Raw genomic sequence first — 72,089 nt, 5'->3', positions numbered from 1 at the left:
TGATGGAGATGTTGGTGAACATGATGGAGGTGTTGGTGTAGATCGCGGTGATGATGATGGCCCCCGGCAGCGCTCCGGCGCCACCAGAAGCAAGGGGGAGAGAGCCCTCCTTCTTCTTATTATTCCTTGACCTTCTCCCTAGATGGGAGAAGGGTTTCCTCTCTGGTCCATGGCTCCCATGGCATGGAAGGGGAGAGAGCCCCTCCGAGATTGGATTTGTCTCTCTGTCTCTCTCTGTTTCTGCGTCTTCTGGATTCTGACCTTTCACCGTTTCTTATATATCCGGAGATCCGTAACTCCGATTGGATTGAAACCTTTGCCTAGATTTTTCTCCGAAAATTAGCTTTCTTGCGGCAAAAGAAGAGCATCAACCACCTTATGGGGTGCCCACAAGGGTAAGGGCGCGCCTGCCCCCCTGCGGAGCGCCCCCTGCCTCGTGGCCCCCTCGGGTACCGTCTCGCGTTGATTTTTCTTCCCAAAAAACATAAATATTCCAAAAATAATTTCCATTCGTTTTTATCCCATTTGGACTCCGTTAGATATGGGGTTTCTGTCGTGGAATTAACACGTCAGATGTCCTCATGAAAGGACTTAGTCGTGGAGCCATCGCGTCGGGTTAGCTTGAAGGGGTTCAACCGGACAAGGGACACGAAAGTTTTATACTAGTTCAGCCCCTTCGATGAAGGTAAAAGCCTACGTCTAGTTGTGATGGAATTGATTGGGTTTCGATGACCAGGGAGCAAATATGCTTTGCCTGGGTCTCGAGTTGTTGTTTCTTGCCCTTGAACCGCCGCCGGGTCGTCCCTTTATATACATGGGTTGACGCCCGACCGGTCTACAGAGTCCCGAGGCCGGATCATACAAGTGTCCGGCTCGGTCTCCCCTTCCCTAACTTACAATACAAGTTACATAACCATGGCGGTTTACCACTATGGGCCCTAATCCGCCTTTGGGCTCCGGGCCTCTAAGCTTCATTAGTAAAGCGCCATATTCTGGGTCTTCGTGGGCTTCAATATAGTTGAAGGTGAACCGACCCCTCGTGGGCGGTTTACACTCAGTAGTTATATCCCCAACATTAGGCCCCAGATTGATTTGAACCTGTTCATGTCAATCTTCAATACTTAAAGAAATTATGTGAACATCTCCTTATATTCTCGTAAACCGCCATGATGTCTTCTCCTGTAGACTTTGTTAAACCGACGTGATGTCATCCTCTGGACACATCAATGGATCATCATGACGTCATCTCCGTATAAAAAGATTAAAAAGATTCCCTTCACTAATGGTATCCCGAAGATCGAGGCGACAGCCGCGCCCACTTTTGCCGCTTCAGGCTCCTCGATTCTCACGCCTGCCACTTATCCCTTTCTCCTTATAAATAAAGCCGAGGGTATTTCCATTCTCTCCCCTTTCCTCTTCGCCTTGTCTTCCTCCTCGTGACCCGACGAACTCAAGCGCCGCCGCCGCCGTCGACCTGCAACTCTGCATCGACCAGGCCGCTGCATCAACCTGAAACGCTCCAGAGATCCGCACTCTCCTCCATTGCTCCTGAGAACCTGGTGAGTTTTCTTCCCTTAACCCTAGATCTCCATTAGGGCGTCCTGTTCATCTGCGTTCAACTGTGTTCATCTATGTTTGTCAGTACTTCTCTGCCTTTCTCTTGGCCTTTTTACTGAACTTAGCTAAGTTTGATAGCTTCCTTTTGCGGCTAGATCCATAGTTTTACTCTGCCATACTGTAGCATCTTGTTCTTTCTGAAAAAATCCACTCTAGACTTTCTCTGTTCTGCTTAACGCCATTGTAGGTCGCAGAAATTTTTCTTTACTGAAGCACGGTAGATCCAAGACTACACTGTTATTTTGTGAACCTGTTTCTGCAACACTTAGCAAATTTTCAGCTCTGCCTCTTCTAGTTAAGGGCGGTTTAACCTTAAATAGTTGATAATCCGCCATATACCATTAGCCCTCACTTAAACCACCATCTTGACTTGAATAGTAATTTCCGGTTTAACTCACATATATGCCTTGGCCAAATTCCCCGGTTTAATACCGATTAGTGCACATGAACCGCCAATCATAAACCAGCCTTCGTTTTACCTTTACAGTTTGCTTTCCAAGATGACCAAACAATTCTCCGCTTTCAACTGGGTTCCATCCCGGATCACGGAAACGCAAATCAATGGATATGTTACCACTGGCGCTTTAGCCCAAAAAGGGTCCTTCATTGGCGAGTCCCTGGCCCTGAGTGCCCTCCTGAGCCTCAAGATGGAGAGGTGATTATATTTATGCAACACTTAGACCGGGGATTCAACCCTCCCGGATCAAAAAAATTCCAGGATGTCCTTGCAAGCTTTCAACTCCATCCACAGGATATTGGGCCGAACTCTCTGTCCAACATATGCAATTTTCAAGTGTTCTGTGAAGTTTACCTTCAAGAAGAACCATCTGTGGAGCTTTTTCGGGATTTTTTTCATTTAAACCACTGCACTGAGTTCTCTGACGGTCCCAACACGGAACTTGGTGGGGTATCAATCCAGAAGAGAAAAGAAGTTGATTTCCCTCATGCAAAACACCATAGCCATCCCAAAGATTGGAACCAAACATGGTTTTATTGTCAAAATACTGCCCCTGCTGGAGAAAATCCTTTGTCGGGTTACCGCCCTCACCGGCTTAGCAATGGCCACCCGTTACCTCAACGATTAACTGCCAAAGTATGGCAAACTTATGCACCTCAACTCGCCAAGCTCCGGGCTCTCCTAGCCAATGGTTTGACCGGTATTGATCTCGTCCGATGCTGGGTTTCTTGGGGTATTCTGCCTTTAAGTCGCCGCCCCAGATTAATGCATGAATATACTGGCAACGTCAAGGATCCTCAACGATATCATGAAATGGTAATGACGGACGATGAAGTTACTGAATTTGTGAAGAAGATGCTTGACGAATCGATCGCCGCATGCAGCCAAACCGGGTTGCCAACTTTTTACGCCTCCAACAAACTGCCAGCGGTAAAGTTTAACTTGATGCTTACTGATCCGCCTCCGCTTTAACAATGTGCTAATACTCCTTTGTTTTAATTTCATAGGCTAATAGTTCCTTCTGGAAGCGGAAAACTTAAGATAAACTGGTTAGGGCTCTCGTGTGAAAAGCAAGGTCACAAAGAGAGCAGCCAAGAAGAAAACTGCCGAGTCTTCTGATCCGCCAGAAGATATTGACGAATTGGATCAAGAGGTAGAACTTGACTCCCTTGGTTCCTTTTTCACACACCTTATTGACAATGATTATTCCTAGGATGATGCGGAGGCCAGCCGTGCGGACCATGTAGAGGTAACCTCTCTTTCCTCCGATTCAGATCTTGTGTCGGTTCAAAGATTTTGCCGTGCAGTTCGGAAAGTAAAATACTCTCACCCTCTTGCTTATTTGGATCCAAAATTTTATTTGAAGACACAGCAACCTGAAGGACGTCGCACAACCCGGCACAATGGCCAGCAAGTCACCTCTTCCGATTTACCGGATACACCAACCCGGAAGCGTCGTCCAGAGGTTACTTGTTCTCCTGAAAAACTTTATCCTTTGAAGGGTTTCTTCCGATACCCACTCAATCCGTCTGATCCGAATTACCAGGTGTCTTCCAATTCGTCTGGCAGTTCATCAACCACTCAGCTGGTCCCCTTAAAACCATCCCTGGGTAAGTATACTTCCCTTCATCTTTTTCCTTCATAGTTCGGTTTACCATGCTAATTTTTGTTTTGATATCGCAGTGTCAAAGCCCGTCTGAGCAAGAAGGCTAAAACCAGTGCCCCTATTGGTGAAGTTGAACCGGAGAGGGCCCCTGAAGGTACCGGTAGAAATACTGATGTTATGGATGATTCCACCCCACAAGGTGAGAACACTGAAGCTAATCCACTGGAAGCTGACCCGGCCACTCATATTGATCCATCAAGCCCTCATGCTACTCCTTCGAGCCCGGCTGCTGATCCGCCGAGCCCAGCTGCTAATCCGCCAAGTCCAGCCAGGGATACTGTCAATCTGCCAAGTCCACCAAAGGGTGATGATGATGATGTCATTATTACTGGTACGGGTCACACTAGCACTGGTAATCCGGTTGTCTTGTCAAAACATACTGCCAAGGAGGAATTCACTGCTATGGGCAAGGGGAAAGGGAAGACTGATTTATCCAACTTCATCAACCTTAGTGCCGAGGAACTTCATTCCGAATTAACCGCCTTTACACCAGCCATGACTTTGAAGTCGGTTTGGTGAACCTGATGAAGGAACGTTATGAGGTAATCTTCAAGAACGCTTTGAAATTTACTTTACTCTGCATATCTCTTCCATTGTAGCCCCCAAGGGCCGGGTTATCTCTTGAAGATAACCCGGGACTTCAATATAAAGAACACTTCAACTAAGTAGCCCCCATGGGCCGGTTTGTCTCTTGAAGACAAACCAGGACTGTCTGTCCTTGTTAATTGCCTTTACTTATAACTGATCAATTGTGCATTATCCCCCAAGTGCCAAGCTTAATACCTGGATTGAGCCTTGGGACTTGAAAATACTCACTTTAAAAAGCAATCCACATTAGCCCCCAAGTGCCGAGTGCATAACTTGTTATGTGCTTGGGACTTTAACAACTTCATCTTCTGACTTTTGTAGACCGATAAAAATATCAAAGAATCTCAAATCGCCGATCTTCAAGAAAACATCAAGTCCCAGCAAGAAGATACCTCTAAAGCCAAAGAGGAGCTAAAGGGTGTTTTGACAACCATGGAGCAATTGAAGGATGGTTTCAAAAATGAACACACCAACTGGGAAACTAAGAAGGCGGCTTTGTTGAAGCGGGCTGAAGATGCTGAAGCAACTCTTAAGCCGGTGGTGGAAGAGCTGATAGGGCTAAAACATCAAGTGGATGCTATGACTTCTGCAATATTTGGTAAGTACTTTGTCATAGCCCTTTCGACAATATCTTGAACTCTGCCGGTTTAACATTGAATTCTTAAACCATTGCAGGTAATCGCATTGCTCAGCTGGGCACAGATATGCGGATGAAGTTGAAGGCAGCGTACACTTTGATTGAGCAATTATACACCGGTGCCCAATGGGTTAACTGTGCAGTCTCATACAACAAATCGGCACCAACATTAATCAAGGACACACTAGTAAGATTATCCATGACGCCGGTGCAGATAGAAGAGGTGAAGCGATCTGCTGCCAGGGCTGGCGCTTTACTGGCACTGACTCGGGCCAAAGCATGGATATCTGACTTGGATCCAGTTGATATCGCCAAGGGATTTCTGGATGAACAAGCAGACGGGTCAGGATTTGACAACGAAACCCTCAAAGCCCTGACAAAGGAGATGCGTCCACTGTCGAGTCAACTGGCTGAAGAGGCTAACTTTACTGTTAATGGGTCCTTTTACGATTAAACGAACCAGTGGGTTGACACAACTGTGACAGAAGCGCAAAACCTTATCCCGCCAATCCGTAAGCACACTTACGCCCCTGATGTTGAACTGTCCAATCTGATAGGTGAAGAAGCTGTATTTCAGGCTCTAACCCGGATTGACTGGACCACCATTGACTTCCAGCCACTGGTGTGAGGTTGAAACGGCGCCTGAAGATCCATCAACTTCACGTCGTCCTGGCAATGAGTCTTAATCCGGCAATCGGGTTACTTCGACAAACTTTGTTTTGTGTAAGAACAATCAGCATTTTGGGCCTCAAAGCGCCTTGTAATAGGCTAGTGCAAGTACTTTGATCTGCAGCACTGATACATAACATTGTTTGATCTGCCATGATATGTGCTATGCTTGATTATATATTTTCATGCAATCCTGTTGTCTGCATAAAAAAATTGTCCGAGCGGTTTACCGCCGGACGGGTCACAATGCCCCATACAAAGCCTGGTTAATGACCAAAGCTGAATCAAAAATATGAAATAAATCATACCTATGATATTAAATCACTTAGTTGGTTTACCAACTTGTATTTGTAGTAAGGGTGAAAAACCCAAATCTGAAGCATTGACAACTCCCACCATGCAGTGCTGGTGTATACAATTAAACCATATCGTGTTGTGAATAACACCATATGATTATGCTGGTAATAATATGTAATCAAAGCCATTCCGGGTTATAAAAACACCGGTTTGATAAGAAATGGTCTGACAATTTATAGTTGAAAGTCAAGCCGGGTTAACAAACACCAGGTTAACATGAATATGATCTGACAACTTGTAGTTGAAAGCCAAGCCGGGTTAACAAACACCGGGCTAATATGATATTACCAAAGAGCAAAAACTTGGCAAAAAGCAAACAAAAACCATGTAGTCGAGGCTTTTCAAGGGCTGCCAGGCCCAAATTCGAGGCTTTTCATGGGCTGCCAGGCCGCTGAGTTAAACCATTTTGCAAATCCTTTTAAGATGGGCCTCCAACTAACCAATCGTCATTTTAACTTTGACAAGTTCAGGGTCTGTAAAAGATTGACTTGTCAAACATTCGGCGGGTCATGCCAGGATTACCTGGATAGGAGTGTCTTACTTGATGAAGGCAGGTTAACCCAGGGTTTTAGGTGCATACACCAGGCTTCCAAGCCGTGCTTGATAGCATATTACAAGGGTCCTTTCAAACTCTTTGTTGCAGTGCACAAAGAGCCCCCAAGTAACTTTGTGAGCTGTGCTCAATGGGTGCCTATGTTTGAGCTGTGCACAGCATCCAGACTCTCTTTGGCCCCTTGGGTGTGAAGCTCCCAAGCTGTTTTGTGGCATGATAGCCAGTTTAACTGGTAGTACTTTGCTTTGTCAGCTGAAGCCCCCATGTAAACAAAGATATTTGAAGAAAAATGGCAGAGACCCTGCTTATAGCAAGGATGCCGGTTTATTATATTGATCATAATATATACATTGTTGAAATATGTACATAAGAAAAGCCTATGGCTTCAAGTGTAGTAAGGCTGAAGGAGAGCTATGTTCCACAACCGCCGGGTCTCCTCCTCGGAACTGCGTGAGTCTTCTCAAACGTCAATGAGGTAGTATGATCCGTTGTGCAGATTTTTGCTGACCACAAAGGGTCCTTCCCAAGGTGGGGATAACTTGTGCATATCAGTCTGATCCTGGATGAGCCGGATCACTAAGTCGCCTTCTTGAAAGGTTCTTGTCTTAACCCGGCGGCTGTGATAACACCGCAGGTCTTGTTGATAAACCGCCGATCGAGCAAAAGCCATGTCCCGTTTCTCATCTAACAGGTCCAGCGCCTCTTGGCGTGCTTGCTCATTGTCCACTTCAACATAATTGGCAACCCGGGGCGAGTCATGACGAATATCACTTGGGAGGACGGCCTCAGCCGCGTAAACCATGAAGAAAGGTGTATAACCCATAGAACGGTTCGGGGTGGTGTTTATACTCCATAACACAGATGGTAATTCTTCCACCCAACAACCCGGCGTCCGCTTCAAAGGAACCATAAGCCGGGGCTTGATACCCTTCAAGATTTCTTGATTCGCCCTCTCAGCTTGACCATTGGACTGGGGATGAGCCACGGACGCTACATCAAGTCGGATGCGCTCTCATTGACAAAACTCCTCCATCTCGCCTTTAGAAAGGTTCGTGCCATTATCTGTGATGATGCTGTGTGGAAAGCCAAAACGGAAAATGATCTTTGTGAGAAATTGAACCGCCGTGGCTGGATCACACTTGCTGACGGGCTCCACTTCAACCCATTTAGTGAACTTGTCAACCGCCACCAACGCGTGGATCTTCTTATCCTTGGAGCGCTTAAAAGGTCCCACCATATCAAGCCCCCAAGTGGCAAACGACCAAGTGATAGGAATCATCCGTAGCTCTTGAGCCGGAACATGAGCTTGACGAAAACTTCTGACAAGCGTCACACCGCTTTACTAGATCCTCAGCATCAGCATGAGCTGTCAACCAATAGAACCCATGACGAAAAGCTTTAGCCACCAGGGATTTTGAACCGGCATGGTGACCACAATCCCCTTCATGGATTTCACGTAGAATCTCTTGTCCTTCTTTAGGAGAAACACAACGTTGGAATACGCCTGAAACACTGCAACGGTGTAACTCGCCATTGTGAATAACCATGGACTTGGACCGTCGGATTATCTGTCTGGCAAAGACCTCATCATCTCGTAACTCGCCCCGTTTCATATACGCCAAATATGGAACCATCCAATCTGGAGTAATATGTAAAGCGGCTACCAATTGGGCCTCTGGATCAGGAATGGCTAAATCCTCCTCTGTAGGCAACTTAACAGACAGGTTATGCAAGATATCTAAAAAGGTATTGGGTGGTACCGGTTTACGCTGAGATCCCAGCCGGCTTAAAGCATCTGTTGCTTCGTTTTTGCGCCGGTCAATGTGCTCAACCTGATAACCCTTAAAGTGACCTGCCACAGTATCCACCTCACGTCTATAAGCCACCATGAGTGGATCCATAGAATCCCAAGTACCAGAAACTTGCTGAGCCACCAGATCAGAATCACCAAAACAGCGAACCCGGCTTAAGTTCATTTCCTTAGCCACGCAGAGATCATGGAGTAAGGCCTCGTACTCAGCTGCATTGTTAGTACAAGAAAACATTAAGCGGAGAACATAACAAATTTTATCACCTCGAGGGGAAGTAAGGACAACTCCAGCCCCCGAGCCTTCCAATTGCCTGGACCCATCAAAGTGAATAGTCCAGTATGTATTGTCCGGTTTGTCCTCTGGTGCCTGTAACTCGGTCCAATCATTGATGAAGTCAACAAGCGCCTGAGATTTGATGGCCGTTCGAGGCATATACTTCAATCCATGTGGATCAAGCTCAATTGCCCACATTGCAACCCGGCCAGTGGCTTCCCTGTTCTGAATTATATCGCCCAAAGGAGCAAAACTAACCACTGTGATGGGATGGCCTTGAAAGTATTGCTTGAGCTTCCGACTTGCCATAAAAACTCCATACACCAGCTTCTGCCAATGCGGACATTGTTGTTTTGACTCGATCAGCACTTCGCTGATATAGTAAACTGGCCGTTGAACCGGATATTCCTTCCTAGCCTCCTTACGCTCAACCACAATTGCCACACTGACCGCACGGGCATTGGCAACCACGTACAATAACAAGGGCTCTTTATCAACCAGAGCAGCAAGGACCGGCGGTTCAGCCAGATGCCGCTTCAAATCCTCAAATGCCGCATTAGTTGGGTCACTCCAAACCAAATCATCTGTCTTCTTCAACATCTGATATAAAGGAATCGCCTTCTCTCCCAAATGGCTGATAAACCGGCTGAGGGCTACAATTCAACCCGCCAGACGCTGAACATAATTGATGCATTTCGGTTTAGCCAAGGATGTGATCGCTTTGATCTTTTTCGGATTGGCCTCAATACCTTTGTTGGACACAAGAAAGCCCAAGAGCTTGCCTATCGGAACACCAAAAACGCATTTGTCCGGATTGAGCATCATTTTGTAAACCCGAAGATTGTCAAACGTCTCCTTGAGGTCATCTATCAAGGTTTCCGTCTTCCTGGATTTTACCACATTGTCATCAACATAGGCATGAACATTACGCCCAATCTGCGTGTGAAGACAATTTTGCACACAACGTTGATAAGTTGCCTGGGCACTTTTGAGCCCAAAGGGCATAGAAACATAGCAAAAGGCTCCAAAGGGAGTGATGAAGGATGTCTTCTCCTGGTCCTTAACTGCCATTTTAATCTGATGATAACCTGAATAAGCATCCAAGAAACTTAGGCGCTCACAACCCGCCGTTGCATCAATAATCTGATCAATACGCGGGAGAGCAAAAGGATCTGCTGGACAAGCCTTGTTCAAATCTGTGTAGTCCACACACATACGCCAAGTGCCGTTTTTCTTAAGAACGAGCACCGGATTAGCCAACCACTCGGGGTGAAATACTTCAACCATAAACCCAGCAGCCAACAGCCGGGCTACCTCTTCACCAATGGCCTTGCGTCTTTCCTCGTTAAAGCGGCGAAGAAATTGCTTGACCGGTTTAAACTTGGGATCAATATTGAGAGTGTGCTTAGCGAGTTCCCTCGGTACACCTGGCATGTCAGAAGGCTTCCATGCAAAAATGTCCCGGTTCTCACGGATGAACTGGATGAGCGTGCTTTCCTATTTCGGATCTAGATTGGTGTTGATGCTAAACTGTTTGGATGAATCGCCAGGAACAAAGTCAACAAGTTTAGTCTCATCAGCCGGTTTGAACTTTAGGGTCGGGTCATGCTCAGTGGTGGGCTTCTTCAGAGAGGTCATGTCTGCCGGATCAACATTGTCTTTATAAAACTTCAGCTCCTCTGTAGCACAAACTGACTCAGCATAGGCCGCATCACCTTCCTCACAATCCAAAGCGATCTTTCGACTTCCGTATACTATGATAGTCCCCTTATGACCCGGCATTTTGATCTGTAAATAGATATAGCAGGGTCTCGCCATGAACTTTGCGTAAGCCGGCCGTCCAAACAGTGCGTAATATGGGCTCTGGATTTTCACCACTTCAAAGGTCAATGTTTCAGACCTGGAATCATGTTCATCTCCAGACACAACCTCCAAAGCGATCTTGCCAACAGGATATGCCGAATTACCTGGTACTACACCATGAAAAACAGTTTTTGACGGTTTAAGACTCTTGTCTGTCAACCCCATGCGACAAAAAGTCTCATAGTTCAGGATGTTGATACTGCTCCCTCCATCCATCAGAACTTTGGTAAACTTATAACCTCCCACCTGAGGTGCAACCACCAAAGCTAAATGACCCGGATTGTCAACCCGGGGCGGATGATCCTCTCTGCTCCACACAATGGGATGCTCGGACCACCGCAAATAACGTGGCACTGCCGGTTCAACAGCATTAACTGCCCTCTTGTGAAGCTTCTGATCGCACTTGCACAGGCTAGTAGTGAACACATGATACTGCCCACCATTCAACTGCTTGGGGTGACTTTGATAACCTGACTGCTGTTGATTCCCTTGATTATTCTGTTGGCTATTACCACCTTGGTTGTTCTAGTTGCCCTGATTATTCTGAAATCCAGAGTTTCAACCGCCACCACCATGAAAACCTGGACCTGAACCGGAAGAGATCAGAGTTTTTGAACTCCTTCATAATATAACAATCTTTCCAAAGATGTGTGGCAGGGGCCTCCTTGGTCCCATGCTTTGGGCAGGGCTGGTTTAACAGACGCTCTAGATTCATCCCTCCACCGCGCTGGGGCGGTTTACCTTTACGACGCTGCATATTGGTGTTAGCCACAAGATCTGACTATCTGCTTTGCGCTTACCATTATTCCCATGGCCTCCTTGGTTGTGATGCTATCCTTTTGCACCACCATTCTTCTTTCCCTTCTCCGGTTTCTCCTCATCAGAATCGAGATCCTTGGTATTATCAGAATCGGCATATTTGACCAAGGCTACCATAAGTGTTCCCATGTCATTGCAGTGGCGCTTGAGCCGTCCCAACTTCATCTTTAGTGACTTAAACCGGCAATTACGCTCCAGCGTTATGATTGCTTGGCCAACATTGATCTGGTCTGACGAATGCAAAACTTCTGAAACCCGGTGCACCCAATGAGTTGTTGACTCGTTCTCCCCTTGAACACAGGCATCCAGATCCACAATGGACATAGGTTGTTTGCATGTGTATTTGAAATTGGCTATAAACCGGGCCTTCAACTGATCCCATGACTCGATGGAGTTGGCTGGTAGGTTTTTCAACCAAGTACGGGCTGTCCCTTCCAACATCATTGTGAAATACTTTGCACAGGCCACTTCATCCACATCCAGCATCTCCATTGCCATCTCATAACTCTCGACCCACGCCTTAGGTGGCTGATCAACGGTGTAATTAGGCACCTTACGTGGACCCTTGAAATCCTTGGGCAGTCGCACATTACGGAGAGCCGGAATGAGACACGACACTCCCCAGGAACTGAAGGCAAGCCCGATGCCTCGCTCTACTGACGCTGCTGGCTGAACCGGGGCGAGTTGATAATGACCCGCCTATTGTGCTGCCAAAGCGGCCTCCCTTCTTGCTCTGCCATTATCCACCACGGCTTGAGCATTTACCTCACCGCACGCCGGATTAGGTCCTTGAGGGACATTACGGCGCCGTGCACTGCTACACACTTCCGGTTCATCCATGTGCCTGCTATAGCTTTTGCTCAGGCGAGGGATCGAATGAATTCTATCTCGGCTATAGGAATAAGCCTGCTGCTGCACCACAACGGTTTGAAGAAGATCCCTGGCCCGCTGTGTCTCAATCGCCACCAGTGAATCGCCCTCCATCGAAATAGCTGCCAGGCGAGATGCTGCAGCAATCATGTTATCCAAAGGGCTCAAAAAGTGACCCGGTGGTGTTCACACGTATTGCAGCGGGTTATCCATTCGTCGAGGTGGTTCCGCCATCCGTGGTTGCTCCGGCGCTGCCCTAGGCGCGTTGGTCCGGTTTGCAGCTGCCAAATTACCCGGCCCAGCCCCCGGCATATTAAAGAGATTCAATCCTTCGAAGACCGGCTGCATACACGATCGGTACTTCCTTCACATTACGTCGTTTGATGCATTCTGATCCAACATGAGCCGGTAATTCTGTGCCTATATCTGCTGTGACTGGGCATCCAAAGCGGCCCGTTCTTCAACCTTCCTAGCATCCTCAGTTGCTAGTCCTTCTTAGCATGCGTTATCTGGTCCTTTAGCTTCGCAACATCCGCATTGTGCTGATCCTGCATCTCTGGGGTAACTGTCATGGTTAACAAGGTCACCCAGGCATCCATCAAACCGGAGAGAACTTGAGCCGGTCGGCGCACCGGGCCTCCTGCCGCGGCCGCTGATCCGGAATTCATTGCTGCTGTAGATGAAGACTGCAAAGTGGGCTGTGTTCCGGCCATGAAAACAGCAACCTGACTTGGCGGTTCAAGGAGGTCCGGAATACTGTTGCCATCGGAATATCCTTTGAACACACCATCATGAATTTGGTATAGGGACTCGGTTTAACCAGTGGATGACTCGCCGTCGGAATAAACAGCCGTCTCGCCTTCAGACACCGGTTCAGATCCGATCCCATGGACACATCCTACGAATGCACGCTTCATGGCGGGCTTAACCCGGGTAGGACTCGCACGCTGAGCCGTCTCGACGAGGTCGGTGCAGATGTCCGGCTCAGGGCCCGGTTCGCCGATCTTGCCGATGAAGACATGAATTCCGCCGAAGGGGACCCAATACCTGCTTCGATTGAGCCGGCCTCGGGGCCCCATCCTTCGTCGTCGATGTAGAGCTTGCCGCGACGACTCTTGGTCATCCGGCCAACCGCGTACCCTTTGAGTCCTTCAAAGCTGCCCTTCAGGAACTCGAAACCATCGTGTGATAGCCCCATGGTGGGCGCCAACTATCATGGAATTAACACGTTAGATGTCCTCATGAAAGGACTTAGTCGTGGAGCCATCGCGTCGGATTAGCATGAAGGGGTTAAACCGGACAAGGGACACGAGAGTTTTATACTAGTTCGGCCCCTTCGATGAAGGTAAAAGCCTACGTCTAGTTGTGATGGAATTGATTGGGTTTCGATGACCAGGGAGCAAATACGCTTTGCCTGGGTCTCGAGTTGTTGTTTCTTGCCCTTGAGCCGCCGCCAGGTCATCCCTTTATATACATAGGTTGACGCCCGTCCGGTCTACAGAGTCCCGAGGCCGGCTCATACAAGTGTCAGGCTCGGTCTCCCCTTTTCTAACTTACAATACAAGTTACATAACCATGGCGGTTTACCACTATGGGCCCTAATCCGCCTTTGGGCTCCGCGCCATCTTCTGGGTCTTTGTGGGCTTCAATATAGTTGAAGGTGAACCGGCCCCTCCTGGGCAGTTTACACTCAGTAGTTATATCCCCAACAGTTTCTGTGAAACATAAAACATGCAACAAACATGAACTGGCACTGGGCACTGGATCAATATGTTAGTCCCAAAAATAATATTAAAAGTTGCAAAAGTATATGAAAGTTGTAGAATATTAGCATGGAACAATCAAAAATTATAGATACGACGGAGACGTATCAGCATCCCCAAGCTTAATTCCTGCTCATCCTCGAGTAGATAAATGATAAAAAGATAATTTTTGATGTGGAATGCTACCTAGCATAATCTTGATCATATATCTAATCATGGCATGAATATTAAGACACGAGTGATTCAAAGCAACAGCCTATCATTTGACATAAAAACAATAATACTTCAAGCATGCCAACCAAGCAATTATGTATTATCCAGTAACATAGCCAAAGAAAGCTTAACCCTACAAAATCATATAGTTTGGCCATGCTTCATTTTCGTCACACAAAATGCTCCCATCAAGCACAACCCCGATGACAAGTCGAGCAATTGGTTCATACTTTTTAATGCGTTTCAGCCTTTTCAACCCTCATGCAATACATGAGCGTAAGCCATGGATATAGCACTATAGGTGGAATAGCATATGATGGTGGAGGTTTATGTGGAGAAGACAAAAATGGAGAAAGTCTCACATCAACGCGGCTAATCAACGAGTTATGGAGATGCCCATCAACTGATGTCAATGCGAGGAGTAGGGGTTGCCATGCAACGGATGCACTAGAGCTATAAGTGTATAAAGCTCAAACTGAAAACTAAGTGGGTGTGCATCCAACTTGCTTGCTCATGAAGACCTCGGGCATTTGAGGAAGCCCATCATCAAAATATACAAGCCAAGTTCTATAATGAAAAATTCCCACTAGTATATGTAAGTGATAACTCAAGAGACTTTCTCTATGAAGAACATGGTGCTACTTTGAATCACAAGTGTGGTAAAAGGATAGTTTCATTGCCCCTTCTCTCTTTTTCTCTCATTTTTTTATTTTCTCTTTTTTATTATTTTTTTGGTGGGCTTCTTTGGCCTCCTTTTTTATTTGGGCTTCTTTGGCCTCTTTTATTTTTCATAAAGTCCGGAGTCTCATCCCAACTTGTGGGGGAATCATAGTCTCCATCATCCTTTCCTCACTGGGGCAATGCTCTAATAATGATGATCATCACACTTTTATTTACTTACAACTCAATATTACAACTCGATATCTAGGACAAAGATATGACTCTCTCTGAATGCCTCCGGCAGTGTACCAGGATGAGGAATGATCTAGCATAGCAAAGATATCAAAAAATGGACAAGCCATGAAATCATCATGCTAGCTATCTTACGATCATGCAAAGCAATATGATAATGAATGGTCAAGTCATGTATATGATGATGATGGAAGTTGCATGGCAATATATCTCGGAATGGCTATGGAAATGCCATGATAGGTAGGTATGGTGGCTGTTTTGAGGAAGATATAAGGACGCTTATGTGGGATAGAGCGTATCATATCATGGGGTTTGGATGCACCGACGAAGTTTGCACCAACTCTCGAGGTGAGAAAGGGCAATGCATGGTACCGAAGAGGCTAGCGATGATGGAAGGGTGAGAGTGTGTATAATCCATGGACTCACATTAGTCATAAAGAACTCATATACTTATTGCAAAAGTTTATTAGCCCTCGAAGCAAAGTACTACTACGCATGCCCCTAGCGGGATAGATTGGTAGGAAAAGACCATCGCTCGTCCCCGACCGCCACTCATAAGGAAGACAATCAAAGAAACACCCCATGCAACAAATTTGTTACACAACTTTTACCATACGTACATGCTATGGGACTTGAAAATCTCAACACAAGTATTTCTCAATTTCACAATTACTCCACTAGCACGACTCTAATATCACCACCTTTATATCACAAAACTATTGCAAGGAATCAAACATATCATATTCAGTGATCTACAAGTTTTATGTAGGATTTTATGACTAACCATGTGAATGACCAATTCCTGTCATCTCTCTAAATAGATAAAAGTGAAGCAAGAGAGTTTAATTCTTTCTACAAATGATATGCCCATGCTCTAACAAATATAAGTGAAGCAAAAGAGCATTCTACAAATGGCAGTTTTCTATGTGAGGAGAAACAGGCAATCCAAACTTCAAATGATATAAGTGAAGCATATGAAGCATTCTATAAAGCCATACTCAAAAGATTTAAGTGAGGTGCAATGAGCATTCTATAAATCAACCGTGAACTATCTCATACCAGCATGGTGCATAAAAGGAAAGTGAAAACTAAATGCAAAAGACGCTCCAAGATTTGCACATATCGCATGAATGAAACGAATCCGAAAACATACCGATACTTGTTGAAGAAAGAGGGGATGCCTTCCAGGGCATCCCCAAGCTTAGACGCTTGAGTATACTTGAATATTTACTTTGGGTGCCTTGGGAATCCCAAAGCTTGAGCTCTTGCCTCTCTTCCTTTTCCTCATATTGAGACCTCTTCGATCAAACACTTCATCCACACAAACCTTCAACAAAAAACACGGTAAGATCCGTTAGTATAATAAAGCAAATCACTACTCTAAGTACTGTTGCAAACCAATTCATATTTTGTTTTTGCATTCTGTCTACTGTAATATAACTTTTCCATGGCTTAATCCACTGATAGAAATTGATAGTTTCATCAAAACAAGTAAACTATGCATCAAAAACAGAATCTGTCAAAAACAGTACAGTCTGTAGAAATATGAACATTCACCATACTTATGTTACCCCAACAATTCTACCAAAATTAGGAAAAATAAACCATTTTTATAGAAAGATAGTGCAAAAGGAATCAGAACCATCTTACTTTACAGTAAAAAATGTAAAATTGCGCACTATAGCAAAAGTTTCTGTCCTGCACCGCACAAACCAACAAGCATTGCAAACATCCTAAAGGCAAACCTTGGCACATTATTTTTATAGTACAATGGAATTGTACAAGGGGATAATTATTTTTGATGAAAAGTTTCTGTAATTAAGATTCACAAAGTTTCCGTGAGAATGAACAAAGCTCAAGGAGCTCTCCCACTTCAACAATGCTTTTCTCTCTCACTTTCACTTTCCTTTTTGAAAAGTTTTGGGTTCCCCTCTTTATTTTTTTGTTTTTAAACTATATAAAAGCACTAAACAGAAATAAATGACTCTCTAAAACTTCCGGGTTGTCTCCCTGGCAGCGCTTTCTTTAAACCATTAAGCTAGGCATATAGTGCTCAAGTAATGGATCCCAAGGTATATCAAAGCCAATTTTAATTAACAATGATTTGTGATTTAGTAGTGAGCACAAAGTAACATATATCATGCAACAACAAAGTCTAACTCTCTTCCTATGCATCAGCATGTCATAAAAGAACAATTCATGCACACCAAGTAAAGGCCAATGCATAGTATAAGCAGTTTCTTGCAATTTTATCATATTGGAAACATAGAGAGGTGGAGATATAGATCCTCTCTCATAATAATTGCAAGTAGGAGCAGCAAGCACATGCATATTATATCTATCAAAATCATCATGTGTAGTAGTAAAATGCAACCCATCAATATAATCCTTAATAAGCACAAACTTCTCCGATATAGTGTAGTCGGGAGAATTCAAAAAGATAATAGGACTATAATGCGTGGGTGCAATAGCAACAATTTCATGTTTAACATAAGGAACTATATCAATTTCATCTCCATAAGCATAATTCATATTGGCATATTGGCCACAAGCATAGCAAGCATCATCAAAAAGGGATATTTCAAGAGAATCAACGGGATCATAACAATCATCATAGCAATCATCCTTCGGTAAGCACGAAGGGGAATGAAACAATGTATGGGTTGAAGAGTTACTCTCATTAGAAAGTGGGCACGGGTAGCTAATCCGCTCTTCCTCCTTTTGTTCTTCGCTCTCCTCATCATCTTTTTCATCCAATGGGCTCACAGTTTCATCAATTCCTTCTTCCATAGACTCCTGCAAAATATTAGTCTCTTCTTGGACAATGGAGACTTTCTCAATAAATGCATCAGTATCGGAATTGTATTCATAATTCTCACAACAATATTTAAGGATAGCTAAATTTTCAGGTCTACAAACTGAATCATCAAAATCTTCAAACTCTTTAAACAAAGATTCAATTTCATAAGCACCCATAAAAGCAACAAATTCTTCTATTTGTTCCACATCATAGTAATCATATATACCATTAGCATAAGAAGCCAAGGTTTTATCATCATTAAATTTGCATGAAAAGGGAAGGTGTGGAGCCTTCATCCTAGAGCAACAAGTATAATCATATCTCAAGCATAGTTTCCGAGCATACCAACGCAACATATGAATTTGATCCCATAATAGTTTCCCTTTTTGTGTCAAGCGATAATCCCTAAAGTATTCACGTTGATCCAACGTGTCTCCCATAACATAATTGAATGGGGTTTTCTCAGGATTATCAAAGTAGTACATAATTTCTTTCACATAATGAGCATCGAGGGTTTTAGGAGGTTCCCCATCTCCATGAATAGCAAGTACACCTATTTTTTGGTATTTTGTGTTCCATATCCATAACTATAGATAGAGAACAACTTAGAACAGCAAATAAAAATTACTTAGTGATAAAGCAAACACGCACACACGAGAATATTCACCCCACGCTATGACTCCTCGGCAACGGCGCCAGAAAAAGGTCTTGATAACCCACAAGTATAGGGGATCAATTGTAGCCTCTTTCGGTATGTAAGAGTGTCGAACCCAACGAGGAGCTAAAGGTAGAACAAATATTCCCTCAAGTTCTATCGACCACCCATACAACTCTGCGCACACTTGACGTTCGCTTTACCTAGAACAAGTATGAAACTAGAAGTACTTTGTAGGTGTTGTTAGATAGAATTGCAAGATAATAAAGAGCACGTAAATAAAAAGTAGGGGCTGTTTATATAAAGAAGTAATAAAGTAAATATAGCGAGTGTGGAAAAGTGGTGGTAGGAGTTGTGAAATTGTCCCTAAGCAATTGACTACTTTACTAGACCGATAGCAAGTTTTATGTGGGAGAGGCTTAAGCTAACATAATTTCTCTTCTTGGATCATATGAACTTATGATTGGAACTCTAGCAAGCATCCGCAACTACTAAAGATCATTAAGGTAAAACCCAACCATAGCATTAAAGCATCAAGTCCCCTTTATCCCATATGCCACAACCCCCTTACTCGGGTTTATGCTTCTGTCACTCAAGCAACCCACTATAAGCGAATCATGAACGTATTGCAACACCCTACAACGAGAATCCCTCATGCTTGCGCGACACGGAGGGCACAATAGGACAGCAACATAACCACAAGCAAATTAAACCAATCATAGCAATCCATCAATCACCGACAGGACAACGAAAATCTACTCAGACATCATAGGATGGAACACATCATTGGATACTAATATGAAGCATAAAGCACCATGTTCAAGTAGAGGGTACAGCGGGTTACGGGAGAGTGGACTGCTGAATATAGATGGGGGAAGGTGATGGAGATGTTGGTGAAGATGACAGAGGTGTTGGTGTAGATCGCGGTGATGATGATGGCCCCCGGCAGCGCTCCGGCACCACCGGAAGCAAGGGGGAGAGAGCCCCCCTTCTTCTTCTTATTCCTTGACCTTCTCCCTAGATGGGAGAAGGGTTTCCCCTCTGGTCCATGTCTCCCATGTCGTGGGAGGGGTGAGAGCCCCTACGAGATTGGATCAGTCTCTCTGTCTCTCTCTGTTTCTGCGTTTTCTGGATTCTGCCCTTTCACCATTTCCTATATATCCGGGGATCCGTAACTCCGATTGGATTGAAACCTTCGCCCAGATTTTTCTCCAAAAATTAGCTTTCTTGCGGCAAAACAAGAGCGTCAACCGCCTTACGGGGTGCCCACGAGGGCCAGGGGCGCGCCCCCTGCCTCGTGGCCCCTCGGGCACCGTCTCGCGTTGATTTTTCTTCCCAAAAATCATAAATATTCCAAAAATAATCTTTGTCCATTTTTATCCCGTTCTGTTTGATATGGGGTTTCTGCGAAACATAAAACATGCAACAAACACGAACTGGCACTGGGCACTGGATCAATATGTTAGTCCCAAAATAATATAAAAAGTTGCCAAAAGTATATGAAAGTTGTAGAATATTGGCATGGAACAATCAAAAATTATAGATACGACGGAGACGTATTAGCATCCCCAAGCTTAATTCCTGCTCGTCCTCGAGTAGGTAATGATAAAAAGATAATTTTTTATGTGGAATGCTACCTAGCATAATCTTGATCATATATCTAATCATGGCATGAATATTAAGACACGAGTAATTCAAAGCAATAGTCTATCATTTGACATAAAAACAATAATACTTCAAGCATGCCAACCATGCAATTATGTCTTATCAAATAACATAGCCAAAGAAAGCTTATCCCTACAAAATCATATATTTTGGCCATGCTTCATTTTCATCACACAAAATGCTCCCATCATGCACAACCCCGATGAAAAGTCAAGCAATGGGTTCATATTTTTTAACGCGCTTCAGCCTTTTCTTCCCTCACGCAATACATGAGCGTAAGCCATGGATATATCACTATAGGTGGAATAGCATATGATGGTGGAGGTTTATGTGGAGAAGACAAAAAGGGAGAAAGTCTCACATCGACGCGGCTAATCAACGGGCTATGGAGATGCCCATCAATTGATGTCAATGCGAGGAGTAGGGATTGCCATGCAACGGATGCACTAGAGCTATAAGTGTATGAAAGCTCAAATTGAAAACTAAGTGGGTGTGCATCCAACTTGCTTGCTCATGAAGACCTCGGGCATTTGAGGAAGCCCATCATCGAAATATACAAGCCAAGTTCTATAATGAAAAATTCCCACTAGTATATGAAAGTGATAACTCAAGAGACTCTCTCTATGAAGAACATGGTGCTATTTTGAAGCACAAGTGTGGTAAAAGGATAGTAACATTGCCCCTTCTCTCTTTTTCTCTCACTTTTTTATTTTCTCTTTTTTTAATTATTTTTGGTGGGCTTCTTTGGCGTCCTTTTTTATTTGGGCTTCTTTGGCCTCTTTTATTTTTCATAAAGTTCGGAGTCTCATCCCGACTTGTGGGGGAATCATAGTCTCCATCATCCTTTCCTCACTGGGGCAATGCTCTAATAATGACGATCATCACACTTTTATTTACTTACAACTCAATATTACAACTCGATATCTAGAACAAAGATATGACTCTATCTGAATGCCTCCGGCGGTGTACCGGGATGTGCAATGATCTAGCATAGCAAAGATATCAACAAACAGGCAATCCTTGAAAACATCATGCCAGCTATCTTACGATCATGCAAAGCAATATGACAATGAATGCTCTAGTCATGTATATGATTATGATGTAAGTTGCATGGCAATATATCTCGGAATGGCTATAGAAATGCCATGATAGGTAGGTATGGTGGCTGTTTTGAGGAAGATATAAGGAGGCTTATGTGTGATAGAGCGTATCATATCACAGGATTTGGATGCACTGGCGAAGTTTGCACCAACTCTCGAGATGAGAAAGGGCAATGCACGGTACCGAAGAGGCTAGCAATGATGGAAGGGTGAGAGTGCGTATAATCCATGGACTCACATTAGTCATAAAGAACTCATATACTTATTGCAAAAGTTTATTAGCCCTCGAAGCAAAGTACTACTACGCATGCCCCTAGAGGGATAGATTGGTAGGAAAAGACCATCGCTCGTCCCCGACCTCCACTCATAAGGAAGACAATCAAAGAAACACTTCATGCAACAAATTTGTTACACAACTTTTACCATACGTGCATGCTACGGGACTTGCAAACTTCAACACAAGTATTTCTCAATTTCACAATTACTCCACTAGCACGAATCTAATATCACCACCTTTATATCGCAAAACTATTGCAAGGAATCAAACATATCATATTCAGTGACCTACAAGTTTTATGTTGGATTTTATGACTAACCATGTGAATGACCAATTCATGTCATCTCTCTAAATAGATATAAGGGAAGCAAGAGAGTTTAATTCTTTCTACAAAAGATATTCCCACGCTCTAACAAATATAAGTGAAGCAAAACAACATTCTACAAATGGCGGTTTTCTATGTGAAGAGAAACAGGCAATCCAAACTTCAAATGATATAAGTGAAGCATATGAAGCATTCTATAAAGCCATACTCAAAATATTTAAGTGGGGTGCAATGAGCATTCTATAAATAATTGAGGGAATACTAGCACTTTCAAAGGGAATATTTGTTCTATCTTTAGCTCCTCGTTGGGTTTGACACTCATATTTATCGAAAAAGGCTATAAATGGTCCCCTATACTTGTGGGTTATCTGTTAGCTGTACCGTCATAGCAGTCGCGCGGCCACCCGCGCCACTGGTAGGCTTTTCCCTAGTAGTGGTTGGGCCGGTGGGCCCTCATTCCGATTAAGGTGGACTCCGGAAGCTACACGCTGAGAACATGATCAAGACTACATGATGTGGAGCATCCCTCACTCATCCCCATGGACGTACCTACATCTCCCTCAACACCACTTGGACCCATGACAAGAGCTAGAGCAAAGGCTATCGAGTATAAGGTGAACTCGCTCCTCTTCGAACACCCTCTCTCTACTCATGAGACTTGGCTACTACCTCATATGGACACTCTGTGTGTGATCATGTACTTGGAGGAGAGCCACGGGACAGCTACACCCAATGGCCAAGGTGGCAAGGACATCAAGCATGAACATCAAGAAGAAGAGCCATTTGGGAAGCTGCAGGCACAGGACGACCGGCCGGGCCCGGACGTCCGAGCCCTAGAAGATTCTATAGCCGAGAGAAGGAAGGCAGGACAGAGCTACAGGCCACGGACGACCGGCCCAGCCCGGACGTCCGACGACTCCCAGGACCTGGACGACCGAACCCCTCCGGACGTCCGGTACTTCACCACCCGAGCCAAATCTACGGAATTCCAACGATCAACGGACGTCTGGACCGCCCCGAAGCTCCGGACGATCGACTCCCTCCGGACGTCCGACTCGTCCCCAACAGAGCTGAAACTACGGAAGTTCGAGCTCTTCCGGACGTCCGAACCTTCCCGAGCCTCCGGACGTCCGACGCCTGCCTGTGCGCAGAGTATTGGGCCGAGTCCCATGTAGCCTTCACTTACCCTTTTGTGGCCCTATACTATATATATTCCGACACTTTTTAATAGCTAGGGTTATCATTGTGATAGCTCGTTTTGAGATAGAGCATTTCTCATACGTACCGGATCTACTCCACGTGAGGGACCGTGCCTCTTCGGAGAAGATCCATTCGGATTCAAGGCCTCCATCCGGAGAAGACAATCAAGACCTCCTCACGGAGAAGAATGGTTACTTTTGTATCTTCCCTTTGTTGACTTTGGATCTTGTGTTACCTTATGCTTTCAGTGATCTAGCCCTTGAGTGATCAATCACTTGTCGGTTGAGTGTTCCTCTCGGTCCTCCCCGTGATTTCCCTCGTGTTCTTCCGTGTGTTCTTCGTGTTCCCCTGTAGGATCCACTCCAAACGTGAAAGATCGGCCCCATGGGGTCCTGCCCTACATCATCTTGGTATCATGAGCCACGTTGATCATGTTTTTGGAGCCCCTACCCCGTGTTTTCTAGCTTGATTTTGTTGTTTTCCTCCTAATTCCGAAAATTCCCCACCAAAAATAGCCCCAATTTTTTTTGTGATTTGTTGGTGAGTTGAAATTTTGTTGGACTTGGTCCATGGATTTGTGTTGCTACGTGTGGATCTAGCTTTCCCCACCCTCTCCACCCTTTTCCATCCACTAATCCGCTCGATTTCAACATCACCATCTCCCTCCACCCCGAAATCGTGCAGTTCATCCCATGCCCGATTTTCGCCTAGGCACCGGACGACCGGAACCGGCCGGACGTCCGACGATCGGACGGCCATGAGCTCCCGGACGTCCGAGAAAACCTGACGAGACTGAATTTTGTTCAGTTTGGCCACCACCACAGCCCCACCTTCCACCACATCTTCCAAACCCACATACACCACCATCTTCCCCAATACCTCCTAGGACGACACGTTTTAGTCTTTGAGATTTTGAGTTGTGATTCTTGTGTCCTATTGTGTTTTAGCTATATAAGTATGGTTCGACATCATCCTCACCACGACTCATCTTCGCAAGGGTCTCATCATCGCCAAGGATGGTAACTTTGACGACATCTTTGTCATACCTTGCAATTGCATTGATACCCACATGGCCTTACTTTTGCGTAGCTTACCCATCGAGACTAGCCATTGAGTATTGCCGGCAACGTGACTTGTGCACATTAGTTATCATACTCCATAGCATACATACCATACCATAGTGGTACATATCTTGGCATCAACTTGTGTGTCACAAAGTTGTCATCGCATACACAATTGCTATCTTGGTTCATGAAGTTTCACATGAGAAAAGAGCTCAAAAGTGAAAGAGCCACCCAAGCTTTTAAGCAAAGAGGAAAGATAAGCAAAGAGCTTATGAGCAAGAACCATAGCATCATACTACATTAAGATTGTCATACTCGATCATCTTGGATCATCGCACCGAAATACCAATACATATAACATACTTTGGATAGAGGCCGTTGCATTTTTGCCTAGTAGGTTGTGCACAAGTTTCGTGTCCGCCTATTGTGCAATCGTGCTAGCGTCTCTCGTGTATTGTGCAACAAGAGCATTTTCGTGGATTCCACATTTTGGCTCACTTTTGGTTTGCACAATCCCATTTATCTATTTGCGTGTGTGTTTCCGTGTACCATTATTTGCTTGGTCTACTTGTTGCATTTGCAAATTTGTGAATCTTTTCCAACATTATTGAAGCTCGCTTACAATTGCATCAAATTTTGTGCCACCATCCTAACCAAGCTCCACCATAAGCTTTTACTTGTGTAGGTGTGAGAACCGACAAGAATTGGTACCAATAGTGCTATTTCATTGTCCGCATTTGCGTGAACTTGATTCATCGTCAACATTGGTCAAGGTACATTGGTATAAGTTCTTCTCTTTCTACCACTCACATTTTGCTTGGAATGATGGATAGGCCGAGTACTTCTACTAACCCACTCTTCATCGAGCAAGACGATGACATGTCATCATACATCACCAAGAGCCACCTCTTTGGTGCACAACGAGTGTTGCATCAAGAGCAACAAGCTATGAACGAACGCATCGACAACCTACCACCGACTTGTGGCTCTCCGAGCAACGTACCAAGGACTACTTCGACAACAAGCTCGACGTGCACAAGCAAGAAAACGACGTGAGGATGGACGAGATCCGCGCCTTGTTGGTGAATCGGCCTCCTTCTACTTCCTCTTACTCAAGACGGAGCCACTCAAGTCAACACTCCGACGACTCCTTCTCCGGCTCAAGTACACCGTCATCGAACACTCTTCGACGAGCCACGCGTCAAGACCGTCATGCATCCCGCAATCCGCTACATGACAAGCATTCACAAGAGCAAGTCGATGAGCTAGTACCTCCTCCTCAACCACACCAAGTCGCGTTCGCTCAAGCTCAAGAACGACAACGTCTATGTCGCCAAGAAGAAGAACGAGCATGTCTACACCAAGAGGAACAAGACGCCGAGGCTCAATGTCTTCAAAAACAACAACGAGAAGCGCAAGCTCTTGAGGCGCAACGTGCACTTCAAGAATCAAGTCGAGCCATCGCCAACCGCAATCGCGAATGACGCAATCAAGAGGAAGCCCTTCGAGAAGAAATCCAAGAGAGGAACTATCAACTGTGTGTGCAACGTCAAGTTTCCCAAGCTCATCAAGCTCCACTTCGACCTCAAGTTCAACAAGAGCAAGTTGATCATGGACTCCCTCCACGCCAAGAGCAACATGACGATGATTACCCTCCACATCAAGGGCGTCATCATCACCATCGCGAACAACACAATGAAGAGCAACACTATGGCAAGCTCAAATTCACAATGCCCAAGTTCAATGGAAGCAATGATCCCGAGGAATACCTCTCATGGGCAATGAAGGTCGACAAAATCTTTCGTTTGCACAACTATGAGGAAGAGAAGAAGATCGCTATGGCATCACTTGAGTTCCAAGACTATGTGCTCATATGGTGGGAACAAGTCCTTGAGCGCTGAGAAGCAAGAGGTGAACCTCCAATCACCACTTGGGCTCAAATGAAGGAACTCATGCGAGCATGTTTTGTGCCAACATACTACAACCGCGACCTCTTCAAGAAACTCCAACTCCTCAAGCAAGGAACAAAGAGTGTTGAAGAATACTACAAGGAAATGGAGATTGCCATGATTCGAGCCAATGTCACGGAAGATGATGAGCAAACTATGGCACGCTTATTGAATGGCCTCAATCATCCCATCAAGAAGATCGCCGACTTCCAACCCTACTCCAACCTCATTGAGCTCGTGCATCAAGCTACAAAGGTGGAACGTCAAGTGCAAGATGACTTCAAGTATGCCAAGTACTCATCCAAGACCTATGGCTTCTCCAACAACCAAGCTTCAACAACTCCTCCAACCTCTACATCAACCAAGCCTTCTCCAAGCAATGACGACAAGCCAAGTTACAAGAAAACTTTGTCAAGTTCAAGTTGTCTTCCTCCTACTACAAGCAACTTCAAGCCGCGTGCTTCATCATCTACTCCGACCGATGAGACCATCAAGACAAGCTCCTTCAAGTGTTTCACTTGCAGCGGCCGAGGACACAAGTCCTATGAATGCACAAACAAGCGCACCATGATCCTCAATGACGATGGCACCTACGACTCCATGAGTGATGAGGAGATGGAAGCTCTTGAGCAAGTGCCCATGCACCGGCGCGTGAATGAGGATGAAGATGATCAAGTCTTTTGCGATGAGGGTTCGAGCCCCGCTCTCGTTGTCTCCAAGGTCTTGACTCTTCAACATCAACAAGAAGAAGACCAAAGATGCCACATCTTCCACACAAAGGCCGACATAAATGGAAGGTCCGTCAAGGTCATCATCGATGGAGGTAGTTGTCACAACTTGGCAAGTTAAGAACTATGCTCCAAGCTTCAATTGGCCAAGAGGAAGCACCTGCACCCATACAAAGTTCAATGGCTAAGTGACTCCGGCACTATCCGAGTTGAGCATACGGTCCAAGTCTCCTTCAAAATTGGTGCATATGAAGACACTTTGGAGTGTGATGTCATCCCAATGTCCGTTTTCCACCTCCTTCTTAGTCGACCATGGCAATTCGACCATGGTGTCATCCACAATGGGCGCACCAATCACTATAGCTTCAAGATGAAAGGGAAGGAATATGTGCTACGACCTGTCTCCTAGTCAAGTGATAGCTGACAAGCAAGCCACCCATCATGGAGAGAAGAGTGAGAAAGTGATCCAACAAAAAGTGAGTGAGAGCCACAAGCCAAACTTGAGTGCCTCTTTGCCTAGAGAGAAAAACCTTGTCCTATTTGCCACAAAAAGTGAGATGAGAGAAGTGTGTGAGAACCCATCAAGTGTTATGCACTTTGTCCTTGTGTGCAAGGATGGGGAACCAAAAACTAACACCTCTCATGAGCTACCTTTAGTGTTTCAATCTCTTTTGCAGGAATTCCAAGATGTTTTCCCCGATGAGATACCTCCGGGTCTACCTCCTCTACGAGGCATTGAGCATCGAATGGACCTCGTCCCTGGAGCGCCTCTCCCAAACAAAGCTCCAGACCGCGTCAACCCCGAAGAAACTAAGGAGATCCAACGGCAAGTACAACAACTAATCGACAACGGTCATGTACGTGAAAGCTTAAGCCCCTGCGCCGTTCCCGTTATACTTGTGCCTAAACAAGATGGAAGTTTCCGCATGTGTTCCGATTGTAGACCTATAAATGCTATTACCGTTCGCTATAGGCATCCCATTCCTCGCTTAGATGATATGCTTGATGAACTTAGCGGTGCCGCCTTTTTCTCAAAAATTGATCTTAAAAGTGGCTATTATCGAATCCGCATACAAGAGGGTGATGAATGGAAAACTGCTTTCAGAACTAAATTTGGCTTGTACGAGTGGTTAGTTATGCCTATGGGTTTGTCGGAAGCTCCCGGTACTTTCATGCGTCTTATGCATTATGTGCTTCGACCTTATACTGGAGTCGTTGTTGTGGTTTACTTTGATGATATTCTTGTGTTTAGCAAATCCATGAAAGAACATATTAATCATGTTAGGGTTGTTTTGCAAACGCTTCGCAAGGAACGTCTTTATGCCAACATGAAAAAGTGCACATTTGGTGTTGACAAACTTGTTTTCTTGGGTTTTGTCATTTCTTCCAAGGGTGTTCATGTTGATGAATCCAAGATTGAAGCTATTAAAACTTGGCCCCAACCCACCAATTTGCAACAAGTGCGTAGCTTTCTTGGTCTTGCAGGATTTTATCGTTGCTTTGTGAAAGACTTTAGCACTATTGCCGCTCCTTTGCATGCTTTGAGTAAGAAGAATGCTCCTTTTGTTTGGGGATCTTTGCAATCCACCGCTTTTGATGAGCTCAAGTCTTTGCTTACTCATGCTCCGATTCTTGCTTTACCCAACTTTGACAAAACTTTTGAGGTTCATTGTGATGCAAGTGGTACCGGAATTGGTGGAGTTTTGATGCAAGAAAAACGAGCAATTGCTTATTTTAGAGAAAAACTCTCAGGTGCTCAACTTAACTATCCCATTTATGACAAAGAATTGTATGCTTTAGTGCGTGTGCTACATGTTTGGGAATATTACCTTAGACCTCATGAGTTTGTCATCCATACCGATCATGTAACGCTTAAGTACTTAAAAGGTCAAACTAAGTTGAACAAGCGTCATGCCAAATGGAGTGAATTTATTGAATCTTTCCCCTATGTGATCAAGTACATTAAGGGTAAGGAAAATGTAGTTGCGGATGCACTTTCACGCATATGCACGCTTGTCACTAAACTTGAGTTGAATGTTATTGGCTTTGAGCACATCAAAGACTTGTATGCTAATGATCCATCTTTTGCTACTCCTTATGATAAATGTTTGACGCATACATCTTGGGAAGAATATTACATCAAGGATGGTTATCTTATGAAAGCTAACAAACTATGCATTCCTGAGTCTTCTCTTCGTTTGCTCCTTTTGCAAGAGGCTCATGGAGGCGGACACATGGGACATTTTGGACGCGACAAGACATTCGCCACGCTCTCCAAGAACTACTTTTGGCCCAAGATGTTCGGCGACGTCTCACGTTTCACCAACTGATGCTCTACATGTCGCAAAGCTAAGTCTAAAGCTCAATCCCATGGTCTTTACATGCCTCTTCCTATTCCTTATCAACCTTGGGAGGACATTAGCATGGATATTGTACTTGGTTTGCCTAGAACTCAAAATGGAAAGGATTCTGTGTTTGTTGTTGTGGACCGATCTTCTAAGATGGCACATTTCATTCCACCCAACAAGATAGACGATGCTTCACACATTGCAAATCTCTTTTGTAGGGAAATCTTGCGACTCCATGGAGTACCAAAGACAATCGTCTCTGATCGTGACGTCAAGTTCTTGAGTTACTTTTGGAAGACCCTATGCGCCAAGCTCGAAATCAAGCTCTTGTTCTCATCCGCATACCATCCTCAAACCGACGGCCAAACGGAGGTGACGAACCGGACTCTCTCCACTCTACTTTGCGTGTTGATCAAGAAGAACATCAAGGAGTGGGAACCATGTCTACCAATCGCCGAGTACGCCTACAATCGTGCAAGACATTCGACTACCGGCAAGTCCCCCTTCGAGGTCATCTACGGCTTCAACCCGTTGTCACCATTGGACATTCTACCTCTTCCTCTACAGGAGCGCACCAACATGGATGCGAGTGCACGGGCAAGCTACATCAAGAAGATGCATGAGGATACAAGGCACACCATCGAGCGCCAAGTACAACGCCTAGCGACCAAGCTCAACGTCAACAAGCAACCCATGATCTTCAACATTGGCGATCTCGTGTGGCTACACCTTCGCAAGGACCGCTTCCCCAACTAACTCAAGTCCAAGCTTCTCCCTCAAGCCGATGGACCCTTCAAGGTGCTAGAACGCTACAACAACAACGCCTACAAGATAGACCTCCCATGAGGCAAGTACAATATGAGCGACATATTCAACGTCAAGGACCTCGCACCATACCATGGTGATGAAACACTTGATCCGAGGTCGGATCTTTCCCAAGGGGGGGAGATGATGCGGAGCATCCCTCACTCTGTTGGGGAACATAGTAATTTCAAAAAAATTCCTACGCACATGCAAGATCATGGTGATGCATAGCAACAAGAAGGGAGAGTGTTGTCCATGTACCCTCGTAGACCGAAAGCGGAAGCGTTAGAACAACGCGGTTGATGTAGTCGTACTCTTCACGATCCGACCGATCCAAGTACCGAAAGTACGGCACCTCCGAGTTCAGCACACGTTCAGCTCGATGACGATCCCCGGACTCCGATCCAGCAGGGTGTCTGGGAAGAGTTCCATCAGCACGACGGCGTGGTGACGGTGATGATGTTCTACCGACGCAGGGCTTCGCCTAAGCACTACTACGATATGACCGAGGTGGAATATGGTGGAGGGGGGCACAGCACACGGCTAAGGAACGATCACGAAGATCAACTTGTGTCTCATGGGGTGCCCCCCCCCCCCGCCCCCGTATATAAAGGAGGGAGGGGGAAGGTGTGGCCGGCCCCTAGGGGTGCGCCTGGAGGATTCCTACTCCCACCGGGAGTAGGACTCCCCCATCTTGCCTTATTAGAGAAGGAAGGGGGAAGGGGGGGAAGAGGAAAGGGGGGCGCCCCCCCCCCTTCCTTGTCCTATTCGGACTAGGGGGAGGGGGTGCGCGGCCTGCCCTGGCCGGCCCTCCTCTTCTCCCTTAGGGCCCATGTAGGCCCATTAACCCCCGGGGGGGGGGGTCCGGTAACCCCTCGGTACTCCGATAAAATCCCGATTTCACGCAGAACGATTCCGATATCCAAATATAGGCTTCCAATATATCAATCTTTATGTCTCAACCATTTCGAGACTCCTCGTCATGTCCGTGATCACATCCGGGACTCCAAACAACCTTCGGTACATAAAAAACTATAAACTCATAATATAACTGTCATCGTAACGTTAAGCGTGCGGACCCTACGGGTTCGAGAACTATGTAGACATGACCTAGAACAGTTTCCGGTCAATAACCAATAGCGGAACCTAGATGCTCATATTGGCTCCTACATATTCTACGCAGATCTTTATTGGTCAAACCGCATAACAACTTACGTTGTTCCCTTTGTCATCGGTATGTTACTTGCTCGAGATTCGATCGTCGGCATCCAATACCTAGTTCAATCTCATTACCGGCAAGTCTCTTTACTCGTTACGTAATGCATCATTCCGTAACTAACTCATTAGCTACATTGCTTGCAAGGCTTATAGTGATGTACATTACCGAGAGGGCCCAAAGATACCTCTCCGACAATCGGAGTGACAAAACATAATCTCGAAATACGCCAACTCAACATGTACCTTTGGAGACACCTATAGAGCTCCTTTATAATCACCCAGTTACATTGTGACGTTTGGTAGAACACAAAGTGTTCCTCCGGTAAACGGGAGTTGCATAATCTCATAGTTATAGGAACTTTGTATAAGTCATGAAGAAAGCAATAACAACATACTAAATAATCAAGTGCTAAGCTAACGGAATGGGTCAAGTCAATCACATCATTCTCCTAATGATGTGATCCCATTAATCAAATGACAACACATGTCTATGGTTAGGAAACATAACCATCTTTGATTAATGTGCTAGTCAAGTAGAGCCATACTAGTGACATTAAGTTTGTCTATGTATTCACACATGTATAATGTTTCCGGTTAATACAGTTATAGCATGAATAATAAACATTTATCATGATATGAGGAAATAAATAATAACTTTATTATTGCCTCTAGGGCATATTTCCTTCAGTCTCCCACTTGCACTAGAGTCAATAATCTAGATTACACAGTAATGATTCTAACACCCATGGAGTCTTGGTGCTAATCATGTTTTGCTCGTGGAAGAGGCTTAGTCAACGGGTCTGCAACATTCAGATCCGTATGTATCTTGCAAATCTCTATGTCTCCCACCTGGACTTGGTCCCGGATGGAATTGAAGCGTCTTTTGATATGCCTCGTCCTCTTGTGAAATCTGGATTCCTTTGCCAAGGAAATTGCACCAGTATTGTCACAGAAGATCTTCATTGGTCCCGATGCACTAGGTATGACACCTAGATCGGAAATGAACTCCTTCATCCAGACTCCTTCATTTGCTGCTTCCGAAGCAGCTATGTACTCCGCTTCGCATGTAGATCCCGCCACGACGCTTTGTTTAGAACTGCACCAACTGACAGCTCCAGCGTTCAATATAAACATGTATCCGGTTTGCGATTTAGACTCATCCGGATCAGTGTCAAAGCTTGCATCGACGTAACCATTTACGACTAGCTCTTTGTCACCTCCATAAACGAGAAACATATCCTTAGTCCTTTTTAGGTATTTTAGGATATTCTTGACCGCTGTCCAGTGATCCACTCCTGGATTACTTTGGTACCTCCCTGCTAAACTTATTGCTAAGCATACATCAGGTCTGGTACACAACATTGCATACACGATAGAGCCTATGGCTGAAGCATAGGGAACATCTTTCATTTTCTCTCTATCTTTTGTTGTGGTCAGGCATTGAGTTTGACTCAACTTCACACCTTGTAATACATGCAAGAACCCTTTCTTTGCCTGATCCATTTTGAACTTTTTCAAAACTTTATCAAGGTATGTGCTTTGTGAAAGTCCAATTAAGCGTCTATCTGAGATCTTGATGCCCAATATGTAAGCAGCTTCACCGAGGTCTTTCATTGAAAAACTTTTATTCAAGTATCCCTTTATGATATCTAGAAATTCTATATCATTTCCAATTAACAATATGTCATCTACATATAATATCAGAAATGCTACAGAGCTCCCACTCACTTTCTTGTAAATACAGGCTTCTCCAAAAGTCTGTATAAAACCATATGCTTTGATCACACTATCAAAGCGTTTATTCCAACTCCGAGATGCTTGCACCAGTCCATAAATGGATCGCTCGAGCTTGCACACTTTGTTAGCACCTTTTGGATCAACAAAACCTTCTGGTTGCATCATATACAACTCTTCTTCCAGAAATCCATTCAGGAATGCAGTTTTGACATCCATTTGCCAAATTTCATAATCATAAAATGCGGCAATTGCTAACATGATTTGGACAGACTTAAGCATCGCTACGGGTGAGAAAGTCTCATCGTAGTCAACTCCTTGAACTTGTCGAAAACCTTTCGCAACAAGTCGAGCTTTGTAGACAGTTACATTACCATCAGCGTCAGTCTTCTTCTTGAAGATCCATTTATTTTCGATGGCTTGGGCATCATCGGGCAAGTCAACCAAAGTCCATACTTTGTTTTCATACATGGATCCCATCTCAGATTTCATGGCCTCAAGCCATTTTGCGGAATCTGGGCTCATCATCACTTCCTCATAGTTTGTAGGTTCGCCATGGTCAAGTAACATGACTTCCAGAATAGGATTGCCGTACCACTCTGGTGTGGATCTTACTCTGGTATACCTACGTGGTTCAGTAGTAACTTGATCTGAAGTTTCATGATCAATATCATTAGCTTCCTCACTGATTGGTGTAGTTGTCACAGGAACCGGTTCTTGTGATGAACTACTTTCCAATAAGGGAGCAGGTATAGTTACCTCATCAAGTTCTACTTTCCTCCCACTCACTTCTTTCGAGAGAAACTCTTTCTCTAGAAAGGATCTGAATTTAGCAACGAAAATCTTGCCTTCAGATCTGTGATAGAAGGTGTACCCAATAGTCTCTTTTGGGTATCCTATGAAGACACATTTCTCCGATTTGGGTTCGAGCTTATCTGGTTGAAGTTTCTTCACATAAGCATCGCAGCCCCAAACTTTAAGAAACGACAACTTTGGTTTCTTGCCAAACCATAGTTCATAAGGCGTCGTCTCAACGGATTTTGATGGTGCCCTATTTAATGTGAATGCGGTCGTCTCTAAAGCATAACCCCAAAATGATAGCGGTAAATCAGTAAGAGACATCATAGATCGCACCATATCGAGTAAAGTGCGATTACGATGTTCGGACACACCATTTTGTTGTGGTGTTCCAGGTGGCGTGAGTTGCGAAACTATTCCGCATTGTAAATGTAAACCAAACTCGTAACTCAAATATTCTCCTCCACGATCAGATCGTAGAAATTTTATTTTCTTGTTACGATGATTTTCCACTTCACTCTGAAATTCTTTGAACTTTTCAAATGTTTCAGACTTGTGTTTCATCAAGTAGATATACCCATATCTGCTCAAATCATCTGTGAAGGTGAGAAAATAACGATACCCGCCGCGAGCTTCAATATTCATTGGACCACATACATCAGTATGTATGATTTCCAATAAATCAGTTGCTCGCTCCATAGTTCCGGAGAATGGTGTTTTAGTCATCTTGCCCATGAGGCACGGTTCGCAAGTACCAAGTGATTCATAATCAAGTGATTCTAGAAGTCCATCAGTATGGAGTTTCTTCATGCGCTTTACACCGATATGACCTAAACAGCAGTGCCACAAATAAGTTGCACTATCATTATCAACTCTGCATCTTTTGGCTTCAACATTATGAATATGTGTATCACTACTATCGAGATTCAATAAAAATAGACCACTCTTCAAGGGTGCATGACCATAAAAGATATTACTCATATAAATAGAACAACCATTATTCTCTGATTTAAATGAATAACCGTCTCGCATCAAACAAGATCCAGATATAATGTTCATGCTTAACGCTGGCACCAAATAACAATTATTTAGGTCTAAAACTAATCCCGATGGTAGATGTAGACGTAGCGTGCCGACCGCGATCACATCGACTTTGGAACCATTTCCCACGCGCATCGCCACCTCGTCCTTAGCCAATCTTCGCTTAATCCGTAGTCCCTGTTTCGAGTTGCAAATATTAGCAAGAGAACCAGTATCAAATACCCAGGTGCTACTGCGAGCATTAGTAAGGTACACATCAATAACATGTATATCACATATACCTTTGTTCACTTTGCCATCCTTCTTATCCGCCAAATACTTGGGGTAGTTCCGCTTCCAGTGTCCAGTCTGCTTACAGTAGAAGCACTTAGTCTCAGGCTTAGATCCAGACTTGGGTTTCTTCTCTTGAGCAGCAACTTGTTTGTTGTTCTTCTTGAAGTTCCCCTTCTTCTTCCCTTTGCCCTTTTTCTTGAAACTGGTGGTCTTATTGACCATCAACACTTGATGCTCCTTCTTGATTTCTACCTCCGCAGCCTTTAGCATTGCAAAGAGCTCGGGAATAGTCTTGTCCATCCCTTGCATATTATAGTTCATCACGAAGCTCTTGTAGCTTGGTGGCAGTGATTCGAGAATTCTGTCAATGACACTATCATCAGGAAGATTAACTCCCAGTTGAATCAAGTGATTATTATACCCAGACATTTTGAGTATATGTTCACTGACAGAACTATTCTCCTCCATCTTACAGCTATAGAACTTATTGGAGATTTCATATCTCTCAATCCGGGCATTTGCTTGAAATATTAACTTCAACTCCTGGAACATCTCATATGCCCCATGACGTTCAAAATGTCGTTGAAGACCCGGTTCCAAGCCGTAAAGCATGGCACACTGAACTATCGAGTAGTCATCAGCTTTGCTCTGCCAGGCGTTCTTAATCTCATCAGTTGCATCTGCGGCAGGCCTGGCACCCAGCGGTGCTTCCAGGACGTAATTCTTCTGTGCAGCAATGAGGATAATCCTCAGGTTACGGACCCAGTCCGTGTAATTGCTACCATCATCTTTCAACTTAGCTTTCTCAAGGAACGCATTAAAATTCAACGGAACAACAACACGAGCCATCTATCTACAATAAACATAGACAAGCAAAATACTATCAGGTACTAAGTTCATGATAAATTTAAGTTCAATTAATCATATTACTTAAGAACTCCCACTTAGACAGACATCTCTCTAGTCATCTAAGTGATCACGTGATCCAAATCAACTAAACCATGTCCGATCATCACATGAGATGGAGTAGTTTTAATGGTGAACATCACTATGTTGATCATATCTACTATATGATTCACGTTCGACCTTTCGGTCTCCATGTTCCGAGGCCATATATGTATATGCTAGGCTCGTCAAGTTTAACCTGAGTATTCCGCGTGTGCAACTGTTTTGCACCCGTTGTATTTGAACGTAGAGCCTATCACACCCGATCATCACGTGGTGTCTCAGCACGAAGAACTTTCGCAACGGTGCATACTCAGGGAGAACACTTCTTGATAATTTAGTGAGAGATCATCTTAAAATGCTACCGTCAATCAAAGCAAGATAAGATGCATAAAGGATAAACATCACATGCAATCAATATAAGTGATATGATATGGCCATCATCATCTTGTGCTTGTGATCTCCATCTCCGAAGCACCGTCGTGATCATCATCGTCACCGGCGCGACACCTTGATCTCCATCATAGCATTGTTGTCGTTTACGCCATCTATTGCTTCTACGACTATCGCTACCGCTTAGTGATAAAGTAAAGCAATTGCAGGGCGTTTGCATTTCATACAATATAGCGACAACCATATGGCTCCTGCCAGTTGCCGATAACTCGGTTACAAAACATGATCATCTCATACAATAAAATATAGCATCACGTCTTGACCATATCACATCACAACATGCCCTACAAAACAAGTTAGACGTCCTCTACTTTGTTGTTGCAAATTTTACGTGGCTGCTACGGGCTGAGCAAGAACCGTTCTTACCTACGCATCAAAATCACAATGATAGTTTGTCAAGTTAGTGTTGTTTTAACCTTCGCAAGGACTGGGCGTAGCCACAATCGGTTCAACTAAAGTTGGAGAAACAGACACCCGCCAGCCACCTGTGTGCAAAGCACGTCGGTAGAACCAGTCTCGCGTAAGCGTACACGTAATGTCGGTCCGGGCCGCTTCATCCAACAATACCGCCGAACCAAAGTATGACATGCTGGTAAGCAGTATGACTTGTATCGCCCACAACTCACTTGTGTTCTACTCGTGCATATAACATCTACGCATAAAACCAGACTCTGATACCACTATTGGGGAACGTAGTAATTTCAAAAAATATCCTACGCACACGCAAGATCATGGTGATGCATAGCAACGAAAAGGGAGAGTGTTGTCCACATACCCTCATAGACCAAAAGTGGAAGCGTTAGAACAACGCGGTTGATGTAGTCGTACGTCTTCTCAATCCGACCGATCCAAGTACCGAACGTACGGCACCTCCGAGTTCAGCACACGTTCAGCTCGATGACGATCCCCGGACTCCGATCTAGCATGGTGGAGGGGGCACCGCACACGGTTAAGGAACAATCACGAAGATCAACTTGTGTCTCATGGGGTGTCCCCCTAACCCCGCATATAAAGGAGGGAGGGGGGAGGTGCGGCCGGCCCCTAGGAGTGCGCCTGGAGGAGTCCTACTCCCACCGGGAGTAGGACTCCCCCCTCTTGCCTTGTTGGAGAAGGAAGGGGGAAGGGGGAAAGAGGAAAGGGGGGCGCACCCCCCCCCCCTTCCTTGTCCTATTCGGACTAGGGGGGAGGGGCGCGCGGCCTGCCCTGGCCGGCCCTCCTCTTCTCCCTTAGGGCCCATGTAGGCCCATTAACCCCGGGGGGTTCCGGTAACCCCCCGGTACTCCGGTAAAATCCCAATTTCACCCGGAACGATTCCAATATCCAAATATAGGCTTCCAATATATCAATCTTTATGTCTGGACCATTTCGAGACTCCTCGTCATGTCCGTTATCACATCCAGGACTCCGAACAACCTTTGGTACATAAAAAACTATAAACTCATAATATAACTGTCATCGTAACGTTAAGCGTGTGGACCCTACGGGTTCGAGAACTATGTAGACATGACCTAGAACAGTTTCCGGTCAATAACCAATAGCGGAACCTGGATGCTCATATTGGCTCCTACATATTCTACGAAGATCTTTATCGGTCAAACCGCATAACAACATACGTTGTTCCCTTTGTCATCGGTATGTTACTTGCTCGAGATTCGATCATCGGTATCCAATACCTAGTTCAATCTCGTTACCGGCAAGTCTCTTTACTCGTTACGTAATGCATCATTCCGTAACTAACTCATTAGCTACATTGCTTGCAAGGCTTATAGTGATGTGCATTACCGAGAGGGCCCAGAGATACCTCTCCGACAATCGAAGTGACAAAACCTAATCTCGAAATACGCCAACTCAACATGTACCTTTGGAGACACCTGTAGAGCTCCTTTATAATCACCCAGTTACGTTGTGACGTTTGGTAGCACACAAAGTGTTCCTCCGGTAATCGGGAGTTGCATAATCTCATAGTTATAGGAACTTTGTATAAGTCATGAAGAAAGCAATAGCAACATACTAAACGATCAAGTGCTAAGCTAATGGAATGGGTCAAGTCAATCACATCATTCTCCTAATGATGTGATCCCATTAATCAAATGACAACACATGTCTATGGTTAGGAAACATAACCATCTTTGATTAATGAGCTAGTCAAGTAGAGGCATACTAGTGACATTAAGTTTGTCTATGTATTCACACATGTATCATGTTTCCAGTTAATACAATTATAGCATGAATAATAAACATTTATCATGATATGAGGAAATAAATAATAATTTTATTATTGCCTCTAGGGCATATTTCCTTCATGCTCATCCCCCTGGACGTACCTACATCTCCCTCAACACCACTTGGACTCATGACAAGAGCTAGAGCAAAGGCTATCGAGGATAAGGTGAACTCGCTCCTCTCCGAACACCCTCTCTCTACTCACGAGACTTGGCTACTACCTCATAGGACACTCTGTGTGTGATCAGGTACTTGGAGGAGAGCCACGGGATAGCTACACCCAATGGCCAAGGTGGCAAGGACACTAAGCATGAACATCAAGAAGAAGAGCCACTTGGGAAGCTACAGGCACCGGACGACCGGCCGGGCCCGGACGTCCGAGCCCTGGAAGATGCTACAGCCGAGAGAAGGAAGGCAGGACAGAGCTACTGGCCACGGACGACCGGCCCAGCCCGGACGTCCGACGACTCCCAGGACCCAGACGACCGAACCCCTCCGGACGTCCGGTACTTCACCACCCGAGCCAAATCTACGGAAGTTCGGCGATCAATGGACGTCCGGACCGTCCCGAAGCTCCGGACGACCGACTCCCTCCGGACGTCCGACTCGTCCCCAACAGAGCTGAAACTACGAAAGTCCGAGCTCTTCCGGACGTCTGGACCTTCCCGAGCCTCTGGACGTCCGACATCCTCCGAACCTCCGACGCCTGCCTGTGCGCAGAGTATTGGGCCGAGTCCCATGTAGCCTTCACTTACCCTTTCATGGCCCTATACTATATATACTCCGACACTTTCTACTAGATAGGGTTAGCATTGTGATAGCTCGTTTTGAGATAGAGCATTGCTCATCCGTACCGGATCTACTCCACGTGAGGGACCGTGCCTCTTCGGAGAAGATCCATTCAGATTCAAGGCCTCCATCCGGAGAAGAGAATCAAGACCTCCTCACGGAGAAGAACGGTTACTTTTGTATCTTCCCTTTGTTGACTTTGGATCTTGTGTTACCTTATGCTTTCGGTGATCTAGCCCTTGTGTGATCAATCACTTGTCGGTTGAGTGTTCCTCTCGGTCCTCCCCGTGATTTCCCTCGTGTTCTTCCGCGCGTTCTTCGTGTTCCCCCGTAGGATCCACTCCAAACGTGAAAGATCGGCCCCATAGGGTCCTGCCCTACATCACTACATCTGCTTAAGACTTGACGTACACTCCAAGACATCCCCTACTGCCTCTCCCCTAGATACCGACCATTTAACCCTAGATGCCCTACCTGGCGTGTATATAAGCCAAAGGGTTTATCCCATGGAAGGGACATAATCACAATTGCATTCACCTAGCCCTAGGGTTAGAACACAACTTTGATCTCGAGGTAGATCAAGCTTTTACTCGATACATCTCCATCAATATAAACAAGAGCGGGACGTAGTGTTTTACCTCCATCAAGAGGGCCCGAACCTGGGTAAATATTGTCTCCCTTGTTCCCATTACCATCTGTCCGAGATCCACAGCTCGGGACCAGCTACCCCGAGGTCTGCCGATTTTTTTACGCCGACAACAAGCTTAACATACAATTGTCAGTAATATCAATAAGTCAGACAGAAGAATGCAAGCATAGATCAGCAGTAGAAGGAACTAAAGGAAGATAAGGAGGAGATTAGCAGCGTTGGCAGGGAGTGTCCGACTCACGCACCTCAGAAGCGCAGGCCGCTGGCCAGAGAGGTGGGGTGCGGCGTAGGCGCGGCGCCACCGCCGTCACGATTCACAGGAGAAAAAAACAAAGAAGACAGGAGGGGAATCGGTCATCTATAACTTCGCTATAGATGGAAGGAGAGAATCGTCGCGTGCGGCGTGTGAGTTTCTTGGGTGGTTGAGCCTTGTGTTGTGCGCTTGGGATGCAAGGTGTTGAGTGGCTGATTTTATTTTATTGAGAGTGACTGATCCTTTGTTTCGAGCCTAACGAGTTACACAAGTACTCGTGAGATTGGCTCATTTAACTCGATCTAGAAACGATCTTAGAGCATGCTTGGATCCAAGGGACTATTTTTAATTTGAATAAAACTAGTCTCTTTTAGAGGCTAAAGTTTCAATCACCCCTCACTAAAGAGAGGCTAGAACTAGTCTTGAAACTAAAAAAATTTAGTCAGGGAAACCCTACTAAAATGTGGATTAGTCCTCGCTCTCCTCATTTAACTCCTCTCCTTTAACACATGCGAGTTCTGGATTGGAGTGTTTGAAGGATAATAAATGCTCATTAACTCGATTTTAGTCTATTTAGTATTTGTATCCAAACATGGGTGAGGTTAGCAAGTTTTAGTCCCACTACTTTTAGTTATGAGACTAAAACGTATTCAAGCACCTTCTTAAACTGAATCTTGACTCGATCGAGTGCGAGTCTATTTGAGCCGAGTCACGAGCTACTCGTTTAGCTCGCGAGCTTCCAGTTTTTTTCTGGCCACAGTTGCACGGCGAGTTTTACCTCCGGGAACCGTAGCAGGTATGCGGGCGCGGCTCGTGGTCCTCCCTCGCGGCCGGAGTGGAGCTGCGAATCTTGTCGCCTGGACCGCCCGCATGCAATGCAATGCACTTCGCCTGCCTTCAATGGAGCACACCCGCCAAATCCCCCGTTGCGTTCGCGGCAACAACTCGGCCCCTCCGTATAATCTCGACCCCAGCGACCGTAGAACAACACCGCTGGCCCGAGGAAAATCAGCGGTTTCACTCCCCTGGCCTGGCCCATGTACGTATTTTGGAGGTTTACACATTACAGCTACGTGTCGGACGTATCCTCGGATTCCTGGGGTCGATGCCCTCGGTCGTACGTCGCCGACTCGGATTCCGGCTGCGCATTCAGGGGCGGATTTAATCGATCGGATCGGAAGCCTCACCGGCAACTCTGACCCGGGGAATGGTCGGAGTCAATGGCGGGCGGCCGATCAATGCCTCCGGTACAGTACTACTCCCTTGTCCTACTCTCTGTTTCTTTGTACATGTTCATGGGCCGTATACCAGCTGCTATACAGTGCACCGTACGTGATATACTCACAGTGCATTAAGAGCAGCTTTATAACTTCACCAACAACGCTGACTCGACTCGACTCGCCACGGGTGAGCAGAACAGTAAACAAAACCGTGTCATCAATTCCCTTCTCAGAAACCCGCAGCAAATCCTGCAGGGAGAGGCTGCGCGAATTAACCCGCGGTGTCAGTCAGCCCGGCTGAGACCAGAGGTGGCCGACTGCTCGTACACAGACAGACACACAGTGAAACCAACTGATCATCACGCATCCATAGGTATTAACCGCAGGGAGTAGCAGTACTGGAGATTATTCAGTCCTTAACAGTCGCAGCTTCACTTTCCTACAGTAGATTTCCTTTTACCGCGGGCCATTCACAGCGTCAGTACCACTTGAGCAAGCAGGCTCACTCTCACTCGCTGTCGCTGTTGGTGGCGGGAGTATCATTGTTTTCTACCGCGCGCCCCCGGTCCCGTGTCCGACGCCGCGGGGCCCACCGCCCCCCGCTCGGCGCTAGATGCCAGGCCGGTCAAATTCTTGCGATTGTCTTGCGCTCGCCCTGCACTGGCCCCCAGCACACCACAGCACATCAGACCCCGTACCACCACCACCCACTGCTTTCGCTCGCGTGATTCCGAGGAAAATTTCCACCACCCTCTCCCCCTCCCGCTCTGTTCTACTCCTCCTCCTCAGAGTTTCGCCATTGGCTGGCCGCAGACGAGGACCGGAGGACACAACTGGAGGACGGACGGAGACGGACCCATCCGGTGAGAAAAAAGATTACAGTAACACTTCTTTGACTGCATGACGCAATGCATGCCGTGAATACTGTGCTACGTGCTGCATGCTGCTGTCAGTGCTTACAGGTTAAGCAGGCATGGTGTAGTTACTGCGAGGTTAAGGGCCACTGAAGCAAACTGGCAGCAGTGACAGCATGGGATATGAATCTGAATGCTTGATGACGGGGGTGACACGGGCTTTCCTCGTCAGCACTGACTGGTGACTGCCCTGCTTGTTTGTGTTTGAATGGACGCAGAGGCAAGAATGATTAAGCTGCTAGTAAGCACCAACAGTCACTTTTGCACAAAGTCACTGGCAAAAGGCAGATAAGTTAAAGTTTTAGCTTTCTTTATTCAGCAATCACCACAGCTTTTATCGATCGCTAGCTGAGGTTAAGAGCAGACACCAATGATGATGATGGTGATAAGTGCCCCTCCCAAACTGCATGTGTCGAGGTGAAGTGAAAGTGGGATCTTAACAAAGGCCCTACAAAATCATGCGGAGTAGGGCTCATCTTTAAACTAACCATGGCAGATACTAAGATCAAAATATTACTGCTACCACTAGTGTGATCAATTAGTAGTCAATAATGCAAGTAGTAGTGTTGTATAATTTCCAAGGTCCCGGGCCTGGTAAAAGAAGAAAGAAAGTGAAGGCCAAGGCTCTCTACCCCACGCCCATGTGAGCCAAGGCGCTTTGGAGCAGGTGAAAAGAAACAAAGGGAGGGCGGAGATTCTCCCTGCCCATGTATAGGCGACCGTGAATGCATGGTTCCAAGGGAGGCTCCACGGCGGTCACGTACTCCCATCAAATCTTTGATTGTATCCCCGCAAAAAAAAAAAAACAATCTTTGATTGTAGTAGCAGCACTGTGTGGTTTCTTCTCGCTTGATGGAGTACTCCCATCAAAGTTTTTGGAGTTAAGCTCCGTTGAATGGATGCAGCTGACTAATTAGATTACGGCTTGATAAGGCTATTATACTGGTGCTTGGCCAGAGTTTTTCAACGTCGTAGTAATGATCAATTATGTCCTAGATTAGGGCGTGGGATGGTGCTAGCCTAGAGCTAAGTAAACAAATGGCGGCAGCGTAGTGTTTTTGCGGCCAGTATAGTTATATGCTCAGTGGGATCACTACTCCTACCCGCGAAGTTGCAAGCTCCGAGCTGGCCGCGCCCTGTACCCCGTGCAAAGCCGTCGTCTATCTCTTTGAAAACACCTACTCACACGCACAAACACAGAGACAGAGAGACGGGGCCAGCCATCTTTGTTTGCCTAATCAACCACGCTCGTCTTATTTACCGCCCCAAGCAGCTCGATGCTACTACTCTACCACGGGAAGCCCACGGTGCCCACTTAAAGGCCCGTTTATTTTGCGTTCGTGGACACCCACGGTCAGCACATCCCGACATGTGGAATATGTGGGTTATCCCATGATGCCCACATCGAACCCACCTAACTGACTAGCCTGGGCACGCCGCGGGGATTAGGACTCGCTGCCAGCCATGGCCGCGCCGCCGTGGCCGGCCTATACACGTCGTCCACCTCCATGGCCAACCTATTGAGTTCGTCGACCTCCTCTATGGCCGCACGAGCGTCGTCGTCCATCCCCGCATTGGGCGCTGCAGCGCCGCCGTCTATCTCCGTCGCGGCTGCCGGCCGCCCCAGCGCCGCCATGTACCTCCGCAGCCGCAACTCTTCCCACCACCACATAATTCTCTTCTCCCACCATTCCTGCTGCCGGCGCCACTGGAAAGGACTGCGAGAAGAGGCCTACCGCAGGCATCGACCAAGAATCTGGAAGGAAAAGTTCCAAGAGGAGAGAATCTGCAATTGACAAGAGAAGGAAGATTGCTGCTGTTTCCCCCTCTTCCAATCCATACAAAGCTCGAGGTTTTAACTGAATTTTATGCATGTATGCGCTGCTGCTATGTGTGTGATGTTAAGTTCCTGCATGATTAACTGTTAGTAGATCCTTTTGAGAGACTAAGAATGGTGGTTGTACTGTGCCTGCTCTCTGTTTCTCCGCATGACAAATAATCTATTCTCTGTTTCTGTATGAACTATAATTAAGTTTCTGTATTGACTAGGTGGGCATTGTACTGTTTAAATTTTGCCTCTCTATTCGTCTTGCTACTGAAGAGTTAATTATACGGCCAGTTAATTATAGCAGCGTTGTTTGTTGGTGCTGCAAGTACAACGGCACTAGAGCACTAGGCCAAGGCATGCCGTGCATGCCGGCTGTAGGTGCGCATTATGTAGACGAGCTGTTAGAGCTCCCAAGGAACCAGTGATGGTAGCTCACCACCTCAAGATGACAGTGCGAACGTATTTCAACAGATACATCTGCATCAATTAAGTGGGTATTCCACTAAACCCACTTATATCCCACATAATAATATATGGGCTTTGGCGGGTATCCCATTTAATCTACGCGGCAGATGTGGGGCGGATGCGGGCCTCCCGCGGAGCGTCCCACTTACAGCCTGATCCGTACTATTTGTTTGCTTGCACGTACTGTGTTTTCCTTTGTAGGTAACGCACATCAAAAATGAAAAGAAAATGCGTGCACGCAATCAGAAGAAGGCAAAACGAAAGACAGAACAAGGCAAAACAACAACCTGCTGATCCAGCAGCGGCCTCAGCAGCTGCTTTGTGTTTTCACGTGTAGGATCCGCCCGAAACAGCAACGCCACGCCGTGCCGTGCCGTGCGCACCGCCGGTAGAGCATGCATGCATGCAGCGGTGATCGCCTGCAGCGTTGGCTTGGTTCAGGTTGGTACGCCTGCCGGCCGGGGCGGGGTCACGACTTGCACGCTCGTTCGATCGTTGGTCGCATTCGGAGCAGAGACGGCCTTGAGCCATTCCGTGAAACATTCTCCTTTTCATCACCGTGGCAAACAAGACGCGCAGCAGCAGCAGCAGTAGCGCTTTTGTTTGTTCGACCGAACAGGCTACCGAGTAGCCCACACGGGCGGTGGGCTGGTGGCTGGCCATAGCCTAGGCCGAGGCCCAGCCCCAGGCCGGGTGGCTAGCTGCCCGACGTGTCGACGTGCCGAGCGTAATGGCGATGCGATGCGCGCTGCCGTGCAGATTCAGCCACTACAGCACAGCGTTGCGTTCAGACATCGCAAATGTTTCTCTTGCATGCATAAATGAATAACTGTCGACGTGGAGTTGTGGGCTCGTAGCTTGAGCGCTGCTGCAGCGCATGGAGTGGAGGGACCATCCATCCATGATCCATCCCCCGGCATGAATGAATGAATGTGGTCTCGAGAGTGGGTGACGGGCGTCAGTCCAGGGGGGCGAAATCAATGAATGAATGAATGAATCATCTGCGTCCATGCATGATCCATCCATCCGCAGATGAGATGAGATGAGATGAGATGAGATCCCCACCGGCCCCAGTCCTACAGTACAAGTTGTTAGCGCTAGTACCACGGCCCATGCGCAACACATGATCTCCCATCTATCCTATACTGCTCCCGACATACGGTGCCCTGTCCTTGAGCTCAATCATCAGGCATCATACGTATCTCCCAGCAACGGTGATGTCAACTGTAACTGCTCGCTGTTCTTATTCATTTCATCGGTGTTTGAGCAACGGTCTCGAAAGCTCTCATTTATTCAGGCCCAGTTTGTGTTTCGCTGTAAAAAGGAGTAGACGAAAAATGCAGTCGAAAACATGTCAAACAAACGCCAAAATAGGAAAAAGCGGATTCGATAGTAAACGGGATCATTATAATGCCAAACGCAGCCTTGGGCCCATTGAGAACATTAGGGAATGTTCTTTTCATCTGTTGAAATTTTCCTAGGTAACCTTTGCAAGGGGTACCACTTACTGGAGATTTCGTTCATAGACCATCTTGTTCGCAGCGGGGCTTTACTTGCTTGATGAAGGGTTAAGAGTCACAGCAAATTTACAGGATTCTTGGCCCGAAAGGCAGATTCAGCCCCAACAGACGCATACACTATACAAGGGAACAGACTAACAGGAGACAGGGTGCAGCAGGACTGACTACAGGAGAGACTAACAACTACTGTACAAGAGCGGAGTGAACCATGCAACAGATCTAGAGGCACCAAAATGACCATGAACATGGCCTAGGGCATGGCAACAGCTTGGCCTAAACTACCAGTAACATCCTCTTATCAGATCCAGGAACTCGGCCAGGATCATATCAGATTGCAGGCATCAGGCTGGTATTATAGCCATGTCAGCTGGTTGTGTGAGTCATGACTCATGTGTCTTGTTGAATCTTCATGTGCTTCCTCTAACTTTCTCTAGAGCACGAATCCTGGAAAACGGAAGATCATAGTTCATGCCAAGATTAAAAATGTTGCCACTTAGACTCTACTACATGTCCTCCTTAATGGAAGATGCTACCATCATGTGGTTACTTGAGCAAGTTGAAATAGCATGCAGTTTCAAGAATATGGAGTGCAATTTGCTTGTAGAAGAGAGGTACAATTACCTTCCTTTGCCTGCTGAAACCTTCGATTCCAGAATATGGGGTGCGAAGCTCGCCGCTGCAGGGCGATCGCTCGCTTTTCGTCTCTGGGGTTGAATGGTATGGCGTTGACCCGCCACTCGCCCATTGTTTTCCATCACCCACATAAGGCGAGCAGCCAGACATCATGTAGTACGAGCTGAGATGTTCCTGCCTACAGATGGTAGGCGTCTCGTGTTGATTTTTGAGAACAGACATGGTGCTGAAACCTTGTTGGAAAAAGCAACTAGATGGAGAAGAAGAAGACTGTGACTGTGGACTAGGAAACGACATGAATGGTGGCAGCCTTCCATGGGGCGTAGAAACATCAGGGCTCGAGCTAGGCAAAGGGCAGCCTTCTACAGTTAAGCCTTGCTTAGCAGCCAACTTCAGAATCTGTTTCTGGTTTAGCCCTGTTCCATATAGAATGTTCCAAAGGCTCCTTAGAGATTCCCTCTGGTTATGTATTACTTGGTCCCGCATAGCCATCTCAATTTGAAGCTCAGCATTATTCATTCCCTGAAGGATTCATTTTTTACATATAAGCAGCTTGTCGGATATCATATTCTGGATGGAAAACTAAAACTTTTGGGATTACTCACAAGAAGCCTGTATTGGCTGAGAATCTGCAGGTAAGTCCTGTTCCCATTGTTACTGGTAGCCTCCTCGATCATATCTTGGAGCTGACGCCTACGACTCTCATTCAGTTCAATATCCTACAGTGAAAAGGATAAATAGCCATGTAAGTTTGCTTCAAGGTAAGAGAGCAAAATTAAACTCAAGATGTACCTTTCTGTAGCCAGCACCAGCTTCGTCATTGTCACGGATGTTGTCAAGAATAACTTGCCTCCTTGATGTTAAGGCTTGCAAAACTGTATAATCCTTCTCATTCACCTGAATACAAAAACCCATCAGTGCACTGTACATAGTGTGGAATTTCTAAGAAATCTGTTGCGACAATAGATGCAGGAAATAGCTGCTACAGTCTGTTTGATGAAAGAGTTCTCGAAAAATTGATCAGTCAAGTTACCCACCTGTGGTCTTGCAATTGCACTGTCAAGATGTTGGAGCTCCATCCGGTTACGCTTGTTGGTTTCTTCAAGTTCAAACAGTGCTTTCTGTAGATTTATACGTTCTTGAACATTCTCGCCAGTTTCTTGGCTCAAGACATTTAGCCAAGATAGTTCATTATCTGCAGCCTTTTCAGTAGGTTTTACACTTAATTGATGCTCCTTATCAGCTAATTCTTTTTTCAACTGAGAAACCTCACCCTACAAAGTGACGATGCGACACACTTCAGTATTTTACTGTGGCCAACAAATAGGTATAACACTAGAAATTTACTTATTTCCCCGTTAAGGCAAACCTGGAGATTCTCTATCATCCTTTGGTAGTCTTCAACATGATTGTCGATCGTTCCAATATTTTTCTATACAGGAAAAAGAACAAACATCAGAAAAATAGACCTGGCTACTTTAGCATGTATGATTCAGAAAAGTAACTGGTTCTGTCGTGTGGGAGAAAGATGAATCGACAGAAATAACATCTCCTTGTGTGTGCACTCGACCAAAAGAAATGACTCCTTACATGAACATGTGTTTTTATCTCCTTAGCACGGTCCGCATACTTGAGTGTATTGGTAGTGTGATGATACTGATCATCAGCTGGTGATATTGTGGCAATCATGACAGTTCGAGAATTACCAGAGAGACCATCCTTCAGAATTCGAGTTAATTTGCTGTAAATAGCCACTGTCACATAACTAGAATGGACAAAATTGGTTCTGATAGTAGAATGTCCACCTGACATACCTGTTGCGATATGGAACATATGCTAGACCTTTCTTATTTTGCTTGCCGAGGGCATTGATGCAATTCGCTAATGCTAGAAGTGACCGATTAATGTTGGCTCCATCTCTAAGCTTTTGGCCAAAATTGTTCGTTTCAGTAGCCCTCTCACTGCTCAAAGAAAATTGTTTTCAGCTTACTTTTGCTGACAGAGTGAAAAGAAAAGCAGCAGCCCAAAAAGAATAGTTATTACCTGCCCGCAAGATCAACCAAGGCAAGCTTTCCACGAAGAACTTGACTACCATATTTTCCTTTCTGCTTGCGTCTTACAGTAATTTCCAGTACAGCATGTGAACTTGAAAAGGAGAGCAAAATATTTTCTATGTGAGAATAATGTAAAGATAGACTCACAATCTCAATAATCTAGCAGATTAAAGATCGTAGCTTGCAGGCACTATTACCTGATCGTAACTGTCTTGATAGACTCACAATCTCAATAATTTAGCAGATTAAAGATATTAAGTAACCTTAAATAGCAGTTATTTAAGTTTTATTAAGATGTAACTGATTCATTTAAAAGGTAAATAAGTAATGGAAGCATGAACTTTTAAAGGGGAAGCAGAAAATATTTACCGCGAAGAAGTTGCGTTTGCTTCCGTGCTCTCTGTCTTGCGTCTGCTGTTGCCTATGTTCAAGAGTTCAAGGATCTTATCTGCTGAATGGACCTAGGAAAATAACAGTTTGAACATCCAAATTTAGTTTATGCAAAAACTGATGGGAATCAACAGGCATGCTTTCAGAATATGGCATGACATGCAATAGATACTGAATGTTGCAACAGAATTAGACAAAACACAAGAAAGAAGGCTTCATACAAACCTGAGGACCAATTCTTCAATACAAACTTATCAATTATCATAAACAAGATGACCGACTTAAAAGCACAACAAGAAGATCTAGTCATGTCCTTTCATTGTCAACTTATCAGCTACTTGAATATAGCAGATAACATTACGCGCAAAATAATAGTTAGAAATGTTAGGAGTAACAAAAAAAAAGAAGCAAATAACACAAAAGAAGGCCAGAATTAACACTAGCAGCCAAGGCATTTATCTTATTAGCAGGGAAAACAAATACGGAAGGAAGAGGTGTAAACCTTAATTCTTCTTAAACCAGCGACTATTATGCCATGCTCGGGGTCCTCACGAAGCTCCAGGTGACCCGAGGATTTCTCAAGCAAATCATAGATAACCTGGAATTCAGAAAACCAACAATTATTTCACAGCTTATATGCAACACATATATTATGACTGGTAATTTGATATTATCTAATTATCAACACAATATTTTGTAGATTACCTCATTGTATACTTCCAGATATGAACATGAGACTTCAAATGTATCTGAACTATCATCTTTTTTTATTTGATCAAAGATTGTGCGAAAGCTAAGAACCATAAGACCAGGATCATTCCGGCTTCCAACCATTGTATATGTTTTGCCACTGCAGAATTACATACAGCAGGACATATTAATATACATATGGAACAACTTCAGATTGTAGCCCAGTATCCAAGTATAGCAAAAACACCTTTACTGAATAAATAGTACTACCTCCGTCTCAAAATATAAGAAATATAAGACGTTTTTGTAGCCTACAAAAACGTCTTATATTTTGAGACAGAGGTAGTATATCAGTTCTTCACCAGGGAAGTTTTGAAAAGAATGAAAGAAAAGAAACAAAGTAACCTCCCATAGCAACTGGGAACAGTTTGATTTTAGCAATTTGAACAGTCAACTACTTATAGCCATAAGATCAAGTTTTTCTCATCGTGTTTGCACATGCACAAATCCTTAAGTCTTATCAAACAGACCTGGACGGTGACTTAGAAAAAGCAAAACCATTTGAACAATCATTAAATTGATATGGCAACTGACTAAGTGTGAAGTAAATACGACAATCATTTAATTACTTTTTAACCCTCAAGCTTACCAGGCATGGTACACAAAAAATCCCGAAATAGAGGAAATTCAGGAAAATATAATGTGTTAATTCAATGATCACATCTGAAGAAGTGTTTGGACAGTATATCATCCATTTCCTTAAAAATAAAAAACTTATGAAATTTACACCATACTTTAATAACAGCAACTTATGAGATCCTTCAGAACTGTGAGTGTAAGGCAGTACATATTTGATGATGGCTAAAGATAGCAGTCTGCTTGTCAGTAGTAAAACTATTCCAGTGAATGCATACCTTCCAGTAGATCCATAGGCAAAGACTGTCACATTAAGGCCTTGAACTACACCCAAAACTGTGGGAGAAATATTCTTATAAACGTCCTGCGGAAGAATGCATTTATATCAAATTAAAATCATAAGATGTTATAGTGTAAAACATGAACGACAAGAACACAGCATTTCTATACACATCCATATGGTTCTCATTGCAGTTTCCATATATTCAGTGATAATAACCTTACAACAGCAACAACTAAGCCTTTAGTCCCAAACAAGTTGGGGCAGGCTAGAGCTGAAACCCATAAGATCTATTATCACAAACATATTAGCATCAGTTTGAAATAAATGCATTTTAGACTACTGAACTTGCTGGGTTGTGTTGAAACACAGTACTCACAAAATAATGTAATAGATAAAATAATTAAATGTGGAAAGGGGTAATAACTTATATGTATGTACATATGTACTGTATCAGTTAGAACATCTCCAACAGCAGACCAAAAAACACAGCCGTGACCCAAAAACTGTTTTTTTTTGTCTTTTGGGCCATAAAAAACTGCTCCAACAGCATACCAATAACTATATGGCGACCGAACTTTTTTATATCCTGACCAAAATATTGCGACAAGTGATTTGACCAAAAACCAAAGCTGCTGCAGCGGGAACCCAACCGCCGCCGCGCCGTCTCACCCCGAGCACTCCCACGGCCATCCTGAGCCACGCCCGTCCGGCCCCGCCCAATTCCGGCTGTCCCACCGCGCTCCAAACCGTCAGATCCGCCACCGCCCCTGTCCCTGAGCTCGCGCAGCCGACCCCAAGCACCAGGACGCCGCCCCCGAACTTCCACGCCGCCGGATTCCGCCATCATTTTTCCCGCCGTCGGATTGTCATGTTTCGTGTGCTTCTCAAAATTTTGGTCTGCTGGAAAAGCACAAGATTTTCTGGTGACCAAAAACCTTCTCTCTCCACCCCTAAACCGAGTTTTTGGTCACCAAATTTTTGGTCTGCTGTTGGAGATGCTCTTAGTCCAACCTATTACATAGTGTTACAGTAGGGCTAAAAAATCCCATATTAACGGAAAATAAATAAATCTATACAGTATTTGCAGGTCATCAAAACAGTGGAATTTCGTCAGCTATGTTTAGAGTTGTTGAGCAGTTATAGTTGTACAGAAAAATACAACTATATGTTTGAAAAAAATAAGACTATTTGTTAATAAAAGCACAATTGTTTTGGTATCTAGCCGGGCAGGAGATTTGACTACGTATATACACGTTTCCAGCATCTATGTATACCTGTGTAACATGGCCTGATCATAGAACTTTGATTGCTTAAACATTTTATGTAACGTTTTTTTACAAGAATGATTCTGACAAGGTCCAGCAATACGGTATTAACATTTTCAACACGGTGTATGATGTTACACGACTTGCTAAAACAAGTAAAAAAATAGTATTCACATGAAATCAAGTTCTAATAGTGATTTAAACATTGCTGGCAGATCTGTTTGGATTTATGAGTTATTAATACATACACATGTTTGTCATGATAAGCTGCTAGGGGTTTATAGCCTGGACTCAGACCAGCTCATAAGTAGGACTAGTTATGTATCCAATAACTTCCAGCCACTAGGTGCTCGCATGATCTCCCAGTTGCAGGACACAACAAATTGTCACACAAAAATCTCAAAATAAATGCAGTGACTTCAACTAACCTACAGATTTTTCAAACGTTAACACAGCAGAAACAAGTTTGTTTTTCTGAAAAAGGGGTGACCACGGAGCAGAAACAAGTGGTACTGGGTTAGAACTAGATAACACGGTTGTAGAGCGGACTAGTGCAACCGTATCAGGGAGAGCCACTGTAGACGAACTACGAAGACCGTGGATAACAAACGGTCGCCCAGCTAGTTGCACTTAATTACAGTTTACACTTTACAGGGTAAGTGATGAAGATAAAGTTCAGCAAATGCCCCAGGCTCCAGTCCAGGGCTCTGATAAAAAAACAAAAGTGAGCTTTGGAAATTAGTTCTCTAAACTAGAGTCCTTTTCCCTGAAACCAGACGTATACGCGTTAGGTAGCATACCTAACAGTAACAAATACAGCCAAGGATTTGTTTGCTCCAGACTGAATTGGCGTTTTGCACATGCCAATAGTATCGTTACAACCTAGAGCTATCCAAAGCATGAGCAACTCCTAGTTTTGGCAATTAATAAACCAAAGGGGTTGGTTGTGGTTTCGCTTTCTGGAGTATCATTTCCTAAAATGCAAGACATGACCATTCTAGGAACTCCAAAGATTCAGTGCAGGTATAATATAAACACTTGCTGTAATCAGCATATGAGCCCATTGTCAACAGCAAGCCAAGCAAATTCAAGGTCAGAGCAGCACAAGCTAATGAGCTATATAAGCCTGCGTACCGTGTTGGAGCATCCAGGCACGTACACGTGATCGAAGCTGTATCTTTTCTCCTTGGTCCGGTTTTGGATGAGGTCCAGGTAGCCCTTGGAGATATCAGGGTCCAACACAGCCACATTCTGGAGAAACATACAAGCACAACATCACTACTACTTTGCTACCATTACCATCCATGGCAAAATTCAATCCACCCATGACACGAACTACTAGTTCATGGCCCAACCAAATGAAGCCGGGCCTCTGAATGTTTACCTTGTCATCAATGACTTGTATGATGTGCCGCGAGCGCCGGCGCTCGTTGTCGGTCAGTGGCCTGCACTTGACGGCCACCTGCAAATGGAAACAGCAGGATCACACACGCGCGCGCGAAGCAACAGAGTGATTAAGCAATGGAACAGAAGTGCAGTCAAATCGCAGTGGATTAGTGGAGAGGATGCATTAGTACCTGCAGCGTGGCCGTCTGCCTGGAGGCCGGAGCCCGGATGGTCGGCATTGCGCGGAAGCTTCCTTTTGGGGCTTGGCCCCCAGCCGACCTCCCTCCCCCCCTTCCTTCGCCCAGAAGATGCGGTGCTAATCTAGCACAAGCCAACGCGACCGCGCCCACGCCCACGACCCTTCGGAATCACGCCACACGGGGACGGGGGCGGCATAAAGGCGAGGCGCATCCCCACCGCACCAGCACCACCACCAGCTGCCGCGGCGGCGGCGAAAAGGGGCCCCGCGAAAAGGAGCCCGCCACTGCCGCTGCTAAACTGGACGGCCACCACCAATCCGAGCCGCCGCCAGCCAGAAACGACGAATGCCGATGAGAAAATGCCGCCGGAGCCCGAGCCCCTCCGCCAAAATGCGGCGCCGCGTAGCCGTTCCCGCTCCCCCGCCGCGCACCAAACGCTCCAGAAATCGCCGCCCGGGGAATGAAGGAACGGCGGTTACTCCATCAACAGGAAAAAAATGGCAGCCCGAGCGCGTGTGATTGATTTGGTGGGTGGCACGACGAGGCCGGCAGGCGTACGAAGCGGATTCAGGAGAGAGGTTAGATGAAGCGGGGAGTGGGAGGAGGAGGAGGAGACGGAGGTGGAGGTGGAGGTGGTGGTTTAATGTGGCGAGAATAATTAATCGGCGGCAGCTGGAGAAGGCGACACGGAACGGAAGGGGAGAGGGAGGGGAGGTGGGGGTGGGCCTCGCCCTCGCCTAGCTGGGCCCCGCCCAACGGTCCGATGCCTTTGCTTGCGCTTGCGCCTCCGTCCGGGCCGGGCCGGGCCGGTCCGGTACACGACGCCGTACCTGCGGTACAGTCCTGCACACCGCACAGCACAGCTCAGCGCGCCCCTCTCTACCCTTTCCCTGCCCGCCAGGTCTCTTCTCGCGTCGGGGCGCTCTCGTCTCGTGCAAACATAATCTTGGAGGCCACTGTGTGCGTGCGTGCGTGCGTGCGTGCGTACGCGATGCAACAAAACGGGATGAACAAAGGGTCGGTGTGCACGAGTGCCGAAAGGCGTTCTGGTCCAGCTCAATGCATGATGCGGAACAGTGCGATGCTAGCTAGAGTGGGGGAGCTCACCTATGGTGCACGGGCGGTGGGTGATGGTGCGCCTTTAGTTTGGGTGTCGGGGCGGCGGCCATGGGTGGCGAGGCGAGGCTGCGCGCTTGGCTCTGCGTCGAGACGAGCGTCGTTGCAGCCGTGGTCGATCTCGTCTTAGCTATGTGGGTGGCAAGGGGAAAGCCGGCGAGGCGAGTGATTCTGGTGTGCCGTGGCTTCGGCGGTGGGGGCTCCCTGGTCGTGATTTGGAGGCCGTGTGCTGGCGGCGACAATCCTCCCTTCGGGTTGGTTCAAAGATCATGGTACCTCGTGTGGCACAGGCAACAATCCGAGCGAAAGTTCTGTGCTCTCGCACAGGTAACGGTGATGTTAGTGGTGTCGTTTTCTCTTGAGGGCATCGTTGTAGGTTTCCTTTTCGTGTTAAGGCTTCGGATGAAAACCCTAGTCCGTCATATCGGGCTCGATGGCAGTGGCGCATTGTGTCGTCAACTTCTTGAGGGCCTCGTCAAGGAGCTCAGGCACCGTGCCTTCTAAAATGCTCTAATCCTAACGAGAAGCCTCTTGACTCTGACGTGCGGTGCCTTCGTTGGTCTCCTATCTTCTACACGTGCTCATGGTGTCCCGACTCTAAAAACACAGGAATATCTTTTTCTTTTTTGACGGGAGAAAATGATTCGATGAAACACTGATGGTAATAACTCTCCAATACAACTGTACAAGCAACAATTAGAAGACCGTATACTCAATTAAGCAGTAGCGTGCATCCCTTCTTAAACGGTGTGTAAAAGCAGCAGTAACGTACAACTAATTGAGCAAATTAAGCAAATTAAGTTGGCATCCGTGCATGCATAAACGCGTGTCTATTTTAATCAGATCGAAGCATCAAATCCGTCGACGTTGATATCGCCATGCTAATCTTGTATTTATTTATTTATTGAAACCGACCATGCTAATCTTTCAGATAATGAAAGAAAAACAGCTTTCCGTCTCTGCATTATAAAATTGTTTCCCTGTCGGTTGCCACGTCGACCTCTTTTCTTAAACCACCAGCAGCTACAGTGAGTCTCGGTGTACGACCGGAGCAAAACGGTACAGTTTTATTTCCCCGTTGATTTCTTGGATCGGAGGCGCTAAATTAGTCAAGAGAAACATTAGTGAACCTGTCGCCATTCAGACAACGAGTGAAACAATGATTACCAAAGAAAAAGAAAAACAAGGGAAAATAAATATTTTTCTCTAACGTTAATTTGCTTGTACCTTGCGCTTTTATGCGCGAGCTGACTCTTTCTTTCCCTCTAGACCGGTCTAGGTGCATGGAACAAGCTAATAATTGAGACTTCGATCCGGATCATAAATACTGTTCGTTTTAAATTTTTCTGTTGATTTCATTTTCGTTGCGTCGCTGATTTCAAATGAAATGTGTGTGTCGCACCCACCACGAGCCGGTGGGGATTTTCCGGTGAAGCTGATGCATACTGGAGCAGAACTGTAGGCTTTTGAGTGATTGCGGTCCAGCGAAGTGATAGATCGCGCCCTCTAAATTCAAACTCGGTGGAAGTTTGAAATGGTCAGTGGAAATGGAGTGTACAGTACTAAATTTCCCAACTACTGCAAAATGGACTGCTCGTCGTTACGTTTGTGTCGACGCCTCCTCAGATCTTGGATGCATCAAACAATTGCCTGGCACAGGGTTCAAAAGTCAAGCGCGCGTGCGTGGAGCCAAGGACAAGATCCGATGAACGCAAATATTTATAATACTGTCCCGTTTTGAATTCGAACTCAACTCGTGGACTTATTTGAACGTCGACCGATCTGTGGATAGTTAATGGCCTCAACAAGAAACAGCGTACGTGCGTATCCATTCATGCCCCCGTTTCAGAACATGGGCTGTAGACATGGAGCGAAGCACAGCCGCCCTGAAAACGAAATTCAAAAGGTCAAATGAGCAGTGAGCCAACAAAGACGAGATGGCCACCCCCCGCGCGTGCTGTAGATCGACCATGGCGTGTCAGGATTTTAAGAGCGGTCCGCCTTCTCGCCATACGGCCTTTAGGCTGTGTGTAATGGGGAGTATCATATACTAGTATCATGCATATGATACTACTTCTCTAATGCATAGCATCATATATTAGTATCATATAGTACTTTATTTATTGTCATGCATGACACAAAATAGCATAACATTTAATATGATACGGTATCATGATATGATACTACGCCCTCTCTTTCTTCATTTAATGCTATGGCATCTCATCAAAATTGTATAGTTGGCATGTATGATACTAGCTATATGATACTACCATTACGACCAGCCTTAGTTATGCACAGTGCAGTGCTTTTTCACGCATGTATATCGAAAGTGTTCTTTTTGCTCGCGAGACCCTTGATAAACAGTGCAATCAAAGAAATTGGAAAGGATTTAAAAAAAACAGATTTTTGTTACGACAAGCATTGATGAACTGTGTACATGCGCGTAAACTTTTGTGAAAAAAAATCTTTCCTAACTTTGTGAGGGAAAAAAACAATGTTGCAAAAACTTCGATCTTGTTCGCTTTGTCTAGAGTATTTAGAAAAAAAAACTTCACAAAATTTTGTATGTCTATAGACAATTTGTCAGTGCTTGTTGCCAAAAAACCAGACTGCATTTAATTAATTTACTATTCACGAGAAAGAAATTAAGCTCACGAGCAGAAACTCACTGTCCATACTTTGTCAATACGAGTGAGTGACCTACGCCTTCCAATCTACGGTTTCAACTACTTTTATCTAAAGCTTCTTCGCTCCCCAATACACTTGTGCCTTCTTTTAGGGCAACTTCAACGTGCCAACCCAAGGGGACACGCAATGTCTCTGTTTTTTGCCTGTTTGGGTCGTTTGTAGGGGTGGCATCTGCGCTTGTCCGTGCTTTTCTGGTCAGTGCGCCCAATCGGCCACCCCATTTGGTTCGACTCGGCAGGTTTATTCAACAAACATATTTTCATCATCAAACATAGCAAAATAAAGCTTCTTTTTTTTTTGCATAGTCCCATATGTCATGCCGACGTACAACATTGCGCCAAAATAATTGCATGTCGCCCATGGTTCATGCATCTCGGCCATAGTCATGTGAAACAAATAAAATAAGATAATCACGCATTTCGCTCAAGCACTAACTTTTGCTTCTTCTCGAACCAAAGCATTTTTCTTGTGTACATCTTGCTCAAGTCGTCTGCCATGATCTCCACTTCGAGATTATACCGAGCTCTACCTCCTTGGCTCTTGACCGGGCATTGGCTTCATCGATCTCGAGCTTCTTCTTTTGTATGTCAAAGAAGGTCTTCATTGCCTCCTCTTTCTCTTGGCGCTTCATCTCTTCTCTCTTCTTAATTGACAACTCCTTTTGGGTCATGAACCCCTTCAAAGTTTCTTCCAATGTGAGTGTCGAAGCATCACGCTTTTGCATCCACCTTGAAATTGGTCAGCCCCCTCGGCTTCTTCTCACTTTCACTCTTTCACTTGGGTCGACGACCGATGAGTATCCCCCCCCCCCCCGGCCTTTTTTGCGCCGCATATTGCTCCTTACTTTTTTTTATGATGGGTTGATCCAGGTTCCATCATATCCAAAGGGACTATCAAACTTGTCTATATGCTATCAGTGCATCATAATCACTAGAAAATGGGGATTCTTTCATGTACTTTGAATTATTAATATTGTAATTCACTCAGTAAAGAAGGGTACGCGCTATGGCTTGCGCAGTGGATCTTCAGGCAACCAACATGGCACATCCAATTCCGATCAACAACTTGCAGGTATGGCCGAGTGGCTTAAGGCATTGGGAATGGTGCGTTCTGAGGTATGGAGTGGGAGAGAGGGGATGTGATGATTGAGGTTTTAAATAAGACGACCTTTGCAATTTATATTTGGATCTTCTTCTTTTTTTACTTTGGGCGCTCGTTGATTTTCATCAAACAATAGATCAAGGTGAATGTCTTGCCCCCAAGTTGAACTTTAAAGGTATCCAAAACTTGAAACACCTACAAAGAGAGATTAAACCAACAAGATATATTTATATGCACGGGGGGCTGATATATCCTCATATGAACAAGGGAAGGAAAACAATACCATGTCCTTTACGTCAATGCCATTCCCAGTCGGGCCAGCTACATTCTCAAGGGAGCCATAAAATTTGTTGCACTTCAATTGGATGAAGACCCACCTCTTTTGAAGTGACATGTCAGTGTGGTCACTCTCAACTTTGTAGGGCTCAAACTTCCTACGTTCATGGAAATAATCATGAACCCTCTTCCAAAATGTTGTCCCATTTTGTTCGATGCCGATTTTGGGATATTGTCCAATTGCCATCCAAGCATCGTAGAGTAACTTGTCCTCATTCTTCGTGTATGCTCCCGTCTTCACGCTTTGCCGCCTCCTTTGCGACCAGGCTTGATCAATTAGCTCTTTATCAAAAAATTGCTTTCCTTCGATGTCAGACTCCCTCTTGACCTTGGGTACCTTGGTGTTGAGTTTCTTGGCCTTGACTGTCTTGGTTGTGGGTGTCTTGGCCTTGAGTCCTGTTGGCATCATACCCTTGGCTACCCTCATCGATCATCTCCTCCATGACATCCTCGCAGTACCTCAGGCCGTCCGGCGTCGAGGCTGGAATATCATTAAACAGGTTACCAGCATCGGGAAAGTTGCCCAGGAAGATCTCCCACTGGCACTTCCTTTGCGTCCCGGTGGACTAGCCAGCCACAAGTGTGGCATTGAGATCAATAGGTGGCTCCATGGGGACGACCGACACGGAGTTACCCATTTTCGACGAGCCGTCCCGAGGTGACATGGAGCAGCGGGACGTTGTAGGGTCATGTCTGGGAAGGTAACTGTATGTCGGCGGCGGTGTTGACATGCGCGGCGACTCCAGTAGCCTGGGCGGGTGGGTCGCCGACGAGCCTGTGATAGGGCTGGCTCGGGGTACCCTAGCAAGAGGAGGACTTGTTGCACGACTTTGACGGCGATGGACTCGGTGTTTGGAGCAGCGACTGTGACGACGAGAAGGGCCAGCTCGTGATGCACTAGCAAGAGGAAGGCGTGTTGCGTGGCTTTGGCGGCTATGGCCTCCATGTCTGTAGCGGCCGCGACGGTAAGAAGGATCGGCTCGCGGTACCCTAGCAAGAGGAAGGCGTAAACACGTGACTTTGGCAACGATGGCCTCGTTGTCCGCGGACATTGGAGGCGTCTTCTTTTGTGTTTCTCCTTCCTCCTTTGGCGGCTATGGCCTCGATGTTCGTAGCGGCTGCGGACGGCGAGAAGAATCGGCTCGCGGTACCCTAGCAAGAGGAGGGCGTGTTGCGTGACTTTGGCGGTGATGGCCTCGTTGTCCGCAGCGACGGCCACAACGATGACATTGGAGGCGTCTTCTTTTTTGTTTCTCCTTCCTCCTTTTGTTTCTCCTTCCTCCTTTGGTTGGCCCGCTTAGAGCTCCTTCTTCGGCTTCTTCGAGGCCACGACGCGGGCAACCACAATTGGGATGGGAGCAGCGGCGGTGGCAGGTTCGTCGGCCAGGGCTGTAGGACGAGAGGTTTGAGGGAGAAGAAATATGGGAATAGAAATGGTGTGCTACGGTCAGACGGTGCCACGGGAGGACGTCGTGGGCGTCTGTGGCATGTCCGACAGACCCAAACCCAGACCAACTTTGAGCTGAAAATGGATCGAAGCAGACATGAAACCGGACAGCCGCCCGTGCTTTGTCCGTGCGGACCCAAGCGTACGCGGGTGGAGAAAAGGCATCAGCCGTTGAGTGGCACTTATAAATTGTTACCCTCTTTCATTCGCAAAAAACAAAACAAAAACTTGTTCGTACCCTTTTATTTATTTTTTGAGATGAGAAACCCCAATAGGATAACTAGTAGGAGTGGTACTCGTAGCATGTGTCAAAGACCCGTGCATTTGGATTTATTCACTTAATCTCGCTTACAACTGGTGTGCAGGGGCGTACGGCCACCGGCCGGGGCCAGAGGGAGAGAGCCTGGCCCAGCGGGCGGGGCTACTACTGAGCGCAGACAATGATCACGGGGAGGCCACCACCGGACCGGTCGGACCGGAGGCGGCAAGTTGCCGATGAGGTGGTTGGTTGACGACGCCCGTTCCACTCCAGGCGAAGCCGTTATTCTAATCGCTCGCCGGAAGAAGCAACTGGACATCGAGATCATTCCTTTAAGAGCGCTGCTACGCAGACGACGATGCGCGAACGATTTGTGCACGACGCTGCACATCAGGTCGTCCATGCATGTCATCGAAGTCCAATGAACGGCTGGATGTGGCATCGTCCAACTGTCGTGCAATCGATCCATCGTCTTCACAGCATTTCCGTTCCTTTAATCGCTCGCCAGAAGTAGGATGTGCCTTTCTTCTTTCTCTTCCCCGGCCGTATTTTTATCGAAAATGCTCCAGCTCCCGTGGCTGGCGCACGGATGCTTCTGGCCGTCTCGTGCTTGTGGGGCGCATGTGCATTGGCTTTGGCGCCGCTCGTCGGCGACGGTGATGCTTCGTCGGTCCTGTGTGCGCTGCTACTGCCTGCGGTGGCAATAACGTACGTACCGTCAAGTGCTTCAGGGCGAGGCAGAGGTACGGTACGCAGGCAACAGATAATACAGTTTTTCATGGACTCGCCGGTGCTGAGGGGTCCATTGTCTTTGCCAACACGTGAAGCCTGGAGTACTGGGAGGTAAGGCCAACTCCACCGCGCGATCACAAACGGACGTTCGTTTTGTCCGGTTTCTGTCCGTTTGGGTAAGGATTTGAGGTCGTGTCCGGGCCTGTCCTGGGATGCGGTGGCCGTGCGCCCAGCGCGCGGCCGCATCCATTTGCCCCATCCTGTCCGTCAGGGCCAAAAATGCCCAAATTTGCATCAAAACTAGTTTCCAACCCAAATATTTGTCTGAAAATTAAAATAGTTTTACAACCCAATTAAAATTGTCTTTAATAAAATAGTTTTACAACCAAATCAAAATTGTCTTGACTGAACATAAATTGGACCAATACATCTATTGGTTGCCAATGTGATCCCAGACGTGCTCAACCAAGTCATTTTGAAGATTCAAATGAGTGTGCCAATCACGCATCTCACGGTGGAATTGGACAAACTGTTCAAATGTGGCCGGGTCTTGGTGCAGGGGCTCAATATTTTTACCTTATAATCAAATCCTTGGTCGAAGATACTCTCATCACGCTCGTCCTCGACGATCATGTTGTGCATAATCACACAAGCAGTCATCACCTCCCAAAGCTTCCTTTCATCCCATGACAGTGCAGGGTTTCGAACGATACCCCACCGGGATTGAAGCATACCAAAAGCACGTCCCACATCCTTTGTAGCACTCTCTTGCATTTGGGCAAATCTCTTTCTCTTCTCACCTTGGGGTTTCGAGATTGTCTTCACAAAAGTTGACCACTGAGAATATATACCATCTGCTAGATAGTATCCCTTGTTTTACTGGTGGCCGTTGATCTCAAAGTTAACAGGTGGGGAGTGGCCTTCTGCAAGCCTTACGAAGACTGGAGAGCGCTGCAGCACGTTGATATCATTTTGAGAACCTGCCATGCCGAAAAAAGAATGCCATATCCAAAGATCTTGCGATGCCACCGCTTCAATATGACAGTGCACCCGTTAACATGCCCCTTGTACTGGCCCTGCCAAGCAAATGGACAGTTCTTCCACTCCCAATGCATACAATCTATGCTGCCAAGCATGCCTGGAAAGCCTCTAGCTGCGTTGGTCGCCAACAATCTCTCTGTATCAGCGACAGTTGGCTGCCTCAAGTACTCTGGGCCAAACACCTCGATCACAGCCTGGCAAAACTTGTGCATTGACATCAGACATGTTGTCTCACTCATACGCACATACTCGTCCACCAGATCGCCTGGAATACCATATGCAAGCATGCGGATGGCCGCGGTGCATTTCTGGTAAGAGGAGAATCCAAGCTTGCCAAGGGCATCCGTCTTGCACTCGAAATATGGGTCATGAGCAACCACTCCCTCTCGGATACGATTGAACACATGCCTTGCCATACGAAAACGGCGACGAAATTTATCCTGCTTGAAGAGCGGGGTGTTGGCAAAGTAATCGGCATAAAGCAGGGCGTGGCCTCTCTCCCTGTTGCGGTTCAGGTTGGGAGCACGGCCAGTGAGTGACCCCCTGTACCGAGGAAGCTGCTGTTGAATATGGGCGTGAACGACCAGTGCAGCTATCACAAGATCTTCATCATCCAACGACGAATCGCCCGACGAACAAAGGAAGTGATGAAAGAAAAACTCATCTCCACTGTCCATACCTTTGATGGCAAAAGGTCGAACACCTTGCGGGCGTGGTGGCGAAGAGGCCGCGATGATCACCTCGACGCAGCAGGGGTGGTTGCCGGCCGGCTACTGGCCGCTCTGGAGCTCTCGTTGGAATCTGCCTCGGCCGCCGTGGTCCGTCGCCGGCAGTCGTGTCCCCTCCGCCACCGGCAAGGACGACGACGGCCAAACCTCCCCCGATAGACGACCAAAACTACGGCGAAAGCGCAGGCGTGGTGGCGGCCATGTCGAGACGTGGTTTGGTATGGACGGCGGGGGGCTGCGCGGTGAGGAGGCGGCCGGAGAATAGGGGCGGTGCCGGCGGCGGGGCGGGGCGGGGAGAGAGGGTTAAGCGTTGGGAGCGGAGGGACTGCTAGTGTCCCCGACAGGCGGGCCACAGGTGGGGACAAGGGCGTGCGTCGCAGCCGTCCGGGCGCGTCCGTTTCACCCCAAACCGAGCGCAAGTTTGGGCCGGGGATGGGTCGAAAACGGACGAAATCCGAACATTTGTCCGTTTGAGGCCGCGCGCTGGGCCGCCTCTTTTGTCCCTTTTACCCCAAACGGACGGGGACGGACAGGATAGGGTCGCGCGTTGGAGTTGGCCTAAGCAGCTGGTGGTTCTTCAAGTGCGTAAATATTTTTTGTGGTGACCACTGACTACTGACGAGTAGAATGGCACTGGCACTTGAGAACGGGCCGGGCCGGGCCGGGGCTAATTAGCAGGCAAGCAAGAAAGAGAAGAGGTACTCCGGGCGGAAGCGCACATGCACAACGCCGAAGCACCCCGGGCGACGCGACAGGATCTTCTTTGGGCGGGTAAACAAGGGAGCACTTGCCAATTGGAGGCTTCGAGTCGGAGTTCGTCGCCCAGAATAATACCACAAGCGATGCTTCGGCCGTACATCCCTCCGTACTGCCACCGCCTCGCGAAGATCCCATCTGGATTATATATTTGCCAAGGAGCACAACACAACGTGCGCATATATTCGCCCGGCCGGGTAGCCTACCACGCCGGTGTCGGAGCACGGAGGCGATCTTGTCCAAGGTCGCCCCGTCCGGCCACCCACCGGCACCGGCATGAGATGATTTGATTCCGGCCCCTGGGGTTCAGCACAGCTCGCTCTGTCTCAGGCAACACTAACCAACTCCTCGATCGACCATGGGGTAGGGTAGCAATTGCTCACCGGCCACCGCGTTCCGCCAGCTGTGCGTAGCGGACGAGGTCACGGGATCAGCACGCACGGGCACGCAGATGTGATCGAGCCCATCGTTTACTGCCGCCGCCGGCCGGCCGGTTGTGTCCTCGCCGTCGGTGGGAATTGATCGATCCAAGGCGTGGCCTTGAAGCGACAATCATCATACCCCAGTACGTAACGGCACGGCCGAACCCAACTAACGAGGCCAGTTGTACGTGCCCGTAGCGGCACGCTTAATTACAAGTAGCCTCTGCGCACGTAATCGCACAGGGTCAGATCAGATCAGATCAACTTAAGCTTAAGGACATGGGGGTAGATTTACTCTGCTTAATGCATCCTTAAGCAACAAACCTTTGCATATGCCATCTTTCTATATGGGGTTTCTATTATCTCAGGAAGAGACTAGTTTGGCAGGAGGACGCTCATCAAGTGATCATGAAAGTGCCACCTTGTTGAAAATTGGGAAACAGTCTGTCTCCCTAATAACATGGGGGATTTGGGTGTTCTAAATCTTGAATTTTATGAACATACATGGTCCTTTCAGGGAAGTGGGGTTGGAAATCAGAAAATAAACAGTGGGTTTCGCAAGATCCTCTCAAGAAAAAAAAAGAAAAAAGAACCTTAAGAGGCAAACCTTGATCCATGTTGCCAAGAAAAATGTCAGTTTCAGTTCTATTATTTTTTGTAGAAGAGAGGTGCATGATGGAAAGAGTATCAACTTCTGGGAAGACTCATGGTGTTGTGATCAAACTTTTGCTGTTAGGTTGAATTCCCTGTACAGTACTCTATCACCTTTTCCACAGAATGAAACTATGCATAGGGTGTTGTTGAGTAACTTTCAGTGTTTGAAGTTTAGAAGAACCCTTTGCGGGTGTTCGTTTAGAACAAAATGAAATTCTGAGGAAGTTGTTTGCAGGTTTTTCTTTGTCTCAAGTCAAAGATAGGCTTGCGTGGATGCCCGATCCTGTATACCAGCAATTGTGCTCACATTTGCGTGGATGAATTAGAGTGTTTTATTGACCAGTGACACTAGCCGGTGAGAAAAGTTGAATGTTTTGCTCTCAGGATGAGTCGGCTGATCAATTATATTCTTTGAGTGCTCGGTTTGTTTTTGCGAATACGCATGGTAGCGTATCATTGCATTGATAGAAGGGAGAAAGTACAGGGCGGCATCATAGTCGCGTACACAAATTGGCGTGGCCGTGATGCCCAAGCGAGCAGAAGACGAGGGGATGCTCAACCCCAAATACAGACTTTCAGGTTACAGACATAAGAGCGTTTAGTCGAGTATTTAACCAAAAACTACCACAATTCATGGAAACGGGACAAAAAACTACCACTTTACGTTTTTGTGCGAAAAACTACCACTTTTATCCTAAACCGTGGCAAAAAACTACCAACTTGTTTAACTGCTCGGTTCAGCCGCGCTAAGCCCGAATCTGACCGGTTGGGCCCACACATAAGCGGGCTAAAAATGCAATCAGGTCCCTACAAAAAACTTTTTAAAGCAATCGGGTCCCTGTAAAATAAAATAAAAAGCAATCAGGTCCGGCCGGCGAGCTCGTCAGCGACAAGCAGAGGCATGCGGCGGCGGCGGCAGCAAGCGGGAGCAACGGCAAGTAGCGGCGGTGGTGGAAGCAAGCAGCAGCAAGCGGCGGTCGCGCATAGATAGCTAGCTCCGGCCGCCGCAGTGCGTGCGTGAGCTAGCCAGCTAGCTGGCTCTGGCTGCGCCCCCGTCGTGATAGCTAGCTCTGGCTGCATCCCCGTCGTGAACTAGCAGCTTCGGCCGGCCTCGCACGCAGCCAGGGGGCTCGGCCAGGCGCGCTGCCACGGGCCGCGACCACTGGGCTCGGCCAGGCATGCGGCTGCGGGCAGGGGCGCCGCCATGGGAGCGCGTCCAGGGGCGCAGCCACGGGCGCGCGGCGCCACTGGGCTCGGCCAGGCATGCCGCCACGGGCGGCGGCGCGGAGGAGGGGGCAGCGGGCATGGCGGTGCGGCGGTGGGTCTAGGCCGGCGGCGGTGCGGCGGTGACTGGAAGCCGGCGGCGGGAGGCTGGTGCGGCGGTGGATGTTCGCCGGCCCCCGGCCGTGGCTGTGGCCAACCAGCCATGGCACATGTCCCCTTTCATGGACTGGATTGCTTTTTTTAAAAAAAAACTAGAGACCTGATTGCTTTTTATGCCGCTTATGTGTGGGCCCAACCGGTCAGATTCGGGCTTAGCGCGGCCGAACCGAGCAGTTAAACGAGTTGGTAGTTTTTTGCCACGGTTTAGGATAAAAGTGGTAGTTTTTTGCACAAAAACGTAAAGTGATAGTTTTTCGTCACATTTCATGAATTGTCGTAGTTTTTGGTTAAATACTCGCGTTTAGTCCTTTGGCTCCGGCATAGGCCGAGGAGGCGAGCGTCGTTCTTTGAGTGCTCGGTTGCTCGTCTAATTTGGGGAGTGTGGTATGTGCTATTGGGTTATCATGCTCTCGCTTCCAAATGCGCAGCGTGTAGGTTGAGTTACTCAGTATGCATGCATGATCGACACAAGACAACACTGAAGCGGACCAACCACTGCGCTGATCAATTCTTCAATGCGCTCCGGAACGAGGTGTAGGCCGTGGACAGGCTCGCACGTGTGATGATGCTAAGGGACCATGTCATATAATTAGACGTCGATGTGGCATCTGCTCCGTATACGTATGATTACGCGAAATCACTGTCCATGGCGGAGGATCAACGACATCCAGAATGATGGAGTAGAGTAGCTAGCTCCTAGTCGTACTGTTCGTCCGTCGTGATCAGTGGTAGCGACACTGACGAACGTAATTGATTAATCGATCGCTAACCTCCATGCTACGATCGATCGATCGGCAGTGCGCCGTGCGATAACTGTTTTTTCGATCAAGAGTGCATACCAATTTGGTTTTGAAGAGGCTCACAGGAGTTCGGCAACGGGCTCTAGCTCGCGACCTAACGGCCGGCGCTCTTGTTGGAAGCTCATATGGTCTTCGGATGTTCCTCCTACGGTTCAGAATTTTGCATGGCGGGTTGCTACAAACTCGCTGCCGACATCGTGCAACAAGTATAGGCGTGGACTTGAAACAAGTAACCTTTGTCCGGTATGTGCTAGTGAACCAGAGGACTGCTACCATGCTCTCTGTCGCTGCTCCTTTGCGAGGATCTTATGGGATGCAATGTCTGAAGTTTGGCCTCTCCCATGTTTATCTACCCTGCAAAATAACGGGGATGAATGACTGTTGCATGCACTTGAACCGCTACAGGAGATTGAGAGATCTATGTTATTGCTATCCATGTGGGGTATGGCATATACGCAATGAGGTCGTACACCATAAACCAGCCCCGCCTATGGAAGCGTCGAAAAGATTTTTGGTAAGCTATTTGGACTCTCTGATTGGTATTAAAATTGATCTCTCTACTGATCCACGCAAAGGTAAGTCTACCATTACATATGAAAGACGGAGTCCGCATATGATAATGGAAAAAAAGATTACTAAGTGGTCAACGCCAAAGTCCGGATAGGGAAGCTTAATACTGATGGGTCTTTTGCAGACGACGGAACAGCTGACGCTGGAATGGTCCTACGTGATGATAAGGGAGCGACAATTTTTTCCTCTTGCAGGCAATTGTTCTCTTGCCGTGAGGCACTGGAAGCTGAGGTATGTGCCTGTATGGAAGGTTTGTTCTTTGCCATCCAGAGAAGTGAGCTACCGGTGATCGTGGAAATGGACTCAATTGTGGCGGTGAAGATGATCCAAGCTTCGGAGGTTGACCGATCCATTTACTCGTCCATCATAAAGGAGATTAAATATCTTTTGTCTTTTCATGAAGTTTGTATTACTCATGTAAATCGTAGCCAGAATAAGGTTGGTGATAGCCTAGCTAATTTTGCTCGTATTGAGGGTAGAACCATGACTTGGTTGGGCTCTGGACCTCACGTATTCATAGAGTTGGCTGCGATGGACTGTACAAGTGTGGAGATTGAGTAATACAAGTTTTTTTCACCCGCAAAAAAAATAACTGTTATGGAATTGAGTAGTTTTATTAAGGGAGGATTTTTTTTCTTTTTGGCAAAAAGACCGTCTAACGTCGTCTATCACAAATATTTATGCCATTCCAACTTTTGCGAGACCGATCGGTCATAATCATCATTAATGGGCTGGTGATTTTTGGCACAAAACAGTAAATGTTTCCTGTAATCCTAAACTCTAATGTCGATGATTTTTGCAATTCACTCCACACGTGCAGACACATCGCAAGATGACACGACTCAGGAGTAGTTGCTGGTGCGTACACGTGGGCACGCACGTATCTACTGGACTGATCCGCGACACCTCTACGTGGCTAGATTAGCTTATCGTCGACCCCCATCGAACGCGAGAAGTTTACTCATTTCATTACTTCTAAAACACGAAGATTCAGAACGGGACAGACGAGTCGCCTTGGAAATTCCAGGCGTCTACATTACCATAGCTACTACTCGAACAAGATAGGAGTCGCTGGCCGATGTCTCGAGCGGCGTCGCCTTGCGATGTGTGGCGCTCACCTCAAGGTAATCCGAACTGGCGACGGCGACGCGGTGTTGGTTTATCCCAGCTCGCGTGTCGGCACTCTTGGACTAGCCGCCCATGACTCCCCTCGCTCGACACCCCGGAGACTTGGACCGTGCGGCGTGCGGATCGGTCGTTCCACGCACGGCACGACGCGATGGGCGCATCAAATCATTCATCGACGGACTGACAGCTACGGGTGTGCGAGGCGACGGAGGAGGTTGTCCCCCATGGTGGATGAACGAGAACGACTTCTAAGAAATCAGCAAAGCAAGTCGACGGACTAAAATGCTAAAACGGGGGGCAACCGTGCGGCAACGGAGTGGAGTAGTACTAGTCATCTTTTCTTCCGCTGATTTTCCACATGCAAATCGGGTCTCGTCTGCTGCCGTGATGTTGCTTTCCTTTGGCGATTCTGCTGATTTACCTGAAGAAGAGTCGACGCAAAGGTGCACCAGTACTCTCTATCTCCATATACACGGTTTACGTCTTCTCTTTGTTTTTTGTTTTGTTTGCGGGAATCGTAGGGTGTACATAAAGATATTTTTTGGACGTGCTGTGCATCGGTCGATTGATCTTTGTCGGCCCCGAGCCGTCCGATCCGATCGTGTGATGCCCATCATATGCCATCTAGTTCTCTTGTTGCAAAATCATCTCTGTCTCCGCTACGAGAACATGACCCTTGTGTTGCAAAAGCATCTTCGTGTCAGTTAAACCCTGAACCGATCGTAGCTGAGCCGGTTTCCCCGGTTCTCTAGTTTGCTTTTGCATGTAATAAGGTGCATGGCCGTGATCTATGCGTGCCGTGCGCGACTAGGAGTAGGAGGTGGCCGCGGTGAGCACGCACTCTCCGTGGACGTGGGATGGCACGTTCGAGCGAGCAGGGTTGAGGCATGCAAATCGGCCGGGCTGTTTAGGACGAACACAATAAGAGGAGAAGCAAAAACAGAAAAGCAGCAACAAGTTGTGCGCTGCGCAAAACATCACTGTCTCGTGTGTGTTCATCAGCAGAGGGAGTGAGAGAGAGCGCGGCGACTGCCTGACAATTGGTATCAGAGCCACCGGAGACGAGGGCCATGGCGGGCAGCAGGGAGGCCGGCGCCGGCGAGGCACCAGCTGTAGCTGCCCAGGGACTCGGCAGGGAGGCGACGCCATGGGCGCAGACGGAGACGCGAGGACGGAGCCGCGGACGCAGCCGCGTCAGAAGGAAACCGGGCGAGGTGATCGTCCACGAGCGCGTGATCCGGGAGGCGAGCGGGCACGGCGGCGCGATAATCTACCCCACCCTGACGCCCACCAACTACATTGAGTGGGCCCGGATCATGCAGATCAACCTCCGCGCGCAGGGCCTATGGGAGGCCATGCTCGGCGATGGCATGGTCACCGATCGGGAGGACATGGCGGCGCTCGCCGCACTCATCCGCGTCGTGCCTCCAGAGATGCACGGCGTCCTCGCCGTCAAGAACACCGTGTATGAAGCCTGGGAGGCCGTACACACGATGCGGCTAGGGGCGACCCGTGTCAGGGAGGCGACGGCCCAACGCCTCCGCAGCGACTTCGAGCAGATCACGTTCAGGGACGGGGAAACCCTGGATGCCTTCGCCATGCGCATCACCGGCCTCGCCAACAACCTCCGATCGCTGGGCGACGACGTGGAGGAAGTAGGCGTTGTCCGAAAGATCCTGCGCGTGGTTCTGGCTCGCTACGCGCAGATCGCCTGCGCCATCGAGACGCTCCTTGATCTGTCGACGCTGACGGTAGAGGAGCTCGTCGGCCGCCTCCTATCCGCGGAGGAACGATGTGCCGGCGACACGAGGAACCAGAGCGGCCAGCTGCTATTCACGGAGCAGGAGTGGGAGGCGCGCAAGAGCCAGCGCGAGCTCGGGCAAGGTTCTGGCTCGAGCGGTGGCGCGAACGGCAACGGCGGGCAACGACAAGGCAAGCAGCCCGGCAGCGGCGGGCAGCGGCGCGGCCGTGACATGTCAAAGGTGCCCTAGTTTATTGCTGTTGGTGCGCCCACCTATGTCGAGTTGGTCGAGGACCAGGTGCACCTGGCCAAGGAGCGGCGTGGCGATGACGTCTGATTCCTCGACATAGGAGCCAGCAACCACATGACCGGCGTGAGGGGGGTCTTCGCCGAGCTCGACACCGGAGTCACGGACACGGTGAAGTTCGGGGACGGCTCGCTAGTGGACATCCAGGGGCGCGGAACGATCCTCTTCGCCTGTCGCAATGGTGAGCACCGCGCTCTGACTGACGTCTACTATATCCCCCGTCTACGCAGCAACATCGTCAGCCTCGGGCAGCTCGACGAGACGGGCTGCCAGACCCTCATCGAGCACGGCGTCCTCCGCCTGCGAGACCAGCAGCGGCAGCTCCTCGTCAAGGTGCAGCGCACGAGGAACCGCCTGTACGTGGTCACGCTGGCCACCATGCAGCCGGTGTGCCTCGCCGCGCACACTGGTGAGGCGGCCTGGACATGGCACGAGCGCTATGGGCACCTGAACTTCGACGCGCTCCGGAAGCTCGCACGCCACGGCATGGTGTGCGGACTCCCAACGATCGAGCACGCACAGCAGCTATGCGACAATTGCCTGGCAGGAAAGCAGAGGCGGGCACCGTTCCCGCAAGCTGCCACGCGCCGCGCGAAGGGACTCCTAGACCTCGTGCACGGCGATCTCTGCGGGCCGATCGCTCCGGCCACCGCAGGAGGGAGGCGGTACTTCCTCCTCCTCGTCGATGACCTGAGCCGCTACATGTGGATCAGGCTGCTCACCACGAAGGACAAGGCGGCTGCGGAGATCAGGCGCTTCAAAGCCGGTGTCGAGGTCGAGATTGGCCGTAATCTACGCCTCCTCTGCACGGACCGTGGCGGGGAATTCACCGCCGCCACATTCGTCACCTACTACGCCGACGAGGGGGTGGGGCGCCAGCTAACGGCACCCTACTCCCCGCAGCAGAACGGCGTCATTGAGCGGCGCAACCAAACGATCGTCGCTGCGACAAGGTGCCTCATGAAAGCCAAGGGGGTGCCGGCGAGGTTCTGGGGAGAGGCGGTGGCGACCGCCGTCTATCTCTTGAACCGATCACC

General features: G+C 47.0%; 1 protein-coding gene across 1 annotated transcript; it reads right to left on the bottom strand.

Annotated features, from left to right (window-relative positions):
* Positions 1 to 46,318: 46,318 nt before the first annotated feature.
* On the bottom strand, positions 46,319 to 54,496 carry LOC119311976 (kinesin-like protein KIN-8B). The gene is made up of 16 exons (XM_037587690.1): positions 53,835 to 54,496; positions 53,642 to 53,719; positions 53,392 to 53,508; positions 50,988 to 51,073; positions 50,089 to 50,233; positions 49,886 to 49,981; positions 49,363 to 49,454; positions 48,983 to 49,084; positions 48,754 to 48,900; positions 48,530 to 48,680; positions 48,309 to 48,371; positions 47,977 to 48,213; positions 47,732 to 47,836; positions 47,545 to 47,658; positions 46,928 to 47,461; positions 46,319 to 46,750 (listed from the first exon to the last, which is right to left on the bottom strand). Exons 1-16 carry the CDS (start codon positions 53,880 to 53,882, stop codon positions 46,727 to 46,729), a joined length of 2,139 nt encoding a protein of 712 aa, XP_037443587.1. The 5' UTR covers positions 53,883 to 54,496; the 3' UTR covers positions 46,319 to 46,726.
* Positions 54,497 to 72,089: the final 17,593 nt, after the last annotated feature.

This window comes from Triticum dicoccoides, chromosome 5B (genome assembly GCF_002162155.2).
Source record: "Triticum dicoccoides isolate Atlit2015 ecotype Zavitan chromosome 5B, WEW_v2.0, whole genome shotgun sequence".
Classification (NCBI taxonomy): Eukaryota; Viridiplantae; Streptophyta; class Magnoliopsida; order Poales; family Poaceae; genus Triticum; species Triticum dicoccoides.
Note: the sequence above shows the minus strand (reverse complement) of the source record. Positions and strands in the feature narration are given on the sequence as shown.

What these genes read in the sequence shown, in the direction of transcription:
- LOC119311976 (XM_037587690.1), bottom strand. Translation starts at nt 53,882, where the DNA reads ATGCCGACCATCCGGGCTCCGGCCTCCAGGCAGACGGCCACGCTGCAG. An exon ending in GCAAACGCAACTTCTTCGCG is followed by an intron (nt 49,085 to 49,362) that starts GTAAATATTTTC and finishes CTCCTTTTCAAG; the next exon opens with TTCACATGCTGTACTGGAAA. An exon ending in GTTTCAGCAGGCAAAGGAAG is followed by an intron (nt 46,751 to 46,927) that starts GTAATTGTACCT and finishes TCCGTTTTCCAG; the next exon opens with GATTCGTGCTCTAGAGAAAG.